The sequence below is a fragment of the Sciurus carolinensis genome, chromosome 8 (assembly GCF_902686445.1).
Source record: "Sciurus carolinensis chromosome 8, mSciCar1.2, whole genome shotgun sequence".
Taxonomy (NCBI): Eukaryota; Metazoa; Chordata; class Mammalia; order Rodentia; family Sciuridae; genus Sciurus; species Sciurus carolinensis.
In genome coordinates this window covers 102,628,068-102,697,187 of record NC_062220.1, presented here as the reverse complement: position 1 = coordinate 102,697,187, position 69,120 = coordinate 102,628,068, and the positions used below count along the sequence as shown (strand labels likewise).

The following is a 69,120-nucleotide window of genomic DNA, read 5'->3' as shown; positions in this document are numbered from 1 at the left end:
TCAGAAGAAAAATGATGCTTCTCACTTTTCACACATGACCATCCCTCCATCTCTTTCTTACATGCTCATCTCCTGCACGTGCTCCAGGCCTCACTTAAGGGCTCTGTCGAGACCCATACCTACTCAGTCTGGGAGTAACTCAACCCACTTTGGGGTAGAACAGCCTCCATCCTGCTTCCCTTCACACATTCCCATCCTCTTCTGGCTTATCACAGGGTGGTTCCTCCATCCACACTTCCTGCCCATACATTCACTTGTGAGTGCTTTGACAACTGGCTTCAACTCCCTCCTTGGTTCCCAAAGTGGAAGCATCAAAGACACAATATTCAGAACTGGAAATCTGAGTTTCAGTCTCTGTTATGTCTCCTAAGAGCTATGTGATTTTGTGGTGAGTTTCCAAAAAATGTAGAAAGCCCATGTGCAACTCAGTATGAACTAATGCATGGAATCTCCAGTTATCCTTTCTCTCTCCCCATCTAGTTCACCTGTCCTTGAATTTTCCACACAACCCCCAAGAGCCTGATATCCAATTCACCTATCTGGTGACAGCACCTCAATCTGCACCTCTGTCACATACCCCTGTACTGGACCCTACCTCTCTGAGTCCCAAAGTCATTAGGACATCTTCCCACAGCCAGCCAGCCAGCTCCTTGAATTCAGGAGGACCCTACCATTAGACTCATTCTCACTCATGTTCAACTTGTTGAAAAGCAGGGGTTTACAGCTGCCAAGAAGGAATAAACTGGAGAAAGAATTTGATATACCAAAGATGCATCAAAGCAACACATTCTATTGTGCTCCATTATTGTGAATTAAATTGAGGAGGAGTACCTAACATCTGCAGCATCAGGGGCCTCTCAATTCAATGCTGGATATAACATTTATCCAAAGAACTCTTGCCCTTGAACAGTATTGTCTGCTAAGATCAGCCTGTCTTTACTCACTAAGTACTTGCCTCAAAGTTTTTCTCCACTCCTTTCTGGTGGTCCCATGTTGTTTTTCAATCCTGACCCTCCTGCCCAGTCACTGCTAGTCCTTGCTAGACTGGTTCATAGCAGTCATCACCTCTTAACCCAGATCCCACTCCATTCCACCCATGCCATCCTCTACCATGCATCATGTCCCCAAAGCACAGACCCAAATGCACCATGCTCCTGTTTATACAGTTCTGGTGGCCCCCCAGTGACTCTTAACCAAGCCCAAACTCCCTGCTTACAAAGTCTAGGGCCTCTAGCAGCCTGGGGCCAGCTGCCTCCAATTCCATTGTTCACCATTCATTTCTCACAGACGCTGAGCTCAAGTCAAATCTCACATCTCACCATCTGGGGACATATGTTCCCTCTGCCCAAAATAGCATACCCCTACCTCCACCTGTTGAGATCCATCCTTGAAGGGTTATTCAATAAATAGTACTGAGACAATTGGTTAGTCATTTGAAGGAAATTTTTTAGATTCTTCATTTCATGCTACACATCAGAATGTATTCCAGATGAACTGAAGTTAAATATAAAACTATAATAACATATTAAAAATAAAAGTCTCAAAAATGTAATTAATAAATATCTGAAAAGGGAGAAGATCCTAGGCTTTTAGCAAAGAATGAAATTTCAAAGAAAACAATAGATCTGACTTATTAAATAGAACTTGACTCATTAAAACCAAACTGATAAGAAATGAACAGAGGTAGAGTCATTTGCTTGAACTGAATGATAATGTCCCTGATGCAGGGAAATTATATTAGGGTAGAAATCAGAAAATTATTTGGTTAGCAAGTTATAGGAGTTGGATACATGTTTCATGAATTTCCAGTGATACCTGACTTAGCATTACTTCCCTAGAAATTTGAAATGTTAAAATTCTCTCCAAGGATACTATGTTTGAGACCCAGATTTGACTCTCCTTCTTCTAGAAGCTTGTAATTAAACCCACCCTGTCTGCTGTAGGGTCTCAACCTGGTCTCCATACTCACCCATCTTCTGAACTCACTCCAGGGTCCTCTTATAAGAGTACTCACTATAATTTAGCTATCATGCTAAACACTTTTGCAGGATTAAGTCTGACAATCCTACAATGTATTTTCTTAAATGTAGATGTCACCAACATCCTCTTTAGTTCTTTCTTTTCCAAAACCAATTACTACATTATGGAGGTATGGTATACTCTAAAATAAGCTGTATATCAGTGAATTTTGGCACATCTGTGAAACTGCTACCACAAACAAAATAGAACTTTCACCCCTGAAAGTTCCTGGATACCCACTTCCAATCTATCCCTCCCTTTATTCTCAAACCACTACTGATTTGTCTTACACACACACACACACACACACACACACACACACATACACACACAGAGATATAGATATATAGATACACATACATATAAAATATATAATGTATATATAATTTTTATATATTCTTATATATATGTTTATATAATATATATTCTTTTATATATTCTTTCCTAAATTTTTTTAGCATACAGTGTGTTTTCTATGGACACACTTTCATTTTCCTTGGTAAATACTTAGCAGTGGAACAATTAGGGCTTATGGTAAGTATATTCATAATTAACATACAATGTAATTATATGTATACAAGTAACGATGTATACAAGTATCAAAACATCACACGGTACCCTATACATACATGTGCTAATTAAAATTGTTAAAAAACAAACTATTAAACTGTTTTCCAAAGTGTTTGTCATTTTACATTCCCACTAGCAGTGTATGAGAATTCTGATTTCTTCACATCTTTACCAACACTTGATGTCAGTCTTTTTAATTTTAGCCACTCTAGTGGGTGTTTAGTGACACAATTATGACTTTATGTTTCCCCAACGATTAGTGATGATGAGCATTGTTTCATGCTCTTATTGACTATTGTATATTTTCAGTGGCAGTGTCTGTTAAAATATTTTGCCCACTTTTTTTAATATTGTGTTTTCTTGTCTGTAAGTTCTGAATGTTCTTTATATATTCTGGTCACAGTCCTTTGTCAGATTATTTATTAGTAACTATATTTAAAGAATGAGCAAACTTTGTCTTGGAAAAATTAACAACTGGTTGAAGTCACAAATTCAAATCCAGAGAGTGAGACTGCAATGCCTACTTTTTATTTCTTTGCCTACATTTTTTGGACACTATTTCAATGCAGTCTCTTTTTAAAATTTTTACACTTCAAGGCAAAAGGTCGCACCAGAGCTATTCACATCTATTGATAAAGAAACTAAAGCCTGGCAGGGTCAAATTCCTTAACACTTTAACATGACTAGTGCAAGGAATCCCACGAAAACCACGCCGGACATGGGAAATCACATAAGGGAGTTTATTAAGCAAACAGAGTGTCTCCCTGCAGGGTAAGAGAGAAAATGAGAGGAAAAGAGAAAGGAAAGAGAAAGGGTGCACACTACAGAGAATGGAAAGCAAGGAGGAGAAAGAAAGTGAGTCAGGGGGAGAGAAAGGCAAGAGAGAAAAGATGGCGGTGAAGCTCTTTAAGAATCCTGCCAGGCTAACGGGACCAATAACAGAAGGATACTTGCAAGCTGATTGATGAACCAATAGCTAACTAGGATGTTCACAGACTGACAGTAATTAGGAGGTGGGTGGCTGCATCAGAAAGGGTGGGGAGAGCAGCTTTGAACATTACATTACCCTTTTTCTGTTTTTATTAGAAAATCTTTTGTTCTCCAGTTCTTTCCCACCTTATCTCTCCTTCCTGCCTAAGTGACTAGGGCTGGTTTTGCAGGTGAGATGTAAAAAGTCCATTCTCCCAGAGACAGTCTTTAACTTCCAGACTTCCAGAGAGGATGGCTTTCATGGACTTCATTTCCTCGATTTGACTGATCCCCTATTTCTACACTAACTGCCTGTCCCCAATTCTGGCTTCGTTCACCCCTCTAATTTTAGGAACTCCTTTACTGCCGTAGGGAAAGGGGGTCGATGACCGCTCTGGCTTCTTCAAGCTGGAAGGGGGTAGCGTGGGGCAAGCAGTTTGGAGCTCCCTTTTTAGAAATCGGGTTAATCAAGGGGTCCATGGTTGAAGTCTGGTTGGGGAAGAGCAGGTTGTAAAGGCATCTGGGGGTGGGTGCTTCTATGAGAGAAGAACAAAAAGACATGAGTACTGAAATGAGATTAATACAATATAAATGTTGCAGAATATGGAACATGCCACTGACTATCATGAAGGTGACAGAAGTCAATAATCCCTCACCAGGGGGTGGAAGAACTGAGAAGGCCTAGCAAAGGCTGGAGAGGACAAGGTCTTTATTTGGGAACTTTAACATTGTCCAGGTTATCAGGAATGTAAACACAACATTTAGTAGAGATACCAGCAAACATAGATTAAGCCTACCTGTGTCTGTGGGCCTTAAACTAAAACTTCTGACTCTGGCAGTTTCTCTTGATAGTTATCAGGCACATTTGCTAAGAATCTCTCTTTTGTAGCTTCCAGTCTTTATTCTAGTGGGCTAACACAAGTGTACATCTTAAGTTACATTTAACTATTATTTCTTTTAAATGCCCAAGAATAGCTATACTTTGGTTTTAACTGTTTTGCTAGGTGTTTAAGATCAAGTTGGTCAAAGTGACCTGTTCCTATCTGTTAAAGAGTCAGCTGAGTTCCCACAGGGGTCACTCATAGAGAACTTGAGAGCCTTAACTTTAGTGCTGTCCATTAGGCAGGGTCTCCTTGATGAGGTAGCTTCCCTTGAAAGCACCAGGGATGTCTCCCTTTTTCCTTGACCCTCCTCTGCAGCAGGTGCACTGACTGACTTTTCATCATCTAGTGGCCTCATCAATCTCCTTGATTAGGAGGTTGCGTGACCCACCCAGAGTTGCAAAGCTCCTTAGAGCAGTTCTCTTGTTCCCTGGGTTCAGGCTGACTTTGAGGGCAAAACCCAAATATGGACTTTTATTGACTTCTGTATCTAATCTCAATCTCTAAGTTTGATCTTAACTATCAAGCAAGCCAGTCTCACCAGTCATAAAGTAAGAGTACTGGGCTTTAACTTCAATGTCTATAACTTTACAGTTATTTATCCCCTTTTATCTAATTGGGGTCTACATTATCTGTCCTATAGGTGATGGCTTTTCAAGTTAATCTATGGTGTACTTCTGCAAAATATCAGGCAACAGTTAGAGTTTAGAAGGAAAATACAAAATGGAATCACCAACAGTAAAACATTCAGTTTGTGCAATAGCTCTCTTGAATTTTGGTTATTTATTATATCCCCTGTTTGAGATCACAGTAATCTTTACAACAAACATCAAACTTTCAAACACAACTTTACATATATTGACTCCTGAGTCTATATAAATATTAGTTAACACAATTTAACATTATATCTAAAACATGAATCAAAGAAAGGCTGGGAGAGCTTTTAACTTTCCTTTTGTGTGGCAAAGTGGCAAAATGCTTTCATGTTTCAGATATTAAACTTTAAACAAATCAGGCTCTCACTAATTTTTAGAAATACATTTAAATTTCTTTTATCTCAGTGTAACAAATTTTACATATACCCTATTGATGACAGGTCCTATAATAGAATATTAAATGATGAGTTTAAAATTACCATTATAGTCAAGTTTAATTTGGAGAATAGCAGCTTGATAAATTTTCTGCTTTAAAGGCTTATATACCTGGAAAATATGAACACATTTAACATACAAAGAATGTTTTTAAGTATGTTACTCCAAGGAATAACTTTATAAATTAATAGATGTCTCTAACAAACACATTTGAGTAATCCCATACATGTCAACTCTAATTCACTCATCTTATTGTTAAAAAAAAAAAAAAACAAGATAGCAGACAAGTGTACCAACAGTATTTGCCGTCTCTTTCCTGTGGAAGAAAAGTCCTAGAAAAATTGATGTTAGACATTTTATAAACATCAACATTTTATTAGTTTGACCACCTAGAGAATTGTGAGTTAATTTTAAAGACATTTTACTTCTATTAGTTTACCCAATTTAAATTGAACCTTTTTAAATCACGTGAATTAAAAGTATTTGGATCCATTTTTTAAATTTTAATTTTTATGCACGCTTATATTTAACACAAAAGTAAAGGCATTGTAATGTTTATCTCCATTGCAATGTAACAGATGTTCAAAAATAACTCTAGAGTTGGGTAAAAAGAACTGATCAAAAATCATTAACCTAGGTATGTAGGATCAAAATTGTAAGCTCAAAAATATAGCATTTAAGAAAAACAAGAGTCCTAGAAGAAAATGATAATGGCCATTAATTAGAGAATGAGAAAATGGGAAAGAGAAGGGCAGAGAGAAGAAGAAAAGGGAGAGATAAAGTGTTGTGTTGCAGCCCAGGAGAAATTTAAAACGGACACTTTTTTTTTCCTTGGGTTTGAGACTGGTCTCCCACTGCACCTTCCTCCATTTACATTTCAATGTAAGTCTTAACTGAGATCTGAAAGGGGCTAACAGGTTCTAGCAGAAACTTGATGCCTAGGGCATTTTAACCCTTTCCCCTGGTTAGTAATCAATTAGGTTTGGATGCAAAAAATTGTGAAACATTATCTCCCACTACTTGTGGGGAATAGGGCTGCTATATCATACTCCTTACTGGGACATGCCACTGATGGTTGGGCTGGTTACTCCCTCCACAGTGGCCTATGCAGGACCTCGTGGCAGGAGGACTAGGTGGGCTGGGCCGGGGAATGGAAGCAGAAACAGCTGAGTCGAAGTTGGAGGAGGAGGAGGGATTAGGAGGGGGAGAAGGAGGCGGCATTTGAGTTTGCAGGAAGAGCCAAGAAGCAAGAAGGAAGAGACTTGAAGATAAGGAATCCCTTTCTATCTGCCCACTCGCTCACGGAAGCTGTGTGCCATTACACAAAGGAATTTTGATGGCTTTAAGCTGGGGTTCAGGCGAACAGTTGAGTCTGCTAGAATGGAGGACCCAGATCCCATGGTGGAGACTAATACAGCTGAGTCTGTGGCCAGCGAGTCCCAAGGCCATAGTAGTTGACTGGAGACAAGAAGGCAGCACATAGATGGTGTTGTCACACAAACATCAATGTGGGGCCAGGCAAAAGCCGAGAAGAGTTGAGGACCTGATATCAGGGTTTTCGAGTACGAGTGCAAGTGCGAGATGAGCCTCAACCCTGAGAGAGAATCTCCACCATAAAATCAGGAATCCACCCGGCAGATAAGACTGACTATAGGGGCCAGCCATAACTATAAAAGTTGTGACTGGGGTACCCCCACCCCTCAGCCACCTCAAGAGCCCCAGACACTCGACGGTCGCTTCTCAGGTCAGCAGAGGTGTGTTTAAGTGGTCTAGAGTGGGGACCTGTCTAAGGGAACCCACCAATCTGAAGTCCGGTGTTGGATGCAAAAAACTGAGCGTCCAGGCAAATGGAAGGTGGGGCTGTATCCGGGGGTCACTGGGGCATCAAATGGGTTTCCACTTACTTAAGAGGCAGTGGAAGGGCCCATTCCAGGTTTTGGCACCAACACAAGGAATCCCATGAAAACCACGCCGGACACAGGAAATCACATAAGGGAGTTTATTAAGCAGTGTCTCCCTACAGGGTAAGAGAGAAAATTCGAGGAAAAGAGAAAGGGTGCATGGTAGAGAGAGTGGAAAGCAAGGAGGAGAAAGAAAGTGAGTCAGGGGGAGAGAAAGGCAAGAGAGAAAAGATGGGGGTGAAGCTATTTTTAAGAATCCCGCCAGGCTAACGGGACCAATAACAGAGAAGGATACTTGCAAGCTGACTGAAGAATCAATAGCTAGCTAGGATGTTCACAAACTGACAGTAGTTGGGAGGCGGGGAAATGGCTACATCGGAAAGGATGGGGAGAGCAGCTTTGTACATTACAAGTAATACGTGCAGAGACGAGCTTGTTTATTGAACTATGGATTCAAAATCTAACATTATTCAACTATCTTCTACATTGTACACACAATCTTTCAAAAATGTGAATTGATCACATATGAGATCTCTGCCTTGGGTGTGCATTACAGATGGCCCTCCTTGATCTATCACAACCTCCAATGTCACCTAGGGTTACTTCACAGACCCAAATACCCCCCACCCCAGCTGTCCTCAGCTCCCAGCACAGACCCTGTATTCCTCTGCACTACTGTCCCCTCTGCTGGGAAAGCTCTTCTCCAATCCCCGGGTCACTACAGCTTGTCCCTCAGTCTCAGATCCTGCCTCCTCCTGAGACACACAAACCTGTCTGCCCCCACTTCTGGCTGCTTCAAACTATCCCGTAGACCTCATAGACTGGGGCAGAGTCCCGTCCACAGTGCCGCGTGCGGGCGGGAGCCGAGGGCACCCGTAGGACGAAGGGATGAAGACATTAACCAGATGTAATCAGAGTGTGCCACAAACACTAGAGCACAGAAGAAGCAGGCCAATAATTCAGAAACCTGCAAGGCCCGCCCCTACCGAGCCTCCCGCCTGGCGCGGCCCATGACGTCACATCTGCGCCAGCGCCGTCGTGGCGCACGGAGCTTCCGGCCAGAGGCGGCAGCGGGCGGGTGGAGTGACGTCACGGGAAGCCGCGCGCCGGAAGCGGGCCGTGCTGCGCGGAAGCCGCGGGGGCGGGGCGCGGAGGCGATGGGGGGCGGCGGCGGCCGGCGATGAGCGGCGGGCGCGCGTGAGGAGCCGCGGGCGAGGCTGGGGGGCCCCGGAGCGCGAGCCGCAGGGCGGAGGGCGGGGGCGCGAGCGCGGCGGGCGGCGGCGAGGCGGCGGCCGAGAAGATGGCGGACGGCGACAGCGGCAGCGAGCGCGGCGGCGGCGGGCCCGGCGGCTTCCAGTCCGCGCCTCGCGGCGGCGGCGAGCAGGAGACGCAGGAGCTGGCCTCGAAGCGGCTGGACATCCAGAACAAACGCTTCTACCTGGATGTGAAGCAGAACGCCAAGGGCCGCTTCCTCAAAATCGCTGAGGTGGGCGCAGGCGGCTCCAAGAGCCGTCTCACGTTGTCCATGGCGGTGGCCGCCGAGTTTCGCGACTCGCTGGGAGACTTCATCGAGCACTACGCGCAGTTGGGCCCCAGCAGCCCCGAGCAGCTGGCGGCGGGCGCCGAGGAGGGCGGCGGGCCGCGGCGCGCGCTCAAGAGCGAGTTCCTGGTGCGCGAGAACCGCAAGTACTACCTGGACCTGAAGGAGAACCAGCGCGGTCGCTTCCTGCGCATACGCCAGACGGTCAACCGTGGCGGCGGCGGCTTCGGCGCGGGGCCCGGGCCCGGCGGCCTGCAGAGCGGTCAGACCATCGCGCTGCCAGCACAGGGCCTCATCGAGTTCCGCGATGCTCTGGCCAAGCTCATCGACGACTACGGCGGTGAGGAGGACGAGTTGACCGGCGGCCCTGGGGGCGGTGCTGGCGGCCCCGGGGGTGGCCTATACGGGGAGCTCCCAGAGGGCACCTCCATTACGGTGGACTCCAAGCGCTTCTTTTTCGACGTGGGCTGCAACAAGTACGGGGTGTTTCTGCGCGTGAGCGAGGTGAAGCCGTCTTACCGCAACGCCATCACCGTGCCCTTCAAGGCCTGGGGCAAGTTTGGAGGCGCCTTTTGCCGGTATGCGGATGAGATGAAAGAAATCCAGGAGCGACAGAGGGATAAGCTTTATGAGCGCCGCGGTGGGGGCAGTGGCGGCGGCGACGAATCCGAGGGTGAGGAGGTGGATGAGGATTGAAATGGGCAGCTTCCCCTACCGGCCTCCCCTACCCCACCACCATCCCCTTGGCTAGAAAGTTCCCTTTCCTGCTCAACTTCCAGTGAGCTAGTGCAGAAGGGAGCAAGGGAGGCTGCAAAGGGAGAAAGCAAAATAACAAATAATATAGTTAAGAGAAATAACCGAAAGAGAACAGTCACGGACAATTAGAGAAAAGCAGTAAAGTTCTAAGGAACTGACAGCAACCTGCAAAGAGAGGACAACAGCGTCTCCTCACCTGCGCGAAAGTCTCAGCTTCTGTTGTTTCCCAACTGAGGTTCCTAAACCCATCAGGAAAACCCTGGAAGGGATAGATGTTCAAACGTCTGGGCCAAAAAACACGTCTGAGTTACCCAGATCCACCCATTGATAACAGTTAAATTTGTGTCGTACCTGGGTAATCTAAAGATCTCTCCAGGCCTCACTATTGCAGTGTCTATCCCTTCACATCCATTGAAATCAGCGTTTTGGATCTAGATCTTCATAGAATCCTTGAGAAGAAAGGCCTTTGCAATTACCCAGTTCTGAGGGTTCAGGTTTATGAAAAGGAATGCAACTTCACATAATCATGGACAGGGCAAAAGAATTCAAGAAGCCATTGGAGAATATAGAAACAGATTGGATCCATTTTTTAAAAAATGGTTTTGCATGGAACCTGGACCAAGGCCCGTGTCTTTTCTTTGCAGAATTGTTTTCCGGGATGCAGATAAATTCAGACGTCAATGCTTGAACTAGAATCCATTGCTAAAATAGTTTTAAAGTTTGCAAAATTTTTGAAAAACAAAAGCAATTTTACATTGGGGATTGCTGAGGTAGGCACAAGAAGTCAGGCATAAAGCACAAGGCAAACTGTTTGAGTGGATTGGTTGCTGCTCACTAAAGTTCTTCCCTTGATCTCTAAATATGGAGGTCATTACCAAGAAATGGCTTAGGTATGAATGAGAGCCAGATCCCTATGGCTCCACAACATGAGCCAGTGAATTATGGCTAATTCGGCTGTTACAGCCACTGGTTGGCTGCATTTTAAACGTAAAACTTGACAATTACCTGTTAAAGGAACAGTGTGGCTACAAGCCTGAGCTTTAATGGAATATACATCCATCCTCACAGAAAAGTTGGAAATAACCAAAACTGAAGTCTTAATTTACCTTCAGTTTAATCTGTGGATTTGTTCAATACTAAAGATCCTCAGGTCCAGAATTCCAGCATCATTTATTCTTTTAAAGTAAAATTTTAAGAACTTGATCCATTGTATCAGTACCTCACAATCAAAGTTAGCAAATGATGGATGAGTGATTCAAGCAGTGCTCCTGGTGGAAGCTGAAATCCATCTGTGAATGGAACTGAAGTGAAGGTGAATATGCTGACTTTATCCTGGAAGCATTTTTATACCATCTTGAAATTTCAACAAACTGGCTTTTGCCAGTTTATCCAGCTGTCTTTCAAGAATAAAAGTTGGGGTTTTCAAGGATCGCCTCTTCTATATTTTAAAATGGATTTTCAGTAGAAATGATTTTTACTAATCAAGTTAATCCCAACCCCATCAAAAGGTATTCCTAGAAGTGTCATAGACCTAGGTAACTTTGAATTGAATGGGAGCTAATGTTCTTTCCAAAGTTTTCAGGTATTCTTTGTGTGACACCTTCTCAACCAGGAGGCAAGTAACCCCACCTCCACAATCTTAGTATTTTTTTTAACTGCATGCCTGCCCTTTATTTGAGCTGCCTTTTTAATTTATTGCATATCCTTTTTATTATCTTATTTTGGTATTATTCAATCTATACAATCTTTTTGTATTTATTGGTAAATAAGTAATATACAAAAAGGTCGTTTCATGTATTTGTGGCTGAGAGGGAGGGAAATGTGTATATAAAATTAGGCTTTTTTAAAACATAGACTATGATTCAGAATATTGTTGATCTTAGATTAAAAAAAAAAAAAAAAGTGGAAGAGCCACAAACATTGGTGCCCTTTTCAGACTATTTCTCTACTCTTCATCATCCACAGTAGAATTTTTAAACAGATTTTTTTAAAGCTTTTCTTTTAAATTTTTCTCCGTTGCAAAGAATGTTTCCTAAATTGTATGGGAGCAATAGTATTTTTGATGTTTTAATGACATCCGTATACTTGTACTGTATTTTGTACTACAAGGCAGCTGTTTTCAATAATGTCCTGCTGTATTTACCTATGTGTTTTGAGTGTTCATTTCTTTGCTGCGGAGAATAAATTCCTAGTTTTAGTAAAGGAGCTGAGAAGCTAGCATTAGGTTTGCAGAAACTTTTAAGTTTCAAACTCTGAGGCAGCAATGAAAATTAAGGTTGCAGCTATTAGTTGATTGCTGTAACTTTTTCCTTTTCAAACCATGTACAATTCCTGTATAGACCAACTTGTTTTCTTGCTTCAGTGGTGGTTCTGTTGCTCAGCTGCAGTGAGCCAGTTCAATTTTGCAAAGGTGCAGTACCTCTCCTTTTCAAGGGGTTGGTTTATTTTTTCTTTTCTTTTTGTTTGGCTGAATTGCAGTAACTAGCCTTGCCTTTCTATTCTGTAGAAATGACAGGGTCTTCACAATCCTTCACCAGTGGCTACTAAGCTATAATTAGCTGAATAGAAAGAATGTGGAAGTGGTCTGAGGCATATAGAGTATATGCCAAGAACACTACCATATATGGCATCAGCTTTGGTTACCAGAGAAATTTTCTTAGTCATTAGACCATATAACAGTAATATATCATATGTAAATCTTTAGATATCAATTTGAGAATCCTCCAAAAAAAGGAGCAAAGAATGCATAAGCTATGTGTTGGCAAAAGTAATTTATATTAAAATTTTGACCTGCCTATGTAAGATTAAGTGATAAATGTCATAGTGGTGGGTTTTTAAGTCTTAACCAATCTCTAAGGTTTATTTCTCCTGCAGGGGGTGGTTCATGGCCTCTCTTCCCACTGTAGGAAGATTGCAGAAGGATGTGGATTAATTGTAGCATTTCACTGATCCTTATTCCAGTGACTAGGGGCAATAGAAATCAGCAAAGTATAGAGATTCGTTCACAGATATTAACTTACTAAGGTCTTTGTTGGCATTGTATAAACTATGGAAAACAACCAACTTTTCTGTTTTGTTATTCAACTGCTACTATGGACTATTTAGAGGTTGTGTTTTAATCTGGCAAACTTCCCAGATAATCAAAATAGTTATATTCCTGAAAAGTAGGGAACTAAAACTCCTTTTAAAATAATTGGTGGAAGGTTTGTTTCTTAAACTACTGTAGCTGTAGAGATGAGAAGTAACTTTTAGGAACAGAATAAGGAGTAAAAATCTGTGAAGAGATCTTATTACTCCTTTCTGGTTTCTATTGTCCCTACCCATCATTTTAGCTAGTGGAACAGCAGTTCTAGTCAGCAAGTTTTTCAGTGCATATGCTGCACAAATCAAAACTTAAATCTGTATGGCACCAAAAATCTAAGTGAAAACCAAACCAAAAACCCAGACACCCTATGTAACTGTTGGAGGCATATAGGTGGTATAAATGACGTAGCTGTGATACACACATGGCTACTTGTCATGTCACTTTCCATAATTATTTACTGCAAAATGATTGAGAGGCTTTTGGTGCAGGCAGCCATTAACCTGATTCCTTTGTTACCTCTGGATCACTGTGCAGTAAATTGCAGGTCTTTTAAGAGATTCAAGCTTCGGTTTTCTCAAAACAAAACAATTATCCTGTCTTATCTGAAAATGCAGGGTTGTGGGCAAAAGAGGCTGGTTATAATAATGCCCTCATATTGAGTGGTCTGTAAACGGCTGCACACTTCAAGCACTATAGTTGCTGAGGATGCTTTGTTAAATGTGACCTTGACTGGCTTTACAGGGGTGTAGACTGTAATCTACACAAGGTGACTGTTTGCATCTACCTTGCTCTCGAGGTTGATGAAATTAAGCTGAAGTGTGTAAGCCATGCACATAAGTATTCTTCACTGTAAATTTTGTTTTCATTTTTAACCCAATTATGGTACTTTGTCCAATGCACAACTGATCTCTCAGTAGATATTCATTTGAAAATAGTGTGGCCTTGATCAGTAAGAAGGGGAAGGAGAGAAGTGACTTTTTTGCTTATGTAGAAATGACTTGTTTGCTGAGAGTTGTCATTCTGCAGCACTCTTAGTATAATGTGTTTGATCAGTCTCCTTTTTGATTGGGGAAAGTTAATGTTTTTGACCCTGGAGTTAATTCAATTGAGTTTTCTTCTGTTTTTAGGAAGTATCAGAATTGCTCTGATGAGTTACAAAGTTGACTGCTTTGATGTCCAATCTCAGGTTTTAGAATTTAGTGGTGAAAAATCCACTGTTAATAATTCTTAAAACAGTTTTAATTTAGTGCACCCTAAAAGTCACATGCATAAGGCCTGTTCAGAGAGCAGAGCCTTCATCCTTTTGCTCCTTTTCCACTTTGTAAATCACTTGAAAAAGTGTCAAGTGATTTTGCATTGTAAATTTCCATTTTAACCCTGACACAGTTCTCAAAGATAAAGCACTTTTTGATCATGAAATACATGGAATCCTTGTGTGATGTGGATCATGGTTTCTCAGGCTCCCCTAGATAATCTGCTTATGAATATTGTTCTAACTCTATGTAAGAAGAGTAGAAATCTTTGCTAGTGTTAGAAAGTTTGTATTATTGATCCAGAATGCATTTTGCTAGTTTCCAATGGATTGGGAGAGTAAACAATGCTGCATTCACAAATTAATAAGTTACTTTCCCTTGAGCCTTAAGGTAACTTTTTCTTTTCTGTCAACAACAGCACTGAAGTTATGGTAAATGAATGAGATTATCAGTTTTCAGGGTTAGTTTTAGAGTACTGTAAATCAATTAGCTGTCTTCCTAAAGAGTTACAACTCCCATTCAATATAATGAATATTGGGTGTGTGGGTGGGGCTGGGGAGGGGGGGAGATAGTTTGTAGAAAAGAAAAAAGAAAAAAAGAACCATGTTTACCTTAAGATATAGACAAAAAAGAAAAAAAGTTATGTGATTATTTCCCATTTGAAATTCCAGATAGTAAGGTGGAAATGGTGAATTATAACTTCATTTCCCATTTTTAAATAGAAAAAGTCATTAATTTTTAAACGTTAGTCCCCAGAAGTTTCAAGAAATAGCTGGACTCGAATGGTGAGTTCTATTGAAATATCTGACTTTGTTATTTAAAGTTGCCTTTCCCAGTCTTCAGTCTCAAAACCTAGTTTTATTACTAGTGGATTTAATGCACTTTTACTTTAACAAATATGGTCCATTTGTCAGTACTGAAAATTAAATTTGGAAAAATTGCATCCTGAAGACCTATACCCTAGTGATTCACAATTGGTATCTGTACCCCTGATCTAAGTAAGGCCTTTTTGAATGTATTTTATATTTCGAGATGTAGGGAATACGCCATCAATGTAATCTCCTCTATTCACAATCTTTTACTTTCACTTACAAATCTAACTCATGCCTCTTGAATTAGACATTCCATTTGGGATAGGTAAAGCTACATTGAAACAATAGCAAATTCCATATTGCTGGTTTCATTTTTCAGTAGGACTTCTAACAAAGGGAGAGCAGAGCTTTATTAAAAACCAAAACATTTCCTGTAAATGCTTCTAACAAAATTTGATGAGATATTTTAATTGTGCTTTTAATTAACAGATTTTGAATGTAAGCAAATTTTATTTCCCGTGTTATATCTAATATCCAGTGACATGGATAAAAGGGGGCTGATCATACCTTTTTTGTGTGTGATGAAATGGGAGTCCAGAGTATTAGAGAGAAAGCTATAGACGTATTTGCTGTCCACTAGCATATTACAGAAGGCATGAGTTTATCTTTTTTTTTCCTACCTTCAGTAACTTTAATGACTAACTCAAAATTTATTTAGACCATATCTTATTTCTTAAAGGCAAAATATTTTGTACCCTGTGTTGCAAGATCAGGCTGGTTAGTAAAATCTTAATATTTGGAAATAAAATGGCAAGTGGTTTGTTTCTTTCCTTTTAAAATTTCTTTTTCACAGGCAAAAATATAGGAAGAGCCCGAAGAAAATTAAGGAACATAATTATGTCACTAAATGCATTTGTGTTGTAGAAATTTGCGAGTTTCATTTTAAACTGATATTAGGCGTAAACCCTTTTCTCCCAGCCCATATTTCACCCCTGTGTACAAAAGTTCTCAGAATTTCTAAAAGCCTATGGATAACAGCAAAAATCTAGAAACTGACTTTAAATCATTATCAATATACCTTATAGAGAGTCCATGTTTTGCACATTTTGGTAGCAGACAAGTATATTTGAGTTATTTTTCAATGACTTGTCAATATATGAATAGTAACTAAGATTATCACTTATTTGGACTCTTTTTCTGAGGTCTTAGAATAATTTTATTAGTTGGCATTTATTCTTCCTTTTGAACCTTCATGCAAATGTCTTTCCAAGAGCATTTTATAAAATCATCTGTCTTCTGATACAGCTCCAGATAACACACTTTCTGTTCAATAAGAAATCCTTACTGCCAATCATGTCTACCAGTGGCTTCCTTAGATAGGCTCTTCACTCCAAAGCTGGGACTGGTGTTTTGCCAGTAGAGACTCTACAGAAATAATTTGAATGATTTAAAACCAAATCTTGATAGCAGGAGACAGCTTCCTGATCTAGATGTACAATTAAGAGTTTAGGTTGGAAATTACTTTAAAAGGTTTTTTTTTTTTGGGGGGGGGGGTGTCTTCAGTCTCTGTAAATACCAACATGCTTATTATGCATTGTAAACCAAGTGTGTATGCCTATGTATAAATTTTTAGAGCTGATTTCTGCTTCAAGTGAAGCTGCACCTTTAATTTTATAAGGTCCCCTCCACCTGTAACCCTATAAATGTTTGTAAATAGAACACTAAAATATGTAGTGATAGGATCAATTTGGGAATATCTGCTGAGAGACCAAAAAGTTCATTTTTTTAAGTACCTTGGTTAAAGAGTAAAGATTATTCCTCTTGCTTATTTTTTAAAAGAAGAATGCACTTTAACAAACATAGAGCTGCATGGGCAATTCAAACAAATCCGTGAAGTGCAGTACCCATTCAGAAATCACACTTCCTGAAAACCGTTCAAAAGCAGAGTCCAGACGGGCTGTTGATCTCACTGCCTGTAGGTTGAAGCTCAGATTCTGATCAATTTTGAGAGGAGCAGGGCTGCTTCAAAAGAGCAATGTGAATACAGCCAGAAGCTTCAGACAGGTCTGTAAATGGCGGGTCCCGTATTTACCACTAACTAGCAAAACTGACAGAAAAACTCATAGAGAAAAAAGTTTAAGAATCCTTCCTGCTGGTGTGCACTCCTTACAATAGCAGACTTTTGCAAATGGAGTTTTACAGTCTATATTTAAAAATTGTATGTTTGTAACAAATAAAGTATGCAGAAAAGTGAATGACAATCTTGTGCCAGTGTCTCTTATTTAAGGAATTACATGGTGGGGGGGCGGGTACCATCTGTGGTAGCTTACAAATGGGTATGGGTTTGAGGGAGTTGCTATAGGCTGTGACTTCAAAATCATTGCACATTTTATCTGAACTATAGCCAGTTTTAGAACTGAGTTCCTATAACCCTTAACTAGTGCAGTCTAAATAAAAATTGCAAATTAGTTTTACGCTTTAGTCTGAAATTCAAACAAGCCACTTGCTTCCCCTATCTTTCCTGTCATTTATAATAGCTACGAAAAACTGCTGTCCCAGATGTTCCCTTGTTTTTCAACATTGTAACTGAATGCTTAGGAAGTAAATTAGACCAGTCTTCTCTAAAGGAAAAATGAAATAGTGTTCCTAGATCCTGTCCAGAGAGTCAAATTTCAGTCTCAGAAACCCCTTTATACTGAATACCCCAAATAGGTTTTTTCTTTCATAGCTATCATGTTAGAAATTGAAAAATTTTCACGACGGTAAGCACACAATTCCTCTCACTATCAGCAATGGCTTGAATTTTTTAGATGTGATATTCATCACTGCTAAAGTTGAAGGAACATAGGTTGTGACTGAAGAGCTAACTCGGAGCCAATACCTCAAGGAATAGGAACGAATTCTTTGTAGTTTTGGTATTGTTAAAAGTTGTAAGCTAGGTTCTATCCCTGACTCTCCTAAGTTTCTAGTGTGATTCTGGGTATCTTTCACATAAAAAATTCTTCAGGTCTGGAGGCGTGTTCAGCCTCCCAGAGAAGCCAGTGGGACTTGAGGAAAGGAGAGCCACCTGGTGGTCAGTACCAAAATCTTTAACCATTCTTAGGTCAGAATTTATCATTCAGTTAATAATTGGGTAGCTATAGGTGTGAAATACATGGTACGTAGTTCAAATGGAACTTAGAGTCAAGGAGAAAGGTTTGATAAGAGCCAGTCTCCCTAGCTGGTGATGTAGCTCAGTGGTAGAGCACTTGCTTAGCCTGCAAAAAGCCCTGGATTCAATTCCCAGCTACCACCACCACCACCAAAAAAAAAAAAAAAAAAAAAAGAAAAGAAAAGAAAATGAACTAGGGAATAGATAATTTGATTCACAGGTTCATTCCTGACCAGGCCTCAACTCCTTACAGGAGAGAGCTCCATTGAAACTATTTTTCCCACAAGATATAAGTTCTCTTCCACATCCACGGTACTTTATGTAGACCTCTCAGTGGACCCAATTAAGGTGTCCAAATTAATAATAGGAGGGAACTTACATCCAAGCCAACTCTCTTACCTTCTTTTATCTGAAACCATACAGTAACAGAAAGGACAAACTTCTCATTCATTCCTATGCTGTGAGCCTGAGATAACACAAATCCACAGGTACTCCACAAAACTGCAGAACCTCGTGGTTACTGCAGAAAAGCAGGCAGACAAAGAAATTGTGGGTCCCACCTACCAACATTTTCCAGATGTGGTATCTGGGAAAAAATGTTTCCCAAAGTAAAAAAGAAAAAGAACATACTGATTTGATTCATTTGGATCAAAGACCAATAAAGAAAATGCTATAATCTATCAGAGTGAACAGCCTAGAATACCTAGAATACCCAAATCAATTAAAAGTACCAGCTTGCACCTTTAACAGCTTATGTTAAATCGTCTTTTCCTTTACCAAGGCACAAATGGTTCTAAAGTCACATTGCAAAAGAACTAGACAGAAACTGTGTAATTGGTGATAGGAAAAAAGACCTAAAAATAACCTCTGTTTTCTGCTTCTCCCACCTTCACCCCCATCCTTGGTCTCAAGCCAAGAAATAGTCAAGTTAATAAATAAGAGTAAATGATAGACCATTTATTCAACCATAGATCAGGAGTCCCACAGGTAATCTGTGGAATAGAGGTTGGAGAGGATGGATTAAGTCTCTCAAACCTGTAGGAAACAGGTCTGACCTGAGGACTTCCCCAGCTTCAGGACTCCTTCAGGAATCCCTCCAAGCAGCCTCCAACTGCCCACCCACTCTTAAAATCAGCCTATTCTTTACCTCAGTTATTCAGTACTCACTCATAATTGATGGGCACTTATTCTCTCTCTCTCTCTCTCTCTCTCTCTCTCTCTCTCTCTCTCTGCCCCCCCACCTCTCCCTCCCTCCCTCCCTCCCTCCCTCTCACTATAGTTATATTCTCCAAGTTTTTTTTTAAATTACAGAATTAATGCACACTCATTTTAACAAATGTGAATAGCATAGAATCACCAAAAAGAAACAAATGAATGTGCCCTCTTTCTCTAAACCCATTCCTTAAGGATAAGTACTGTTTTTAGACAAATGGAAAGTTCGGTATGAGGAAGTAACTGCTTGAGCTAAAGCCGACCCTCATGTATTGTTTTTAAACAATTTAGCACACATTCTGATGGAGGATTTCTAAAATCTCAACAATGTTGAGTGGTCATCACAGTCATGTATGTATTGACATATGCTGAGAAAATTTATTAACAGGTTCGTTGATAAAGAAAGATTAGGCACATTGATGGCTATTTCCTGAAGTGTTTTCTAATGTACATACTTTTTCATTAAACTGTGTCATAAGATCCACAACTCTTATGCAGAAATTAAGTTGAAAAATAATTTAATTCTTGCTTTAGGCTACAATCAGTCAGGCATGAATAAATACACCTCTATTGATGAAGTGAAAACTCTTGAGCCTCTAGAGTTGAGAGAAAAATGTATTTTTATTAGTTCTGATGTTTAGAGCATTTTCTGTTTGCATTTCATATATCTGTTCTATTCTGTAAAGGTGCGTATTTCGTTTTCAGGTAAATGACTTGCATTTAAAATGAACAAGTCACTAAATTAAGTGGTTCTCTGATAAGAATTCTTTGACTGGAATAGTACTGGGATCCAGTTGTCCTTAGTTGTCCTAAGCTTCTGTGTTAAGAGACTAGTGTTGAGGAATAAGACATTTTGTTGGGTTTATTTGTTATATGACCTTCAGTGTCTGTTCCTGGTGTCAAAGTGTTGACCAGGAATTCACCCCGCCCCCCACCAAAAAGAGTATCTATGTTCATTACTTTTTTTTTTTTTTTTGGTGATGTGTGGATTGAACCCAAGGTATTGCATATGTTAGGCAAATGCTCTACCACTGAGCTGTGCCCCTATCCTTATATTCATTTACATTTATTGGGTCCCCTATAATGAACAGTTTAGAACATAATGGTGGATTCTTCACCCTATAGATGCATATAGCTGGGATCCCACGATATAGCTGGGATGCTCTAAAGAATGGTAGAAAACAGTTTTCTGAGAGAAGAAAAGCTGCTGTCAGCAATGCAGAATGTTCTAGTGCAGCAGCTGCTGAATTCCTGGCAGTGAAAACCCAGCTGGTGACATCACTCAGGAAAGTGATTCATCAGGACAGTATGATCTCATTTGTCTGCTCCTCATATGATACCATACCTTTTCTTGTAGAGGACTGCAAGCTCTCTTATGGATTCAAATGCTTTTATCTCCCAAACCTTCATCAGTTTCAGGTTTTGTCCTCTGTAGATAAGACTTAAGACAGAAATAAGTTTGGGAATTCGGATTTTCATTGTAGTGCTTCTTCCCCCATACCTACTAATTGGTCTTCTAAGTTCACCATCTGTAAGAGGGCTGTCTTTTCCATTTTCCCCATGATCTGCTCTTATTTGCCCTTTTAGAGCCAGACCAAACATCACTGCTAGAGTGTGTTCTAGAGCAGAGGTGGAGGTGTCAGCCATTCTTCAAGTCATTATGCCCAACAATGGACAAGTACAGACTTAGGATTAACACTGACCTTCCCACACCCCCACTGAGCCCAAACGTGGTCTTTCCAGGATTCTGTAATCAGGAAGAGTGATGTTTTCACTGCACTTGATACAAGGAACACAGTTCATGTATAATCAGAACAGTCATTTAATGCCCAGAAGAAAGTACTAACTGCTGGGTATGATAGTGTACCCCTGTAATCCCAATGACCCAGGAGGCTGAGGCAGGAGGATCACAAGTTCAAGGCCAGTCTCTGAAAATAAGTGAGACTCTCAGCAACTTAGAGAGATCTTGTCTCAAATTTTTAAAAAATAAATAAAAATAAAAAGGACTGAGCTGGACTCAGTGGCACATGCTTGTAATCCTAGTGGCTTGGGAGGCTGATGCAGGAGGATCACGAGTTCAAAGCCATCCTCAGCAAAAGCAAGGCAGTGAGCAACTCAGTAAAACCGTGTCTCTAAATAACATACAAAATAAGGCTAGAGATATGGCTCAGTGGTTGAGTGCCCCTGAGTTCAATACTCAGTACTCCTGCTTCCCAAAAAAGACTAGGGATATAGCTCAAGGGGAAAGTGTCCCTGGGTTCAACCCTAATACTGCCCCTTCCCCTCAAAAAGTACTCTTTGGCAAATTTCCATAAATGCTAACAGATTCTAGGAAGGCAGTGATCCCATTAAATACTCCAGACTGATCCAGGCTTCCAGAAGAACTGAACTACCTTCCACAACTGGCAATGTTTCAGTGTCCTGTGCTAGATTCATTCTGTGACATTATAGACTTACTTATGACTGAAGAACAGCAACAATAAAGAATATGAACATTCTGCCATGACAGTTTCTGGGTCTTTTGTTGTTTGTTTGATTTGGTACCAGTGATTGCACCAGGAGGTGCTTAACCATTGAACTACATCTCCAGGCCTTTTTAAAAACTGTTTTGTTTTGTTTTGTTTTGTTTTTTAATTTTGAGTCAGGGTCTTGCTAAATTGCTTAGTGCCTCATTAAATTGCTGAGGCTGGTCTCCAATTTGCCATCCTCCTGCCTCAACATCCCAGTTGCTGGGATTACTGGAGTACACCACCAGCCTGGTTCAAAATTTTTTTATTTGAATCCTAAAGATTCTGGATATATAAAAGTAAATCATAAATTTATATGAGAAAGGTACAGAAAATACATAACAAAAGAGATACAAGTAGTCCATAATAATCATATTGAAAACATATTCAATATCACTGATAATAAGATAAATGCAAATGAAAACTATACTAAGATAGTATTTTTAATCTATCGAATGAGAAAAACATACAAATAGTCTGATAACAAACTCCATTGGTGATTCTCTAAGGAAATGGGCCCTTTCACATATTCCTGTGAAAATGCACAATACCCTATGAAATAATTTGGCAATATCTCCAAAATTACCTACAAAGTTACCCTTTAGACCAGGCATGGGGGTACATACTTATAAATCCAGCTACTTGGGAGGTGTAGGCAGGAAGATCAGCAGGGTCAAGGTCAGCCTGGACAACCCAGTGAAACCTTGTTTCAAAATAAAATGAAAAGGTCTGGGGATGTAGCCCAATGGTAAAGCACTTGTCTAGCATGAGTGAGGCCCTTGTTTCAAAACCTGGTATTCCCCGCACCACACACACCTCTTACCCTTTAAACAAGCAATCCCACTTCTGGGAACCCAAGCTGAAGGTACGCTGGCAAAACTGTGAGAAAAGCACAGGAGCTGGGGCTCTTGGTCCTTTGTTCCCTATAGTGAAGACCTGAAAAGTGAATTCCGATGACCAAACCTTAGGTTTGTTATGCATTTTTGTCCAAAGTTTTGTGTTGAACTATTATAAATATACCATTGTCCTAACCTTCTTTTCATTTATAGCAAGCTGAGAAATTTTTTACTTGGTATGACCATGTATTTCCTTGTGGATTTTTTAAAGGATTTTTTTTCTCCCTACATTTTTGTCAGACTGTTATATCTCACTCATAAAAGAGGTGAAGAGTATCCAACAATTTAACTCATCATGCAAATATTTCCTTCTTTTTTGATATCTTTACTGATTACAAGTCAAATTTTGAAGAGCCTCAGAATACTGTTTAAAAAGAGTAATTATAGCCAGGCTTGATGGCACACATAAGGACCTGGGCTTGATGGCAACTGGGGAGGCTGAAGCAGGATTGCAAGTTCAAGACCAACCTCAGCAATTTAGCAAACCCCTCAGCTACTTAGTGGAACCTGTCTCAACATAAAAAATAAAAAGGCTAGAGCTGTAGCTCAGTAGTAAAGCAACCCTGGGTTCAATCCCTAGCACCAAAAAAAAAAAGAAAAGAAAAAAAGAAAAAGAAAAGAAAGAAAAAGAAAAAAGAAATAATTATAGATAATTCAAAAATAAAAAACAAATAAATAAAAGGGAGATCAGTGAAGTAGAAAAAGGGGATCAAGGAGAGAGAGGAGTGGAGGTAAGGGAAAAGTAATGGAGAAAATTATGTTCTGTGTATGTATGAATATGATGATGAATTTCACTATGATGTATAATTAATGTACTAATAAAAACATTTTTAAAAGAATAATTATAGTCAAGTAGGGCTTTTTAAAAAATAAAAATAAACATATGCCCACAGATGTTGGCATTCTGTACACTGTTCTACATCTTGCTTTTTGTAGTTCAACTTATAAAATAGATAATACATTTACATGGTTCAAAATTGAAATAATATAGAAAGGAGATCAAGAGGTCTTCATCCTGTCTCTGCCATCCTGTCCTTACTCTGAGTAGCATTTGTCCTGGAAAGTCCTGTTTTGACTGTTGGCTTAGTGTCCCAATCGTTTAGTATTTGTCCCAGTTTGTATTTTGTCATTGGGGATCAAACCCAGGTCCTTATGCATGCCAGGCAAGTACTCTTCCTCAGCTCCAGATTTTTCACTTTCCTTTTACTGAAATAAACATGGACTTCTGCTTTTTATTCCTTAGTTTGTCATGCTGTTTTATTGTATTTAACAAACAGAGTTCTCACCTGAATGTCTGGTTAAATTTGAAAAAAGACCAGTAATAACCTCTCTGTGCCAGACACTTTTCAAACTTCCCTGTCAAATCATCATGGAAGGCACTTGCTGATAGAACAAAGTGCACCTGGGGTGGTCGAGAACACCTCATTCTTTCTGTATTGATAATGGTTGGAGAAATATTGAGGTGTTATGTGGGATCAATGTGTGAACTATGTATGGAGAGAACTCTAAATGTACTTGCTACAGTGATTTCATCATTTATTATGTGGTAGGTATCTGTAGCTATTTGTTATATGATAATGCTTTTGACTTTGCAATAAACCCTTTGGCAACTGTGAGTTTTAAAAATAAAAACTGAGTGAGGGTGGGCACAGTGGTACATGCCTGTAATCCTGATGGCTCAGGAGACAGAGATAGGAGGATTGTGAGTTCATAGCCAACCTGAGTAAATTAGTGAGGCCCTAAGCAACTCAGCGAGACCCTGGCTCTAAATAAAATATGAAAAAGGGCTGGGGATGTGGCTCAGTGGTTAAGCCCCCCTGCATTCAATTCCTGGTTTTTTTTTTTTTTTTTTTTTTTTTGTTTTTTTTTTTTAATGAGTGAATACTGAATTTCTATTTCTACATGTAACTTGCACAAAATTTTTGTAGACGCACACATCCGTACCTTATCAAGATCAACAACCACAGGAAAACCAGCAGACACAAATCTGCTGTAGAAGTATCAGTATCTACTTCAAAAATTAGTAATTATTTTAAATAAAATTTTCCCAGAAACAATGATTTAAATCATACAGAAGGTACATTTACAAATCACTCTGTGAAGCAAGATTTCTCACTTAACTACTTTTAAAATTTCACTCATTTTAATTTCACTCATTTTCTTTCTTTTTTTCTTTTCTTTTCTTTTTTTTTTTTTGCACAGGAGATTGAACCCAAGGGTGCTTAACCACTGAGCCATAACCCAGCCCTTTTTAATATTTATTTTGAGACAAGGTTTCACCATATTACTCAGGACCTCACTAAGTTGCTGAGGCTGACTTATACACTTGTAATTCTCCTTCCTCAGCCTCCTGAGCCATTGGGATTACAGGTATGTACCACCACACGGGGAAATTTCACTCTTTTTCAATTCCAATTTTTCCTATGCCCATACAGAAACTAAAGCAATGGCTGTTAATTCATAGACTACTTTGACAAAAGAATTTACAGATATGTGATGCCTGTTTTATGATTTTTTTAATTAAAAAAAATCTTCACTAATTCTGGTGAAGTTCAAAATTTTTACTCTGTTCTCATAACCAATGTTGAAAGTGAAACAACCTGATATCATCTGAATGGCTAAATTAGGCAAGGTGGCACAACCTGTAAGCCCAAGCAAGACAGGAGGCTGAGGCAGGGGAATTGTAATTTTGAAGCCAGCCTCAAAACTTAGTCAAACCCTGTCTCAAAATAAAATATTTTTTAAAAAAAGGGCTGAGATGTTGCTTAGAGGTAGAGTGCCCCTGGGTTCAGTCACCAGTAGTAGAAGAGCAAAATGGAAAGGAATTAGTTAAAAAGTTCAACAAATAAGATAAAATTCCTTTTGTTGGTAATACCAGTTTAACATTGGAGTGTAGTATTGTGGTACAAAAATATACTTAATAAACTTAAAAATCTATAAAGGATGTTATGGGTTGGATTTGAGGTGTCCCCCAAAAGCTCACCTGTGAGACAATGAAAGAAGGTTCAGAGAGGAAATGATTGGATTGTGAGAGTCTTAGCCCAATCAGTGAAGTAATCAGTTGACGGGATTAATTGGTAACTGAAGGCAGCTGGGGTGTAGCTGGAGAAGGTGGGGCATTGGGGGCGTGGCTTTGGGGTAGGTATTTATGTCTGGCAAGTGGAGCTCTCTGCCTCTGCTTTCTGATCATCATGTGAGCTGCTTCCCTTCCACCACACTTCCATCATGATGTCCTGCCTCACCTTGAGCCGGGAGAATGGAGCCAGCTATCAATGAATGGACTAAGACCTCTGAAACCATGAGCCCTCAAACTTTTCCTCCTCTCCAATTGTTCTGGTTGGGTCCTTTACTTCACAGCAGTGAAAAGGCTCACAAAAACAGAGGATAAATGAACTTGGAGAGCTGGGGATGTGGCTCAGTGGTAGAATGTTTGCCTAGCATATGTGAGGCCCTGGGTTTGATCCTCAACACCACAATAAATAAAATAAAGACTTTTTTAAAATGCAGTGTACACACAATTTATAATGACGTCTGGGCAAGCTGTGATATTCCACCAACTAAAATAGAATAAATAGAATATGTAGCTGTCAAATATTAGTAAGCTTTAGAGTAACTAAATGCAAAATTGTTGTGGGCTGGGAATATGGTTCAGTGATAGAGTGCTTGCATGGCATGCATGAGACCCTGGTTTTAATTAGCACCACAGGGAGCAAGAAAAGCAAAATTGCTGTGATAAAGTAGATATTAAACTTAAAAGTACCTCCATAGGGCAGTTCAGTTTTCTCTCTTTGCTGCCCATCATTATTCTATTTTAGTAATTTTTGAGCCTTTGAAAATCAACCTGTAGTGTATTGATTTTTTTTTTTTTTTTTGTACATGGGGCCTCTAAAATTTTGGTTGTATTTTATTTAAAATCAGTTGTAAATGTTTCGTCCAAACATTCAATGAATTGAAATATAAGTCAGTTCAACTTTTGAAACCACTGGGGAGTTGTGACTATTGAAAGCAATACTTGGAAATAGAAGACACTGAACTTGATTTCTACAAAAGAAAGAGGGAAACTGAACAAGAGAAGAGATTATTCTGAAATATCCCAACTTCTATTTTTAGTTGAATTAAAATTTATATTCTGGGGACTGGGATTGTGGCTCAGGGGCAGTGTGTTTGCCTAGCATGCATGAGACCCTGGGTTCAATCCTCAGCACCACAAAAAAATAAAATAAAGGTATGTATCCACCCAAATCTAAAAAAAAAAAAAAAAAAAAAAAAAAAAAAAAAAAAAAAAAAAATTAAAAAAATTTTATATTCTGGGACTGGGGATATAGTTCAGTGGTAAAGCACTAGCTTAGCATGTATAAGGCCCTGGGCTCAATCCCCAGCACCACAAAAAATAAAAATAAATCAATTAATAAAATTTATATTCTAAGCTGGGTGTGGTGGCACATGCCTGTTATCCCAGCAGTTCGGGAGGCTGAGGCAGGAGGACTGAGAGTCGAAAGCCAGCCTCAGCCAAAGCAAGGCTCTAAGCAACTCAGTGAGATCCTATCTCTAAATAAAATACAAAATAGGCCTGGGAATGTGACTCAGTGGCTGAGTGCTTTTGAGTTCAATTGCCAGTACAAAAAAAATTATATTCTATAATAATAGTATAATAATAATAATATTCAATAATCAGTATAATAATAATTTCAATAAAAAATTAAGATGTATCATTTTTGTAGCATCTAAATTTGGTGAAAGAGTAAAAGAAATCATAATGAAAATTTATTTGAAGTTTTGTTTTATAAACATATGTGAAGTCAAAAGATAGTGACTGGGAAAAGATTTGGGCTGAAATGTATGTACATTTCAATCCAAAAAAAATAATCAGAACTGAGAATTGAGAATGTCCTTCATGAAGCATAACTTACTCTGCTAAGATATCTCTGAAGAGAGAATATTTCCCTATCAAAAACATTATAATCAACAGAGAAGAGTTGATCAAAGGTGCGGACAATTTCAAATGAAATGTATGGTTAATATATCTCAAATGAATATATGGTTAACACACTTTAAATGTATTAACCATAGAATACAACTTTAAAGAGGACTGCAGGCAATTTTATGAAAAACAAGTAAAATGATCACATGAAAGATGCATTTCTGCAGGAAAATAAGTATTAGAGACATAAATGACTAAATAACCAATTTAAAATGTCAATAGAACCAAAAATATTCAGACAATTAAATTTTTAATATACTTTTGTTTGTACATACTGCATATCTCTTCATATGGAAGAAAGTGTAGATCTAGGCTAGATTCACAAAGGATCTTGGAAATCAAAAAAGTAAATGCCTTGGGCTGGGGAGATAGCTCAGTCGGTAGAGTGCTTGCCTTGCAAGCACAAGGCCCTGAGTTCATATCCCCAGCACCAAAAAAAAAAAAAAAAGTAAATGCCTTGACTTGCTAGGTGCAGTGGCCCACAACAGTAATCCCAGCTACTGGGAGGCTGAGGAAGGAGGATCACGAGTTTAAGGCCAACTTGGGCAACTTAAAAGACTCTGTTTCCAAAAATGTAAAATAAAATGACCTGGGATGTAGCTCAGTGGAAGAGTACTTGCTTAATATTCTCAAGGACCTGAGGTTCAATCCCCAGTACCAAGAGTTAAAAAATACATTTATAAATTATGATAAGTTGCCAGATTCCCTAGGGATAGTTTTTGTTCTAAATTCAATAGGAAACGTGACCAGACTGCATTAGAAACCTTATTTTAAGTATCTTATACTTTTCAACAAACATTTTTTTTTTTTTACAGACTGCATTTTGATTCATTGTACACAATGGGGTACAACTTTTCATTTCTATGGTTGTACACAATGTAGATTCACACCATTCATATATTAATACATGAAAATATACATAGGGTAATACTGTCTGTTTCATTCTACTATCTTTCTGTCCTCCACTCCCTCCCACCCCATTTTCTTTTACACCATCAAAAGTTCCTTTGTTCTCTTTACCCCACTCCACCATCCCCCTTCGTTATATATCCTCATCCACTTATCAGAGAAAACATTGGGCCTTTGCTTTTTTGGGCTTGGCCTATTTCACTTAGCATGATATTTTCCCACTTCATCCATTTACCAGCAAATGCCATAATTTTATTCTTCTTTATGGATGAGTAATAGTCCATTGTGTGTATATATATATATATATATATATATATATATATATATATATATCAATCACAGTTTCTTTATCCATTCATCCATTGAAGGGCATCTCCATTGGTTCCACAATCTAGCTATCGTGAACTGAACTGCTATAAACATTGATGTGACTGCATCACTGTAGTATGTAACTTTAAGTCCTTAGGGTATAAACTGAGGAGTGGGATTGCTGGGTCAAATAGTGGGTCCACTCCAAGTTTTCTAAGGAATCTCCATACTGCTTTCCAGAGTGGCTGCACCAATTTGCAACTCCACAGCAATGTATGAGTGTGTCTTTTTCCCCACATCCACGCCAACACTTATTATTGTGTGTGTTCTTGATAATGGCCATTCTATTTGGAGATAGATGAAATCTTAGGGTGGTTTTAATTTGCATTTTTCTAATTATTAGGGATGATGAACACTTTTTCATATATTTGTTGATCACCTGTGTTTGTTCTGTGAAGTATCTGCCCAGTTACTTAGCCTATTTATGGATTGGGTTCCTTGTATTTCAGTATAAATTTTTTTAAGTTCTTTATAAACTTTGGAGATGAGTGCTCTGTCTGAAGTGTGTGTGGAAAAGATTTTCTCCCACTCTGTAGGTTCTTTTTTCACATTATTGATTGTTTCCTTTGCTGAGAAAAAACTTTTTAGTTTGAATCTATCCTATTTATTGATTCTTGCTTTTTTTTCTTGTGCTATGGAGGTCTTGTTAAGGAAGTCTGATCCTAAGCCAACGTGATGAAGATTCGGGCCTACTTTTTCTTCTATTTGGTGAAGTGTCTCAGTACTAATTCCTAGATCCTTGATCCATTTTGAGTTGAGTTTTGTACAGGGTGAGAGATAGGGGTTTAATTTCATTTTACTGCACATGGATTTCCAGTTTTGCCAGTACCATTTGTTGAAGAGGCTAGCTTTTCTCCATTGTAAGTTTTTGGCAACTTTGTCTAGTATGAGATAACTGTACTTATGTGGGTATGTCTCCGTGTCTTCTATCCTATACCATTGATCTACCTGTCTCTTTTGTGCCATGCTGTTTTTGTTACTATTGTTCTATAGTATACTTTAAGGTCTAGTATTGTGATACTTCCTGCATCACTCTTCCTGCCCAGGATTGCTTTGGCTATTCTGGGTCTTTTGTTCTTCCAGATGAATTTCATGATTGCCTTTTCTATTTCTATGAGAAATGTCATTGGGATTTTAATTGGAATTGTATTAAATCGGTATAGCACCTTTGGAAATATGGTCACTTTGATAATATTAATTCTGCCTATCCAGGAACATGGGAGATCCTTCCACCTTCTAAGGTTTTCTTCAATTTCTTTCTTTAATGTTCTGTAGTTTTCATTGTAGAGATCTTTCATCTCTTTGGTTAGAATAATTCCCAAGGTTTTTTTTTTTTTTTTTTTTTTGAGGCTATTGTGAACAGAGTTTGTTTTCTTCATTTCCCTTTCAGATGTTTCATCACTTATGAATAAAAATGCTTTAGATTTATGCATGTTGGTTTTATATCCTGCTATTTTGCTGAATTCATTTATGAGGTTTAGAAGTTTTCTGGTGGAGGTTTTTGGATTCTCTAAATAGAGAATCATGTCATCAGCAAATAGTGACAGCTTAAGTTCCTCTTTTCCTATTCATATCCCTTTAATTTCTTTGATCTGTCTAATTGCTCTGGCTAGTATTTCAAGGACAATGTTGAATAGAAGTGGTGAAAGAGGACATCCCTGTCTGTTCCCGTTTTTAAAGGGAATGCTTTCAGGTTTTCTCCATTAAGAATGATGTTGGTCGTGGGCTTAGCATAAATAGCCTTTACAATGTTGAGGTATGTTCCTACTATCCCTATTTTTTCTAGTGTCTTGAGCATGAAGCGGTGTTGTATTTTGTCGAAAGCTTTCTCTGTGTCAATTGAAATAGTCAAATGATTCTTAACCTTAAGTCTGTTGATGTGATAAATTACATTTATAGATTTCAAGATGTTGAACCAACCTTGTATCTCTGGGGTGAACCCTGCTTGATCATGGTGCATTATCTTCTTATTATGTTTTTGTATGCGATTTGCCAAGATTTTGTTAAGGATTTTTCATCTATATTCATCAGAGAAACAGTCTAAAATTTTCCTTCCTTGATGTGTTTTTGTCTGGTTTGGGTATAAAGGTGATACTAGCTTCATAGAATGAGTTTGGAAGGGTTCCCTCCTTTTCTGTTTCCCATAATACTTTGAGAAGTATTGGATGAGCTCTTCTTTGAAGGACTTGTAGAATTCGGCTGAGAATCCGTCTGTTCCTGGGTTTTTCTTTCTTGGTTGGTAGGCATTTGATGGCTTCTTCTATTTCATTGCTTGAAATTAATCTGTTTAAATTGTGTTATGTCCTCCTGGTTCAGTTTGGGAGGATCATATGTCTCTAGAAATTTGTCAGTGTCTTCAGTACTTTCTATTTTGTTGGAGTATAGATTTTCAAAGTAGCTTCTCATTATGTTATATATTTCAGTTGTATCTGTCATATTTCCTTTTTCATCACAAATTTTAGTAATTTGAGATTTCTCTCTCCTCTTTGTTAGTGTGGCTAAGGGTATGTCTATTTTGTTTACTTTTTCAAAGAACTAACTTCTTGTTTTGTCAATTTTTTGAATTTTTTGTTTGTTTGTTTCAATTTCATTGATTTCAGCTCTGATTTTAATTATTTCCTGTCTTCTACTATTTTTGGTGTTGTTCTGTTCTTCTTTTTCTAGAAGATAAAATGTAATGTTAGGTCATTTAATCATTGGCTTTTTACTCTTTTCTTGAATGTGCTTCATGCAATGAATTTTCCTCTTAGTACTGCTTTCATAGTGTCCCAGAGAGTCTGATATGTTGTATAAACGTTCTCATTTACCTCTAAGAATTTTTTTTATCTCCTCCCTAATGTTTTCTGTTATACATGCTTCATTCAATAGCACATTGTTTAGTCTCCTGGTGTTGGAGTATTTTCTGTTTTTTGTTTTTTGGTTCTTTTGTAGTGCTGGGGATTTGAACCCTGATCCTTGTGCATGCTAGGCAAGCATTCTACAAAGTAAGCTATATCCTCAGCACCAGTAGTTTCAGCTTTTTGTTTTGTCATTGATTTCTAATTTTATTCCATTATCATCTGATAGAACACAAGGCAATATCTCTATTTTTTTGCATTTACTAAGGGCTGCTTTGTGGCATAACATATAGTCTATTTTAGAAAATGATCCTTGTGCTGCTGAGAAGAAAGTGTATTCACTCATTATTGGATGGAATATTCTATATGTCTGTTAAGTCTAAGTTATTGTGTTATTGATTTCTATGGTTTCTTTGTTTAGTTTTTGTTTGGAAGATCTATCCAGTGGTGACAGTGGTGTGTTAAAGTCACCCAGAATTATTGTGCTGTGCTCTATTTGATTCCTGGAATTGAGAAGGATTTGTTTGGTGTACATGGATTCAACGTTGTTTGGGGCATAAATATTTACGATCGTTATGTCTTCCTGACTTATGGTTCCCTTAATCAGTATGAAATGTCCTTCTTTATCCCTTCTGACTAACTTTGCCTTGAAGTCCACTTTATCTGAAATAAGGATGGAAACCCTGCTTTTTTACTGAGTCCGTGTGTGTGGTAGGTTTTTTCCCATCCTTTCACCTTTAGTCCTGGATGTATTTTTCTATGAAATGAGTCTCTCCCCAGCCCCCTGGGTCTTTCTTTTTAATCCATTCTATGTCTTTTGATTGATGAGTTTAAGCCATTAACGTTATTATTGAGATATGATTTGTATTCCCAGTCATTTGGGCTTATTTTTGGTTTTTAACTTGACTTGGTTTCTCCTTTGAATGGATTTTCCTTTAAGGTAGATTCCTCTCTTTGCTGACCTACATTGTTTTTCATTTCCTCCTCATGGAATATTTTGCTGAGAATATTCTGTAGCACAGGCTTTCTATTTGTAAATTCTTTTAACTTTTGTTTATCGTGGACAGATTTTATTTCCTCTTCAAATCTGAAAGTTAGCTTTGCTAGGTATACGATTCTTGGTTGGCAACCATATTCTTTCAGAGCTTGAAATATGTTGTTCCAGCCCTCCTAGCTTTTAGAGTCGGGACAGAGAAATCTGCTGATATCCATGCTGGTTTCCCTCTATATGTAATCTGATGCTTTTCTCTCATAGCCTTCAAAATCCTATCTTTATTTTGTATGTTAGACATTTTCATTATGATGTGCCTTGGTGTGGATCTGTTGTGATTTTGTGCATTTGGTGTTCTGTAAGCCTCTTGTATTTGATTTTCCATTTCATTCTTCAGGTTTGGGAAATTTTCTGATACTATTTCATTGAGCAGGTTGTTCATTCCTTTGGTTTGTATCTCTGTGCCTTCCTCAATCCTGATAATTCTTAAATTTGGTCTTTTCATGATGTCCCTTAGTTCTTGGAAGTTTTGTTCATGATTTCTTACCATCTCCTCTGTTTGGTCATCTTTATTTTCAAGATTAGATATTTTGTCTTCATTTTCTGAGGTTCTGTCTTCCATGTGATCTAGCCTGTTGGTGATGCTTTCCATTGAGGGTTTTTTGTTTGTTTGTTTGTTTGTTTGTTTAATATAGTTTCCTTCCTTTCAAGGATTTGTTTGGTTGTTTTGAGATTATCTATCTCTTTGTTGAAATGATCTTTTGCTTCCTGCAGTTGCTTTTTCAACTGCTTATTGGAGTGATCATTCATTACTGCATTTGCTCTCTTATCTCATCCTTTGCTTCACAAATCATTTTACTTATGTATATTCTGAACTCCTTTTCTGACATTTCTTCTGACATGCTTCCAAATGTGTTGTCAAATGGGGAGCTGCATCTCAGTGTGTGGGCTTGGTTGTCTGGGGATCCTGGAGCAGGGGTGTGTTCAGTCTGGTTTAGGGGTCCTGTAGGCAGGGAGTGGTTGGTCGGGCTGAGGAATCCTGGAGACGGGGCTCAGTCAGTCTGGCCCGGGGTCCTACAGGTCCTGGCTGTTGTCTCAAAATGGCAGCTACCACGTGTAACTAAACCTGCAGGTACCCAACACAAATGTTATATATATACATTTATATAAAATATTCAAACAAGAACACAAGGCAGAATGTAGCATAAGACATGAGGCCCTGGTGTTTAAGTCCCAGAACTAAAACAAAGACATAATGTGAACATCATTTTGATTCCCACAACTTTACTCCTAGGTAATCATTTTCAACAGCCTGATGCAAAGCCTATAAATCCTTTCTGCATTCAGAGAGATACACTTATACTCACCATCTGGAGTTTATCTGTTTAAATATAAATTGAATTATATTGTATGTGTTATTCTGCAACCTATTTTTTTCTCCCACTAAACAATTTATCTTGGAAATCTTAACAGTATATGTAATTCCAGCACACTCATTTTAAACAGTTAGTGTTCCAAAGCATGGATATATAAAAATTATTTATTCAATCACTTCCAGAACTTCTTTTTTGGTGCTAGGAATCAAAACCAGGGCCTCGTGATGCTATGAAAGCTCTCTACTGCTGAACAACGCCCTCAGCCCAAGAAATAACATCTTATTGTGAATAAATTATGAGAATATAAAATGGTATGATATGATAGCTAGGTATTTGGAAGCATTAAAGCACAAAAGATTTACCAGATTTGGAAGTTCATGTGTACAAAGCAAATGTGAGTGTAGTTTTCAATACAGGGGATGGAAAGTGAATGGGCCTTATAGCCAGTTAGACCTAGATTACAATCCCTGGTCTGACTGGAGTGAGATGAAATCTTAGAGTAGTTTTGATTTGCATTTCCCTAATTGCTAGAGATGTCGAACATTTTTAAAATATATTTTTAGTTGTAGTTGAACACAATACCTTTATTTTTGTAGGGCGCTGAGGATAGAACCCAGGGCCTCATGTATGCTAGATAAGTGCTCTACCACTAAGCCACAACCCCAGCCCCTGAACATTTTTTCATATATTTATTGATCAATTGTATTTCTTCTTCTGTGAATATCTGTTCAATTCCTTAGCCCATTTATTGATTGGGTTATTTATTTTTTGGTGTTAAGTTTTTTGAGTTCTTTATATATCCAGGAGATTAATACTCTGTCTGAGGTGCATGTGGTAAAGATTTCTCCCATTCCGTAGGCTCTCTCTTCACATTATTGTTTCCTTTACTGAGAAGGAGCTTTTTAGTTTGAATTCATCCCATTTATTGATTCTTGATTTTACTTTTTGTGCTTTAGGAGTCTTCTTAAGGAAGTCAGTTCCTCGGCTGACATGGAGAAGATTTGAGCCAACTTTTTCTTCTCTTAGGCACAGGGCACTCCAGTCAGAATGGCAATTATCAAGAATACAAGCAACAACAAATGTTGACCAGAATGTGGGAAAAAAGGCACACTCATACATTGCTGGTGGAACTGCAGATTGGTGTAATCATTATGGTAAGAAATATGTGTTAACACAAAAGGACTGAGCCCAGTGCAAACTTCACAGATCAGCACACCCTTTATTCAGTGATGAAATCATACCTCTGATGGACCCACTTTCCTGGTGGAAAATGAGCCACCGGTCAAAGGGGGAGTCTGTGCTTATATAGGTTACACTGAGAGGTGACTTAATGAGTGTGTCAATTTGGGCCCTCAGGATCTGTTCTTACTGGGCAAGATGATGGGATCAGCGGTCAGTATCTGGGTTTGTCTTTACTGGGCCAAATAGAGGGTCTGGGGTCCCAATATACTGTCACTGGGAAAGGATTTATTTCAGGAAGGATCAATTCTTTGACTTCTTCTCAGAGACTATCACTAGGCTTGATGGACATCTCCTCCCCAGGGCTTGTCTGGTTACTAGGAAAGAATGTATTGAGATCCTTATCAATGCTATCAATGTGTTGCCTTCTTCCTCACTCCCTCTTCCCAGGCTACACTGTTTTGGAGATTGTCATTTTCCATATCTTACAGATTCCTCAGAAAAATTGGATGGAACCACCATTTGATCCAGCTATCCCACTCCTCAGTTTATACCCAAAGGACTTAACATCAGCACACTACAGTGATGCAGTCACATCAGTGTTTATAGCAGTTAAATTCACAATAGCTAAGCTATGGAACCAACCTAGGTGCCCTTCCACAGATAAATGGATAAAGAAAATGTGGCATATATACACAATGGAATATTATTCAACCCTAAAGAAGAAGAAAATTATGGCATTTGGAGGTAAATGGATGGAAGTGGAGAATATCATACTAAGCAAAATAAGCAGATCCCCCCCAAAAAAAAGGCTGAATGTTTTCTCTGATATGCGGATGTTAATTCACAATAAGTGCATGGAGGTTAGGGAAGAATAGATGTACCTGGGTTTAGACAGAGGACAGTAAAGGGAGGAGAGGGGATAAGGGGGTAGGAAAGATAGTAGAATGAATTGAACATTATTACCCTATGCGCATATATGATTACATGACCAGTGTGATTCTCTATTGTGTGCAACCAGAAGAGTGAGAAGTTGACTCCATTCATGTATGATATGTCAACATGCATTCTACTGTCAAGTATAACTAATTAGAACAAATAAAGTAAACAAAAAAAATTAAATAAGAACAACAAAAAGTTACCAAGTCTGTCTCTTACCAGTCATGTAGTTTAAAATAATTCACATAACTTTTCTAAACCTGTTTTTCTTTTTTTCTTTCTTTTTTTTTTTTTTTTTTTTTTTGTGGTGCTGGGGATTGAACCCAGGGCCTTGAACTTGCAAGGCAAGCACTCTACCAACTGAGCTATATCCCCAACTCCTGTTTCCTCATTTTTAAAATGAAATAATGAGTCTACTTTACCTATTTTGTCTTAAGGATTAAAAACATGGATGTAGAACATTCAGTGGTAGAGTGCTTGTGTAGCATGTGTTGGAGGCCCTGCGTTCAATCCCCAGCACTACAAAAGTAAATAAATAAGCAGAGTGTATCAAAAGTACTTAACATAATGCCTAGCACATAGCAAGAATTCAAATTAAAAGGATAAATGAGCCTAAATTGTTGAAAAAACTTGGTCATTTCATTTTCACATTTATTCTATATTTTTTCCTGCTTGTAAAATTGAAATATTATTTTATTTTTTAATTTATTTAGAGATGGACTCTCCATATTACCCATACTGGTCTCGAACTCCTGGGCTCAAGAGATCATTCCCCTTAGCCTCCTAAGGTACTGGGACTATAGGTACATACCACCCACTCAGTGAAATACTTTTTAGAATGATTTTTTATTCACCAATAAAGTCCATTTCTAGACATTTATTTCTCATGTATACTGCATGTGTTTTATTAAAAATCAAAGTCCTAAAAAGGGAGAGCTGCTAGTCATCAGACTCTGATCCACTTCATCTTGACTAATTTGGAAGTAATGAAGTTCATAAGTTTCCTTGTCAGATGAAGTCAATCATGAAGATTAGTTTTAAGGTATTTTTTGGCAAGATATTTCAAATACCTCTTAAAGAACAATTTCTCAGAAATAGCTGTGATTTTATTCTTGAAGCATTCAATCCAGTTTTTCCATTGCCTTTAATCTCCTTCAGAAACTGTTCCTATTTTAAAACAGAAAAAATGCAAAACTAGGGAAGAAAACCCTACTAGGGAAGGCACCAAAATTTCCAATATCAAAAATTCCATCTTCTGTGGAATAAGTGAGGTCCAAATTAAACTTCCAAGGACATTTTTCTGCTGGTATTGATTTGACCCTTTAATCAATACCAATTTTTCCAGCTATCAAGAAAAGATGGGAGGCCGGGGTTATGGCTCAGTGATAGAGTGCTCACCTAGCATGTGTGAGGCACTGAGTTCAATTCTCAGCACCACATAAAAATAAAATAAAATATATTGTGTCCATCTACAACTAAAAATATTTTTTTTAATTTTTAGAAAAAGAAAAGAGCTGGGGAGATAGCTCAGTCAGTAGAGTGCTTGCCTTGCAAGCACAAGGCCCTGGGTTCGATCCCCAGCACCGCCAAAAAAAAAAAAAAAAAAAGAAAAGAAAAGATGGCACAACTTGATAGGTGACGATGTGATCACAGAGCTGAAATATTATTTTAAATGCCTTCTTTTCTGATTATAAGGCTAATATATAGTCTAAGAAGACAACGTAAAATATATTATAAAAGTATTTTTTAATCATACAAATAATCTCATCATCCTAAATATTGTATTGTTAAATGTGGATTCATTTCTTGGCAATCCACTTTTATGGAAGAGGAAGAGCAAGAAAAGAGAAGGGAACTAAAGAAGTTGAGTATGGTGGCTCGCACCTGTAGTTACAGCTACTCGGTAGGCTGAGGCAGGAGAATTGCTTAAGCCCAAGGGTTCATGACCAGCATGAGCAACCTAGCAAGATCCTGTCTCCAAAAAGAGTCGGGTACAGGGAGAAAAAGGAAGAAAATGAAAACAGAGTTTTGAAATGAAACTAGATTTCCCGCTTCTGCTAGCAACTGGGGTTTGTGCATGCTTCAGGCCTCACCAATTCCCTTCTGGGTTGTTGACTTGCAAATTTGAAGAATAAAATCCTCACACAATAACAAAATGTAGAATGAACAAATTAGGATTTAAGTGGGGAGAGATAGAACTCCTTCAATGAGGGAGAAGACTTGATAGTGTTACAAGGCTGGGGTCTTTCAGGAAACTGAGGCAGTATGAAGATGTCCCACCCCTCAAACCCTGATTCTTGTGATCAATTCAGAAAGATTTCAGACATCATGCTCAGAGTAATACACATGAGTTTATTGAAGGGATAGGAAAAGGGTAAGGGGGACACTCTCAAGGGACAGAGTGGGTCCTCTCAGAGGAGAGAGATTGCATGCCTCTCCTACACTCCAATTTTATTGGGAATCCTAGAGAAGTTTCCAGAGAGCACCACTCAAGTTCACCTCTTGTTTTTTGACTGACAGAAGGATGACATCAGACTTTCAAGTCTCCACTGCCATAACAACTCTAGGTCACTTTGGCCCATGCTGACCAGTTCTAATTGGATTCTTAACTATACATTATAGGTTTTTTTGTTTTTGTTTTTGTTTTTGGTGCTGGGGATCGATCGAACCCAGGGCCTTGTGCTTGCAAGGCAAGCACTCTACTGACTGAGCTATCTCCCCAGCCCCATTATAGATTTTTATAGTTAGGCGGAATAATCCTTATCTCTCTGAGTTTCAGGATCTTGTCTGTGAAAAGGGACACAAAATTTCCTACTTCAGGGTAACTTGGGTTCCTCTAATCAATGTTATTTGGGGCTTGCATTTCTTCTGCAGATAGCAGGTAGTTTGCCAAGGAATGTGACATATCCTGGTTAGTCTAGCTAACAGTCTATCAGTTTTGTAGATCTTAACAGAAAACAAATTTTTGTCTTTTTCATGTTTTTTTTTATGTTCTGTTTTACTTTATTCTTATGAATTTTCTTTTAAACTTCTGTTTGTTTTGCCTTTAGTTTGTTCCTTTTTGTTTTAAGTAAACAATATATGCCCATTTTACAAATTCAAGATGACCCAAGTTTTTCGTAAGAAAATATTTTTCAAATAAAAACATTTACTTTGGATGTATTTCATCATAATCCAGTGGGGTGGGGCAAATAGGGATTTGAATACAAAATAAAGCATAAGTGTCCATGAGTTGATGATTATTGTAACTGTGCAAGGATACATTAGGTACTATTTGCTTTACTTCCAAATTGATTAAAAATTTTAGAGTGGAGCACCAGCTGCCTGCTGTTGCCTGGAAGTTCACTGTCACAGTACCTGCAGGTTTGGTTACATGTAGCTGCTGCCATTTTGAGACAACAGCCAGGCCCAGTAGGACCCCTGGCCCGACTGACTGAGCCCCATCTCCAGGATCCCTCAGCCCAACAGACCACTCTCTGCCGCCAGGACCCCAAGACCGATTGACTGCGCCCTACCACTAGGACCCCAGACCAACTGACTGTATCCTGCCTCCAGGATCCTGCAACCAGACCAACCACACCCCACCTCCAGGACCCCTCCATGACCAACCGCACCCTGCCTCCAGGACCTCCAGCCGATCACACCCATACCCCAAGCTGCAGCTCCCCATTTGCCAACACATTTGGAAGCCAGAGTGGCCATCTTGGATAATCCTGGAAGGTGTATCTCCCACCTTTGGGGGGACAAATCCCATCCTGAGACGCCTGCTGGAGACTTGAAGCTCATTATCAGGTACCCCTCATGCATCCTGCTACTGAAGATTGGGAGGTTTGAATACTATATGACTGTTATACTGTAGATTTTTCTTCTCCTTATTGAAAAATTATATCTTCACAGAAGAATATATACAGGTGATCAACAAATATATGAAAAAGTGCTCATTATCCCTAGTACTTAGAGAAATGCAAATTAAAACCACCCTAAGATTTCATCTAACTCCAATTAGAATGACTATAATGAAGAACACAAGCAATAGTAAGTGTTGACATGGATGTGAGGAAAAGGGCACACTCATACATTGCTGTGGAGTTGCAAATTGGTGCAGCCATCTGGAAAGCAGTATGGAGATTCCTCAGAAAACTTGGAGTGGACCCACCATTTGAACCAGCAGTCCCACTCCTTGGTTTATACCCAAAGGACTTAAAGTCAGCATACTACAGTGATGTACTCACATCAATGTTTATACCAGCTCAGTTCACAATAGCTAGATTGTGGAACCAACGGAGATGTCCTTCAATTGATGAATGGATAAAGAAACTGTGGTATACATACACAATGGACTATTACTCAGCCATAAAGAAAAATAAAATTATGGCATTTGCTGGTAAATGGATGAAGTTGGAAAATATCATGCTAAAATTGGAATAGGCCAAGCCCCAAAACCCAAAGGCTGAATGTTTCCTCTGATAAGTGCATGACAATATATAATGAGGAGGGTGATGGGGGGAAGAGAAGAATGAAGGAACTTTTGATGGTGTAGAGGAAAATGGTGTGGGAGGGGGTGGGGGATGGAAAGATAGTAGAATGAAACAGACAGTATTACCCTATGTATATGTATGATTATATGAATGGTATGAATCTACATTGTGTACAAGCATAGAAATGAAAAGTTGTACCCCATTAGTGTAGAATGAATCAAAATGCAGTCTGTAAAAATAAAAAAGAGTTTAATAAAAAAATTAAATTTTAAAAAATTTTACGGGGGCTGGGGAGATAGCTCACTCAGTAGAGTGCTCGCCTTGCAAGCACAAGGCCCTGGGTTCGATCCCTAGCACCCAAAAAAAAAAAAAAAAAAAATTTTTACATAACAAGGGCTGGAGATGTGGTTCAGTGCTTGCCTACAATTTGAGAAGTCCTGGGTTCAAGTTCAATCCCCAATACCTCAAAGAGTTAAGCCCCCACATGCACCCGTTAAAAAAAAAAAAAATAGGGATGGGGAGATAGCTCAGTCGGTAGAGTGCTCACCTCGCAAACACAAGACCGTGGGTTCAATCCCCAGCACCGCAAAAAAAAAAAAAAAAAAATATATATATATATATATATATATATATGTCAGAAAGTTTTAAAATTAAAAAAACATGCTGTGTCATATATAAAGGTTCATTCAGGCTACAGAAAACTAATTATTTGAACAGCGAGAACTAATATATTGTTAACTGGATATAAAGCTAAGCACTAAAGGGTAAAAAGAGAATTCTAAGGTATCATGGAGGTAGGCAACTAATAGCTATCTTTTTTTTTTTTTGCAGTGCTGGGGATCGAACCCAGGGCCTTGTGCTTGCAAGGCGAGCACTCTACTGACTGAGCTATCTCCCCAGCAATAGCTATCTTTTTTAAACATTTTTTTAAAGTTTTCTATGGGCCATATATTTTTATTTATTTATATGTGGTGCTGAGAATGGACCCCAGTGCCTCACAAAGGCTCAGCAAGCACTCTACTACTGAGCCACAACCCCAGGCCAATGAAGGGAAGGGAAGGGAAGGGAAGAGGGAAGGGAAGAGGGAAGGGAAGAGGGAAGGGAAGAGGGAAGGGAAGGGAAAGGAAGGGAAGGGAAGGGAAGGGAAGGGAAGGGAAGGGAAGGGAAGGGAAGGGAAGGGAAGGTCAGGTCTTAGAAAACTAGAAGTGTGGTACTGTAGAAGTGGAACTCAAACCTCTGAGGAAGGAGTTGGTTAAAGCTGCTGAGGGGGTTGGGGACAATGGGATAGTTTCGAACAAAAGCAGATAGGAAAGAGCATCTCCCAATGCCATTTTTCTCGAGTGCCCCCTATTGGCAAAGCCTAGCAGGGAAGCTGAAGGTAAAACAAATGTTGGCAGAATTCCAGCATCTACATCACAACACTGGGCATACTGTGGGAAAGGTGTGTGCATGGTATGGAGGTAAGGAACCGCGGATAAAGGGAGGTTGGATTTGAGCTACACGTGCTGAAAAATATCACGCTCAGGACACTCTCCTCTGCATCCAGACACAGGCCTCATTTGCAGTGCATTGAAGCTGAGGCATGAGGATTGCAAGTTTGAGTCCAGCCTGGGCAACTTAGTGAGTTTCTGTCCCAAAAATAGAAAGTTGAGGATCCAAGATGGCGGACTAGCAGGGAGGCTATGTTCCTTGTCCCTCCTTAACTTGGGTTTCACGCAGAGGATATTTGTTTCTCTGTGAGGCAAACTTTCTGCTTATTGATCCCCTGCTGTTTACCCCATTTGTCTATTACGATCACCTGCAGTCTGCCAACTTATCAACTACTTTTTGAGTGCAGATTGCCCTTCAATTGATGAATGGATAAAGAAACTGTGGTATATATACACAACGAACTATTGCTCATCCATAAAGAAGAATAAAATTATGGCATTTGCTGGTAAATGGATGAAGTTGGAAAATATCATGCTAATTGAAATAGGTCAAGCCCAAAAAAGCAAAGGCCCAATGTTTCCTATGATAAGTGGATGAGGATATATAATGAGGGGGCATGGCTGGGTGGGGGAAAAGAGAAGAATGAAGGAACTTTTGATGGTGTAAAAGAAAATGGGGTGGGAGGGGGTGGAAGACAGAAAGATAATAGAATGAAACAGACAGTATTACCCTACATATATGTACATGTATGATTATATGAATGGTGTGAATCTACATGGTGTACAACCATAGAAATGAAAGTTGTACCCCATTTGTATACAATGAATCAAAATGCAGTCTGTAAATATAAAAAAAAATAAAAAAATCATGCTGAACATCATCAAAATGTATAATTATACATTTTAATAAACATTAATTGATTAATTAATCGGGAACAGAGTATCCTAGCAACACTGTTCCCTTTGCAGAGGTGAAATGGAGGCTAAGGGCGGGATGGGAGGAGTTGCTTCACTGTATACCTTCCACATCTTGCAGATTTTGTACATGTGAATATCTTAACCACTCAAAAATTAACTAGTTTTAAAGAGAAAAGCCAAAACAAACAAACAAACAAACAAAAAACCACTTAATATGTTTCAAGAAGTATACTGTAGGCCAGGCACAGTGGTGCACACCTGTAATCTCAGCAGTTTAGGAGGCTGAGGCAAGAGGACCACAAGTTCAAAGCCAGCCTCAGCAATTTAGCAAAGCCCTAAGCAACTAAAACCCTTTCTCAATAAAAAATAAAAAGGGATGGGATGTGGTGGTTAAGTGCCCCTGGGTTCAATCCTCAGTACCAAAAGAAAAAGAAAAGTATTTTTTCTCTCATTTGCCAACTGACATTTATAGGATTCTAGGTACTATACCACACACAGAATAATGACTTAAAAAAAAATTCTGTTCACTGAGCCTTTTACAATTCAACCTAAAGACTGATGATCAAAGCAATATACAATGGGTACTGCAGGCATACAGAAGGACATTTAATACAAAACAGGATGTCAAAGGAAGGCATTCTGAAAAACAATGATGTCTCTTGAGGAGATTAAAGGAGAAGCTGAGATGGAGAATTATTTGAACTAAGGGCAAAATTACAGGCAAAAGCAAGATGGAGTTCAGGGTTAGGGAGAGAAGTGACAAAACACAAGATGAGCATGGGCCAGAAAATGTACAGCCTTCTACACCATGCTAAAGATTTGGAATTTTTCTTGAAATTCATAAGGTTAAGGGAAAGTGATAGTAAGATTTGCATTTCAAGAAAAAGTGGATGATGTAATGATGTCTGAAAAAAATGGACAGGATGTTAGAGACTTTTCCTGTAATCCAGTAGGGAAATGACAAGGGTTAAACAGTGGCAATGGACAGACCAAAAAAGCCAGATTTTAGACATTGAGAAAAAAGACGTGTGAAAGAGATCCAGTCAAATGTTAGCTTTTTTTTCAGGCTTTTTGTCATAACAAGTCTTTGTTCTTAAGGGACTTTTACATATGCTCTTTGTGTGTGTGTGTGTGTGTAACACTGTCCATTCCCCAGAACGAATTCTTTCTTTCTCTTTGGCAGTACCCTGTTCTTTTCCTTCAGTATACTGTACTTATTTTATTATTTTTTAAAATATATATATTTTTTAGTTGTAGGGGGACACAATACCTTTATTTTAATTTCTATGTGGTGCTGAGGATGGAACCCAGGGCCTCATGTGTGCCAGGTGAGCATGCTACCACTGAGGCACAACCCCAGCCCTGTACTTATTTTAATTCACACATTTGTATGTTTACATTTTAAACATCTGACTCATTCTGTAAAGGACCATGAATGCAGAAACCATGTCTAACCACTCAATCTCTAGTACCTAGTACAGTGTCTGCAAACAGTAGGCACTCAATGATTTGTTGAAGAAATAACTCATGTTTATAAGGTCTTGATAGACTGATAATACTAGTCATTAGGACCGGAAACACAAAGGAGGGATAGGAATTAACAGTAAGCTACTGCTTACTAAGCCAACTCTACCTATTTTTTCAGGGTTCCATTAATCTGAACCCTCTTCCTGACTCTTGTCAACATCTTTCTAATTTTCCAAACTCTCATCTAAAAGCTCACCCTCTCCTCTCCTTAAAGACTCACTTCCCCCAATTTCTTCTTCTGGTGAGGGCTGACTCCAAAGCTACAGTCCCGGTCAGAAGAAAGAATTCAAAGTTTGGCACAAGTATTGCCTACCTGGTGACAAATTACTGAAATGCAGGCCTAGGAAAATCCCGCCATAAGAAGGAAAACTCCATCCTCCGCAACTCCTAGAACACTGCCCAGCACTGTCTGTGCATACTGTTTAAACACAAGCTGGAGTGAATTAGAAAAAACTGCTAAGAGTAGGCTTATATCCTGGTTATCTATTGCCTGTGTTCTCAGGCAATTGACTACGTCCGTTTAAACTCATTTCTTCAACTGTGAAATGGAGCTGACTCTCCCCGAAAGCTCCGATTCTCCAGGTTGGGGGATGAGGAAGACGATGATGATGGGCCCTTTTAAAGTTGTGCAAACAGGTTGTGGACCGGAGAAGAAAAGATCGCTGGGGCGCTAAGTGTCAATCAAATGCATTCATACTTATTCTTGAATCTTTACGAGTTTCCGAGGGATGTAAATTCTGCTTTGGAACATTTCCTCTGTTCTATTCAGCAGTTTTTCCCAAACTTTAGCCTAATGCGTAAGAAAAACAAGGCAAACTAAAAAGAGGAAAAGCGGGCCCCTGTTATGGGTCCGCGCCTGAAGCGACCGCGAGATCAGCCAGCCCAAACAGCGGCTCAGCGTGTGGATCGCGCAACCTTGTAACTCAGTGTCCGCGTGATACGAGTCCCGGCTGAGACGAAGAAATACCCAGTCTTAGTGGAAAGTCGCTTGAAAAAAAGCACGCGGCAGCTTCTTCCTCCCCAAACAAATCTCAAAACTCAAATAACCAACACTGAGAATGGGCGGGAAAGTTCGGATGACTGAAATCGCGCCACCTTATTGGTTAACCCCGCTGTCGTTCCCAGTGTCCCGCCTCCCTTGCTCGCGGGCGATATTTTCATTGGCCCTCCTCCGCTCTCATTGGTTCGTCCTTCTGTTCGTTAGGCTCGTCGCGTGGCTAGAGGTGGAGGGCGCGTCAGTGTTGGGGCTGAAGGACCCGCCTCCGCGTGCCGTGTGCAAAAACAAACAGCCGTTAGGGAGGAGGTGCTGGGGGCGGAGTTCTGGTTAGAAAAAGGCTCGCGATTGGGCAGTAGCTGGGGTTCAAACCAGCAAGGTGGGCGACCATTGGCCGTAGTGGCTCGAGGCGGGCCCCGGTTATTGTCCGGTCCGGCGGCGGCGGCGGTCCGAGCTGCGAGAGCGGCTGCGGCGGCGCGGGGCGGCAGCGGGTGGTCGCGCGGCCGAGCGGAGGCAGAGGCGGCCGAGACCATGGTGAGGGCGGGCGAGCGGCGAGGGTGTCGGCGCGGAAACGCGTCAGCGTCGCTACCTGTGGAGTCGGGAATTGGCGGGCGTCGGGGCCGCGTCCGGCGAAACCTCTCGCCGCCCTCCGGGGGGGCCCGGGCCGCGGAGTCCGTGGTGGGTGGCTGCCCGATCGCTGGGCAGGGCCAGATCGGGTGCGAACTCTGCTCGGAGCAGAGCAGGTCTGTCCCGACCCGGTCGGCCCAGCGACGACAGAAACGTCAGAAATGCCGCACGCCAGTCTGAAACGAGAACGCCAGAACCCAACGGCCAGATCTGGCTTGGAAAGACAGAAACAAGTGCTAGTGCGCTGACGCACCAATGAGGTCAAGCAGGAGCCGCTGTACAAGTTAGAAGTCTTTAGCGTTGTTTGGTTACGTAATTTCCCGGGCCGTAAATTTGAGGTTTTCTGCCAAAGGGGCTTGTATTCGTGGTCCTTTGAGCCAGAAAGAATGGTCTTACGAATCAGAACCGCACGATTTGTTCTAGATGATTGCATGGGTTTGAGATGAACGCCCGTTATCCTCTGACTCTTTTGCAGTTGGCGTTTTTTCGCTATACAACGGTACTTCCCTTTGCCGCTGCTGTGGATTTTTGATCTTATATATCTCTTATTATGAAACCCAGATCTTTTTAAGAAAAGTGAGTTTGTTTTTAAATGAAAGTGAATAAAACTTAAGGCCCGTTGTAAAATTGAGGAAAGGACAAACGTGCTAAAGGATAAGAGACATGCATTGAATCAAGTCTGTAATAGCGACACTTTTATTTATTTATGTCGGTATTCCTGCTTTAAGCAGCCTAAGACAGGTAACCAACTTGAGGAACCTGCTTAAAAGTTAACTTCAGGTTTCATTTCTTTGTTTTTGTTCTGTTTTGCGATGCTGGGGATGTCATGTCTTATACCACAGATATTAGATGACATATCCTATCCTATGCTTGAGAATGACATGTGTGGAATTTAATAGACATAACACCTAACTATAAGCAGATTGGCCAATCAAGAGGACACAGATTTTGGTTATTGTAAAATTCTCAAACTTGGAATTGGAATAGGTCTTATGGATAATTGCATCCAACCTCTTATTGTAGTTTACTATTATTATAGTTCACAAACTGAGGTGGAGGTTACATCTAATCTGTAAATTGCCTCAAGCTGATGATTTTCATGAACGTTGCTAATTTTTAAGATGTTTCTCCATCTCTAGTGATAGGTATTGTTTACATTTACAAGCAGTCAAAAATATATAATCATTAGCAAAAATACAGGAGGCATCAAGTTGTTATTCTTGAAAAGATTTTAAGCTTGAGGGGGAGTAAATATGTGTTTATTAAATCAGTATGAAAATATTCAGTGTCCAAGTTTTTCTAAGTGAAATATACCCAAGCATGCACCTTATCCCATATATATATATGGGGCTTAACCGATTAATAATGATACATTTCTTCTAAGTATTTTTATATTGCTTATATTTTGTTTCTCAGTCATCAGCTGTATGAATGTATAAAATTGGGAGGATACAGATTGAGAGGATTTGGGAAAGAAAATAATTATCCACTTATTGTACAATTTTGTATGCAGATAGGTTTGATACCACAAAAATTTGTTTTTGTTAAGTGTAAAAAATGTATCTGGAAGGCTGAGATGAGAGGATCACAAATTGGAGGCCAGCCAGCCTCAGCAATGTAGCAAGGCCCTAAGCAACTTAGACTGTGTCTTAAAAACTATAAAGGGTGGTCTGGGGTTGTGACTCAGTGGTAGCACACTTGCCTAGCATGTGTGGGTCACTGGGTTCAATTCTCAAGACCATATATAAATAAAGGTCCATCAACAACTGAAAAGATATTTAAAAAAAAAACTAAACAGGACTGGGGAATGTAGCTCAGTGGTAAAGTGTCCCTGGGTTAAATCCCCAGTATTAAAAAAAAAAAAAAAAAAATGTATCTGGAGTCTCCAAACCTTGGAAATAATCATTTAATGTATTAAGGCTTTTTTTTTTTTTTTTTTTTTTTTTCCTCTCTTTAATGGGATCTTGCTATATTGTCCAGGCTGGTCTCCCAGTGCCTGGATTCAAGCAATCCTCCTGCCTCATCTTCCCAAGTAGTTGGAACTACAGGCATGTGCTACCACACCCAGCATATATTAAGGCTTTTAAAAACTGATTATAACCAGTGCCTGAAATCCAAGTGACTTGGAAGGCTGAGATAGGAAAATCAGAAGTAGAGGTCTTAGAAACTGATTGGGACCCTGTCCCCCCAAAATATAAGTACTGGGGATGTACTCAGTTATAAAGCAACCCTGAGTTCCACCCCAGTACCAAAAAATAAAAGTTGGTTATACATCTACTTCCTTAAAAAGCAAATAAGTAGAACAGCAAATAAAACAGGATAAAATTGCTTAAGCAGAGTAATTATAATTAGTGTATAAATTGAGAAACCTGGGGAGTTTTGTGGTTGGTAGCTTTTAGTTAATAACTAGTTCTTATTTTTTTAATTGAGTCACAGGGAGACAATAATAATTTTAGACTCGTACCACTTAAGAAGATTTTACATGTTTTTTTTAATTTTTTTTAGTTGACAATGGACCTTTATTTATTTATATGCATGACTGAGAATCGAACCTAGTACCTCACACGTGCTAGGCAAGCGCTCTGCTGCTGAGCCATAACCCCAGCCCCCATGTTTTTTTACTAATATAAATAAAGATGAAGTGTTTTTTTTAAATTTAATAGATGAGAATATCTTATTAATGGAGGTGACTTCAAATAAAAGATGATCTATCTTTTTTTTGTATGGCAATATGGTCAGGAATTATTAAAATATTGAGGCATCCTCAGAAATCTGGAGAGTTTCAGTTCTCCCTAGTAAATGTAAATCTCGCTGAATTGTTTTAATGTCAGAAAGAGAATATGAATTGATTCATAGACTGTTTTTTCCTGCTTCTAATACCTCCCAGGGCATTGCTGTTTTGTTCTACCACACACATACAGACACACACATAAAACACACAGGATTTTGGGCGATTAGTGTTTGATCCACTGAGACTTACAGACTAAACATAGTTGATTATAGATTAAAAAAAAAAAAAATTTGAGGAAGGCCTTACATAGAGAATATGCCACCTCAAAATTTGCTTTTTAAAGTATAGACCCTCAAGCCCCCAACTCTTTAAACTGACTCTTTTTAACAAAGTTGTTTGTTTTACAGATTTAAATGGCAAAGTCAAGCCAGGCCAGTGGCACATGACTGTTGTCCCACCTACTTGGGAGGCTGAGACAGGAGGATTGCAAGTTTGAGACCAGCCTTGGCAACTTTGCAAGACCCTGTCTCAAAAACTAAAAAAGACTGGGCATGTACCTCGGTGATAGAAGATCCCTGGGTTCAATCCCCAATAACCATTAAAAAAAAAGAAGAAGAAGAAGAAGAAAATGAGTTCCTCTTAAACAAAAGCTCATAGCTTTTGCACATAGAAATAGGATTTATAGGTTCTGTATCATTATATATACATACCTTGGGCTAGGACTATAGCTCAGTTGTGCTTGCCTCGCATGCACAAGGCCCTGGGTTCAATCCCCAGCAACACCAAAAAAAAAAAATAATAATAATATATATATATATATACCTCATTTGTTGAAATAACTGTTTAATAATCTATTGCATTTAGATATCATAATTAAACTATTCTCCTGTAAAGTGGACATGAAGATGATTTGAGAAGCATTTGTTTTCTGTCAGCCAAAAGTAAGATTTGTCCCTTTAGTAGAATTTATGTATGTGGTAAAATACATAACATAAAATTTACTGTTTTATTTATTTATTTATTGGGTACTGGGGATTGAACCTACATGTGCTCTACCACTGAGCTGTATCACTTTTTTTTTTTTTTTCTTTTTCTTTTTTTGAGACAGGGTCTTGCTAACTTGCTTAGGGCCTTGCTAAGTTGCCGGGGCTGGCCTTGAACTTGTGATCCTTCTGCTTCAACCTCCCTAGTCACTGGGATTACAGGTATGCAACGCCATGCCTGGCTCCATTTTTAAAGTGTACTGTTTAGTGGTATTAAGTACATTCCCGTTGTGCAACCATCACTACCATTTATGTGTAAAACTTTTTCATCTTCTCAAACTGAAACTATCTATTAAATAACAATTCCCCATTTTCTCCTCCTCCCCCAGTCCCTGGCAACAAATTCTACTTTCCAGCTATGAATTTTACTACTCCAGGGTCCTAAACATTCTAACACAAGCTATACCACAGCACTTCACCGCTTTTTCTGTTTTGAGAGAGAATCTCACTAGGCTGGCCTTGAATTTGGAATCCTCCTCCTTCAGTCTCATTAGTAGCATATACCATCACACCTGTCTAGTATTTTGTCTTATTATGACTAGATTTCATTTAGCATAATGCCCTCAAGTTTCATCCATATTACAGCATGTATTGGGATTTCCTTTTCAAAGCTAAATATTATTCTTTTCTCTTGTATATTTCATTTTGTTTATCAGTGGACACAGTTTTATTCTTCCTTTTGGCTATTGTGAATAATGTTGCTATAGACTTGGACATACAGATTACTGTTTGAGTTCTTTCAATTTGGGGGCAGATACCCAGAAGTAGAGTAATTGAATATGTTTAATTTTTTTGAGGTTTGTCACCCTCCCCGCTTGGTAATGTACTTATTTCTTCCAGAAGGGCTACATTTTAAATGTTTCTATGGAAATAATGTTATATCGACATTTTAAAAATTTGTTTAATTACATAGTATTTCAGGTATGCATAAAAATTACCAATGTACGTGTAAGAATCATCAATCAGAAAGTTGAGAAATATGTTCAAATTTTAGAATTTTAGAATGTCACACTTTAAGTGGATGTTTAATGTTTGAATTTTTTATAATAAGGTAATTAAATATGATAATCATATGTGTATTTACAAAGGAAGAAGGGGGGATCACCTAGGTATTTTTAGTTATCTAGAATAAAACTAGAAATTTTGTTGCTTGATTTTTTTCTTTTTTTTTTGAAGTAAGCATTTTAATTCTTCATCCAAAACTTTTTTCTTTCTTTCTTTCTTTCTTTCTTTTTTTTTTTTAAATGTAGGCTGGAGGCAAAGCTGGAAAGGATAGTGGGAAGGCCAAGGCCAAGGCAGTGTCTCGCTCACAAAGAGCTGGACTACAGGTAATGAATCTGTACTATACTAGTTTGTTTTTAAATTACTTTCTTTTTTATTGCATTTTATGACCTATAAGAAACCTTTTTAAACAGGGAAGTTGGAAGTTCAGTGTAAGATTTGAGTTTAGTTGTTTTTTTTTTTTTTTTTAGTTTAGTTTTATCCTTGTGGCAATGGTGAGAGTTTGAGTGAGTGAGTGACATGATCCAGGTGATCCTGAAGGAAGGGGGATAGGAACTTAAATTGATGTACACATTGTATATTTTAAGGCACCATGTAAATTCTCAATTAGGATTTATTCAAAGCATATTTAATTTGGAAGTGTGATGGAAGTCAGATAGTTTAAGAACAAGTTAACATGTACTTAGAGTGGGATGAGAAAGAATAAAAAACATGTACAGAAAATGAGTGGAGAATAAAGGGCTTAAAGAAAGTCAAAGGAAGGTTTATTCTGAGGCTTAGAATTTAAGGCACACAGACATTTGTAGTAGGGTTATGTTATGAATTAAATTTAAGTGGATTCACTTTGAAGTTCACCAAAACATCCATATGGAAATGTCCAGAAGTTGGAAACACGAGTCCAGCTTTTTAAGAATAGTGATAGAATTACAAATTTGAGATCATTTGTGCAAAATTGATAACTCATGCTATAAATAAGTTTCCTAACTTGTGAATGAGAAAGGAATACAAGGATTCATTGGTAGATCCTAAGAGTGAGGAATCCTCAAGGGATAGTATTAGAATACCAAATAAAACAGGATTTAGACTACAGTCTAACTAGCACATATACATATATATACATATGAAGTATACATATATGTATGTAAGAGTGATATGCATATGTACATTTATGTATAGTAGTAGTACATATACTTATTAAGTACATGTATGTTCACTTAAGTACTGTGTTATCATTACCCCTGCTCAAAATAAAGTTCTTAATTATAGCTCTCTGTTATATACTGACTGCTGTAGCAGATACACAGTCCTAATAAGGAAGAGGAAAAAAAGCCAGGTACCATCCACCTATAGTCCCAGCTTTAAGAAGCTCATAATCACTTAGTTGGGGGAATGATTTTTCTCCTTATCTGGAAGTGACTACTAGACTTCAAGTGTGGTGTTCTTCAGAGGCCAAGTCTAGGTTGGGAGAAATGATGACAAGAAAGTAAGGATTTGAGGATTTATTTATTTATTTTGCCATATTAGGGATTGAACCCAGTGCTCTCTACCACTGAGCTACATTCCCAGTCCTTATTTTTTAAATTTTGAGACAGAGTCTCACTAAATTGTGGAGGCTAGTCTCCTGTGATCTTTGTCTCAGCCTTCCAACTAGCTAGGATTACAGGCATATATCACCATGCCCACCACAAGTTTGAAATTTGTTTTTAAATTTTGCCTTTGAAAGGATATGTAGACTAACTAGAAGTAGTTGTTGTAGAGCGTGGGAAAGTTTTAAGTAAAGTTTGCAGAAGGAAAGGAGCCAGTGGAAAGGAAATTATTGGAGTTGTTGAAATAAAGGAAGAATGAAGGGGTGAGGATGGTAAGAAGTGATGGGAGTGACTGAGGGATGCACCTCCATGGTAGTGTGTGTGCTTAGCATGTGCAAGGCCTTGCTTTTAATCCCTAGCACCACCACCACCAACAACAAAAATACAAGAAGGAAAAAGAAGTGGGGAGGGTAAGTCAAATGGAATTAGTATATTTGGAAGTAAGAAAGTACCCTCATTCTCAGTAGAAGAAAAAAGTCAATGAGAAAATGGTATTGATTTTTCTTAACTGTCAGGTCATCTCTTAAAACTGAGCAAAGAACAGAGTTAGAGTTAGAGGAATGTAATGGAAGTTCAAAGTCACATGTAACTGTGTGAAGGTATTTACTAGATATGAATATGATATGAATATTATCACTGAGCCATGCAGTTGATAGCACAGCACAGTTTCTCTTTATTATATAATGAAACTTTCCATATTGTACAGGAGTTGAAGATTTGGGGCATATTATCAGGATATACAGTCCCCAGGAACTATTAATTGCCAAATAGGTTTGATTTCAAATATGTGTGACCAAGTTGGTTTGTTCTTATTATTTTATGTTGTCTTATTAAGGCTTTGATTACGACTCAGTGATGTGATGTTAGGATTATATAGTGCTTCGCAGTGAAATATCTCTCTTTCAGTTTCCTGTGGGCCGCATCCACAGACACTTGAAGACTCGCACCACAAGCCACGGACGGGTGGGTGCCACTGCTGCCGTCTATAGTGCTGCGATTCTGGAGTACCTCACTGCTGAGGTTTGTTGGGTCATATCTTGTATATGGGATTCCAAAAGATTTTCTAAACTAAAAGAATGAAACCCATCAAATTCAAAAAGACATATGTGCTCTTTAGTTTCATTTCTTTTCCTTTTTTTTTTCTTTTTTTTGTAGTTATAGATGGACAGAATGCTTTTATTTTATTTTTGTATTTTTATGCAGTGCCAAGAGCGAACCCAGTGTCTCTCACATGCCAGGCAAGTGATTTGCCTCTAAGCTACAGCCCCAGCCCTTTAGTTTCTTTTTAATAGCAGTTTTAGCTGTATCTTTTAGACCTGTCAGCCAGTGTTGGTGTTAAAAAGAAATTTGGTATACTTACTTTTACAGTGAAGCAAGGTCCAGGAGTCCATATTTTTAACTGACCTGACAAAAGTATTAAATACTATACAAATTAAGTGAACTCTGAGGTGTGTGTGTGTGTGTGTGTGTATACACATATATATAGTAGAGTCAACAGGCAATATTTATGACATTTAACAGTATGACCTCTTGGTTTATAAAGATTGGAATGGGTAAAGATTTGCCAAAATGATGATATATAAAAATCACAAGCAGGGGATTTAGTTCAGTGGTAGAATACCTGCCTGGCATGTGCAAAGTAAGGGCCTGAGATCAATCCCCAGAACTGCTTTAAAAAAAAAAAAAAAAAAAAAAATCAGCTAGGTACGGTGGTACACAACTATAATCCTAGCAGCTTGGGTAGCTGAGGCAGAAGGATCATGAGTTCAAAGCCCACCGCAGCAACTTAGTGAGGCTCTATCTCTAAATAAAATATTAAAAAGGACTGGGGAGGGACTGGACCTGGGGCTCAGTGGCAGAGCTCTTACCTAAAATGTATGAGGCACTGGGTTCTATCCTTAGCACCACATACAAAAGTGTGCAAATAAAATAAAGGCATGCTGTCTACAACTACAAAAGGCATCTACAACCACAAAAAAAAATTTTAGAAATTTATAAAAGGATTTGGGATGTGACTTAGTAGTAAAGCACCCCTGGGTTCAATCCCCAGTACACCCCCCCACCACCAAAATCACAAATATATTATGATATCAGAGATTTTTAAAAAAAAACCTAAAGATCTAATCAGTCCTAATTTGGTTGTACATAGATTGACATCTTAGGAAGATATTTGGGCAAAGAGTTTTTAATTTTGGGATCTTGGATTACCACTTTCCCCATTCCCCACGAAGCTCATTCAGCTACATTCCAGACCAGGGGAGTGATTTGAGTAGTGAGCAAGTCAAGTGGTAGAGATAGATAGCAGATCTGTAAAAAGGGAAGTTTCTTGCTTAAGGAAGATGTGTATATTATAAACTGAGGAATTTAGGTTTAACCTGTATGTCAGTTATTGTTGCTATCATTTCATTATCTTCAAGTTATCCGTGTCCCATTGCAGATATAACATGGAATTATAGGTAGTTTTTAACTTTTAAGTTAAGATTAAACAGGCTATAGGTGTAGCTTAGTGATAGAGCATTTATTTAGCATGCTTGAAGCTCTGGGTTCAATCCCAGCACAAGAAAAAAAAAAAAAGATTAGAAAATAAGTACACTTTTAAAAGCAGTCAACAGGGCAAGGGTTGTAACTCAGTGGTGGAGCGTTTGCCTCATATATATGAGGCACTGGGTTTGATCCTCAGCACCACGTAAAAATAAATACATGAAGATATTGTGTCCATCTACAATAAATATTTTTTAAAAATATTTATTTTTTAAAAAATAAGCTGTTAACATATTCTACATATTTAAATTTGGAATTTTAGTCATTCAGTAGAGGTAAATTATTGAAATCTAAGCCAAGAGTCCAGATCAGGAGTAATCACTTTTCAGTCTTGGCTTTGCATTAAATCCATTTGGAGAACTTTCAAATGGGCCTCATTTAAAACTAGTCAGAATCCCTGAAGAGAATGGGGAGAGTACTGGTGGTTGTGATTCTAATGTACACATAGTCTTAACCACTGCTCTACTTAAATGAGGAAGCTCTATGTTTTCTGTATTACTTCCATTAAAGGTATGATAATGCCAGTATAATTTATGGAGGCACAAAAATAAAATGCAGTGTCTGTCTAACAAGAACTTTAGAATTTCTCTACTTGAAAATCCCCATTATAATATGAAAGGATTCTTGCTTATTGCCTATGAATTTATAGAGACCATTAACGTTAAAAACCTGTGAATAAGAAATTATTTTAAATTACGTTTTTAAACTCTTTTGTTTCTTTTTTTTCTTCTGAGTATTAAGAAATAAATTCCAGCCATTAAGGGAAATGAACCACCAGATAGACTACATGAATACCAAAAATAGACTACACAGATAAATTAAAATAGATGATTTTTCTGAATGTTTACATTTAGAATCTTGGTTGAGGGATAATATCCACTGTTCTTCCTTTAATTTCTTTCTATAAACAAGTAGGCTTTTGCTCAAGTTTCTATCTGTGTTTCAGAGAATGAATATAAAAGGGATCAAGTGAAGTAATGAGTTTTATGAAAGCATTATAGCAATAAAGGAAAGAAATGCTGCACTGAACTCTTTAAACTTCATTTGACACTGTTTCATGACTGCTTTGTAGGTGCTGGAGCTGGCAGGTAATGCTTCCAAGGATCTTAAAGTAAAGCGTATCACTCCACGTCACTTGCAGCTTGCAATACGTGGTGATGAAGAGTTGGACTCTCTTATCAAGGCTACCATCGCTGGGGGTGGTATGTATTATTAAACCTAGATTGTTATTGGTCTTTTCTAATAAGTATATCATTCAGATCAATGATCCTTTGCATTTGAATGACTAACTAGAAAACATATAAACTTTAATTCCCTAAATCTTAAACCTATTACATTTCTAGGCTTCTTTTCATGATGATCTGAATAAATATTTGCTCTCCTTGTAGTCACACATAATACTAGTCTTATTTTAGCCAATATTTATCTAAATTCCATATGTGATACTTCAAACCTGATGGTTAAAATATTTTCCATACCTTTAAAACTATTTTTGAAAAATGGTCTTGAGAAATTGCTTAACATAATACCTTTGAAAGGGCTAAAATACTGGAAATGGGTCAGGATCAAAAGAGGTAAGTTGGTAGTTCTTAATTTGTTTTGGATTATCAGGAGGACCTATGAAAACTATTGTTACTTGTCTCTAAAAAATCACATAAAATCAACTTTACCTATAGTTTTACAGGGTTCACAGACCCTTGGGGTAGGGGTAGTCCTTGTAAGTACTTTTAATGTGGAAAGGGACTTAGGTTTCTTTCTTTGTATATTTGCTTTTTTTTAGCTTGCTTTTTAACTTTAGTAAGTGTTAAGATGTAGCCTGCTAATTAGGGCTCTGAAGGCTGAGGCAGGAGGATAGATAGTAGGTTCAAAGCCAGCCTCGGCAATTTAGCAAGACCCTAATAAGTAACTTGGTGAGACCCTGTCTCAAAATAAAATATAAAAAGGACTGGGGATGTAGCTCAGTGGTTAAGTTCAATTGAGTTCAATCCCTGGTATCAAAAAAAAAAAAAAATGTAGCCAGCTAAAAACGTTTTTAATAATAACTTGTTTTGTTTTAATTTCATTCTAGGTGTGATCCCTCATATCCACAAATCTCTGATTGGAAAGAAGGGACAGCAGAAAACTGCTTAGAGGGTTGTTTTAACTAACCCTCTTCCTCCCCGTCATTGTACTGTAACTGAGACAGAAGATAACAATGGGGATATGTGGAATTTTTAAAAACAGTTAAATGGAAAGGCATAGACAATTACTGTAGACATACTAAAAAAAGAAACATTTGTATGTTCTTAGACTCGAAGTTTGATAAAGTACCTTTTCATGTGGTGACAGTTGTGTGTTGATTGGCTAGGTTTCTCCCATATGTTTTATACAAAAATGGAATTGATAAACCATTTTTTACAAAATTAATTGTCTCAAAACTGTTCTGTTCATGATGTATTGGAAATATTTTGCTCAGCTTTTGAAATTTTAATTCAAATTCATTATTCAGAATAATCTTAAAATAGAAATTGGGAATATAGCTTTATCATGATTGATATGCCATGTTATATTGAATGTTAGATGCTATAATTTGTAGTAATGCTCCATTATTTTATTATATACCACTAAGGAAGGAAAACTCCTTGAATTAATGCCATCAATTACAGGATCTATCTCAATTTCAGAGATGTTAGATTATGGAAAAATGTGCATTTAAGACTGAAATGAGGTAGTAGATTTACTGGACTCCTTTATTGAGCACTTCACCACGTGCCAGGCCCTGTGGTTAGTGCTTCACTAATCAAGAACTCTTATTATCCTCACTTTATAGACATGGAGCCTGAGGTTCACCAAAATTAAATGATCTGCCAAAAAATATTGAGAACTAATAGAATGGAGCAGAGCTAGGATATATACCTAGATCTTACTGACTCAAGAGCCTACACCCTTACCTAGAATTAATGTTAGATTTATCAAACCTTTCTGCTTTTGGCTTAAAATTCCAACTTTTGGTGGTCTTTTATTGATATAGTAACATACATTAATTTGTACAATCTTTTAAGATTTATTTTTTGTTGTCAGTTTCTAAGTAACTGTTAGAAGATTTAAGTTAATGTGCTAATTAATGGTCCATCAGAAAATTCTATTTTTCTGTCTGGAAATCTTCATTAAAGAAGGAAATTTTTTGATGTTTTATAGTATAACACTATCAAAACAAAACTCAATTTTTAAAATATTTTATTATGGAAATTCTCACAAATACACAAAAATAAAGAGAACAGTATGATTAAGCCCTGTGTACCCATCCTCCAACTGCAACAGTTGTTTTGTGGTCAGTTTTATTTACCCATATCCCCACCTGCTCCCTACCAAATGGATTGGTTTAAATCTCATTATAGGTATAATGTTCTCATATCTATATACTATATAGAGAAATACTCAAACATCTCTCCAAATATGAGACATTTTTTAGAACAGAACCATAATACCATTGTCTTAAGATACCTAAGACATTTTTTAATATATGATACCAGTCAGTATTCAAGTTTTCCACTCTTTATTTTGTGTGTTTGTGTGCAGTACTAGATATTGAACCCACAGCCTCATACATGCTAGGCAAGTGCTCTGCAACTGAGCTACATCCCTAATCCTTTATTTTATTCTGAGACAGGTTCTTGACAAATTTTCCCAGCTGGCCTTGTGCTTGATATCCTCCTGCCTTAGCCTCCTGAGTAGCAGGGATTACAGATGTGTGCCAGTACACCTGACTGTAATACCTTTTTTTTTTTTTTTTTTTTTTTACAATTAGTTTGTTTGAATCAGGATCTGGATAAATATATCTTGCATTTTGTTGGTATCTCTTAAGTTCCATTTTAATCTATAAATTTCTTTTCCGTTTTTCTTGTAATTTTATTTGAAGAAACTGAAATGTTTGTCTTGTAGAATTGTCCCTTAGTGTGGATTTTATTGAATGCATTCTAATGCTGTCATTTTAGATTTTTCTCTCTTATATTTCCTGTAAAATGTCATTGAGATCTAGAGGGCTTTTTTTGTTGTTCTTTTAAAATTGATGATGAGTTTGGGTACTGCCAGCCCATTAAAAGTTGTCAGCTTTTCCCCTAATGGTTTTGGTTACCATTAGTGATACTTTCCCAGATCCGGGATTCCATTAGAGGTTGCCAACCAATAAATATGTCATTCCTTCTGCATCGATTAGCTGAAATATTCTATAAAGAACTTTTGCTTACCCCATTTATAAAATAGGGTAAAATAGACATTTCAAATTCTGACAATTCTCTGGGCCCACATTTTCAAGTGTCTTTATGAAGAATCATGTGAGGTTTGAAAAGTTTTCAGAAACACAAATAGCAGAAGGCAAAATATCACAGACCTTTGAATCACTTGCCCAAGGGCATTTTTACTAGAGTTTTCTAGTTAATTGCTTCAAATGAGTTTTGGCACCTTTTGTGTCAAAGGTGTATTTTGGACACAGACAATTGTATTTTATCTTCTAATAAATGTAGAACAAAGGGCTGGAGATGTAGCTCAGAGGCAGAGCTCTTGCCTATCGTGTGAGGCCCTGGATTGAACCCTTAGCACCATGGGGAAAAAGAAAGGAAAAAATGTAGGATTATTAGGCCATGTACACAGCCTAACTTCTACACTTAAGTCATTCATGTTTCATCCAATCCATGGAATATTTTTAAAGTATGTTCCAGCCAGTATGTCACTTCATCTACACTTTTGGGGGGGAGATACCAGGGATTGGATCCAGGGCCGCTTAACCACTAAGCCATATCCCCAGTCCTTTTTATATTTTATTTTGAGACAGGGCTCTCACTAAGTTGCTGAGACTGGCTTTAAGCTCAAAATCCTTCTGCCTCAACCTCCCGAGTTGCTGGGATTATAGGCATGTGCCACAGCTCCCAGTGGCACCTGAACTTTTTGTTTGTTAATTGTATAGGTGGACACAATACCTTTATTTTTAATTTTTTTTTAATATGGTGCTGAGGATCAAACCCAGGGTCTCACACATGCTAGGTGAACACTCTACCACTGAACCACAACCCCAGCCACTAAACTTGTTTTAAATAATTGTGCATTTGTATTTTAGTTAAACACAGAGAAACAGAGGGAAGAATTTTTTTTTTAACAGAAAGTAGAACTTGAACTACGTAAAAGAATGGGAAGAGTACAGTAGAGAAATAAGATGAAATAAATCTTGGGAATAAAGAATGGCATTTATAAATAGGGGGAGTTATGACAAATGATCTGAAGAGTATCTAACATAAGAATGGAAATGAGAAATGCGATGCTGGCTTCGGTGCCTGTGCTTTATTGCAGTGGTTCCTTTTTTGACATAATTATTATGAAAGTTTTTCTAATGTGCAAAACCATTAAGCAGTGAATAATTCTTATACCCAACAAATAACATGTCACATAGTTCATTTGTGGAATGGCCCTTATTTGCTGCTTGTTTTTGTTCTCTATCATTTCTTGTTAGAGAAGAGAAAGTGTGCTTCCATCAGATGATGCCATTGTGTTGGATTATTAGGAGGTTTGGGTGAGTATACTGGGATTTACTAAGTTGCCTCTAGAATAGGCTGAATATGGACATTTCCTTCTCAAATAAGTAAATTCAACTTTAAGCAAGATGCTTGATCTGCTGAGGAAGAGCTTTGATTTAAAAGTAATTTCCAGTTTAAAGTTAATTTGACCCAGCAACTGGGGAGGCTGAGGCAGGAGGATCTCGAGTTCAAAGCCAGCCCCAGCAACTTAGCAAGGCCCTAAGCAGCTCAGAGATATCCTGTCTCTAATTAAAACATTAAAAAAAAAAAAAAAAAAAAAAAAGGCCCAGCTGTTCAGCACTTCTGGGTTCAATCCCCAGTACCCAAAAAAAAAAAACAGTAATTTGAGAGCATTTTTTGTGTGTACTAATAGTTTCCTGAATGCATAAGACCTTCCTTTTACATTTAGCCTTTCAGGTAAGTCACATTGACATAGTATGAGCCATACTACCATCTCAAGGGAAAACTTGGTCTCCTAACCTCCTGGTGCTGGTCAAATGAGAATATGAGAGTAGGGATATAGTTAGTGTTCATTACTCAGTTTTTGTTTCATAAGGGAGTCCCAAGTCAACTAACCTGAAATACATGAAAGTTGACCATCCCCAGTAAAAAAAATATACTTTCTCACAATTAGCCAATGAAATTTTTGGGGGGATGGGGAGACTACTAGGAATCGAACCCAAGGGCACTGTACCACTGAACTACATTCCCAGCCCTTTTTACTTTTTAGACAGGGTCTCACTAAATTGCCCAGGCTGACCTCAAATTTATAATACTCCTGACTGAAGTCACTGGGATTTTAGTATCTGTCACTAGGTCCAGCTAACTTGTGTACAAGGGATTAAAAGCCAGGGTCCTTTAACCACTGAACCACATCCCTGGCCCTTTCTTATTTTGAGACAGGGCCTCACTAAATTGCTGAGGCTGGGTTTGAACTTTAAATCCTTCTGCTTCAGCCTCCCAAGCTGCTGGAATTACAGGTGTGCACCACCACACCCAGCTCCACCATACATGATGTTAATTTTTTTGGTGAGACCCAGCCCAACTACTGGAACTGTTTGGACACCTGGCAGGGGCAGAGAACAGTGCAACATTTTTTAGGAAAAGGCATTTTGCTGTGAGACCTGTAGATATATAAGAGAGATTTGAAGAAGAGACAATAGAATTGTGGCCCCCATGACTTCCCCTCTTCTGATGTTATACTTGTGTGTTGCATTATGTAGTTAAAGGGGCTTTGCAGATGTTATTATCCTGAATTGTCTGGATGGGCCCAGATGATTAACCCTTAGCAGCAGTAGAGGAAACAGGAATCAAATTCAGAGAACTGGTGGTACCACCGCACCTGAAGATAGAAGGACCTCGTGTAGAACAGAAGGAAATTAATCCTGCTACTAATCGGTGAGTTTGGAAGAGGACTCTGAGGCACAAAGGAGAATGTTGTCCACAGTCAATGACCTGATTTTAGCTTAGTGAGACCATGAGCATAGAGTTAGCTATGCTGCCCCAGACTTCTACTCTACAGAAACTTGCTGAAAGCCACCAGGTTCGTGATCATTTGTTAGAACAACAATGGAAAAAAAAGGAATATATATAGGATTTGAAGACTCCAGGCCCCTACAGGGTTGAGATTTATGACGTGTTATGAGAAAAGTCTAAAATTCTTTTTTAAAAGTTGTAAGTAGTTCTGGAGTCAGATACACCTGGGTTCATATCTCTGTTGGCTGGTTCCTGGTTATGTGGCTCCACCTCTTCAAATCTGTCTTCATCCCTGAAAAGCAGCTAACAGTATCCTTTGAATGTTGTGGGACTCTGCATTGATAGAGCCTGGACGTGGGATCAGAGAACACATGCATCGAATACGGTGCCTTGAGACCAAGGAGTTCCAAGCCCCCATTCCCTGGCAGATGCCATGGCCCCTTGATTTTTCAGTCAGTATTTCTAAACCTTTATTACTAGAGGCTCAGTGAGAATGTGATCAGATTAAACTCAAAATGCAGAACATGAGAACTGGTCCTCTTATGCCAGCAACTTAGAAAGCTACTGCAGGAAGTACCAAGGTTAATGCTAAAAGAGCGGATAAAGTGTAGGAATCTGTAGGTGAGATGTGTCAGGATATCTTCTGTAACCCCAAATTGGAAATGCATCACAGTGCATGGTCTCATGAAACCTTTGGAGAGTATACCAGTTACCGGTAATGTGTAAACAAAGAGAAAAAGTAGCTACATTAGAATAGGGATGCCTAAAAAGAATCTGTTTGTTCATCTTGTCCTCTAGCTGAAAGCAACAGAAATTCAAATGATGCACCTAGAATACTACAAAAAAAATGTTTATCATGAACCTTCAAAATGAATACATGAAAATTAGTGAAATCAAGAATACACACTGTGCCAAAGACCTGCTATATATGTGACACAAAAGCCCCATGAGCTCCATAGGGGTATCTTTACAAATGGACCACCCCTGCCCCCTTCTGGAGCTGGTGGTAAGGAAACAAACTGGTCAGCTCCCATAACAGCTGAGATCACTTCTCCAGTGGCATGGATGTTGTGAGACACTAGAGTCAAATATTTTACCAGATTGAATTTCTTATCTGGTTACACAAGTTTCCTCAGATTTTTTTAACCACATCAATTCTGTAAGTAAACTCTAACATTGTACTTTACAACCACTATACAACTAACTTCCCCACCTTGGAGTTTAGACCAGTTTCCACCAGTTGGCTCGTTCTTCAGGGAAGACCATTTCAGTCAAACAGTTCTCTGTCCAATCCTTAGTCATTTCCTTCTACCTTCTCCTTACCATGAGTCCTTTATTCCTGGATGTATTGGGAACTTTAAGAACTAAGCTCTACAAATTCTGATCATTGGTAGAGTCAAATGTTGGGTAACATGTTAAAGTAGATTTAAACTTTATAATTAAGAACTTTTGCCATTTGAGTTGTATGCCTTTCAAACTTCAAATGTCTGCATTTGCTTGTAACAGATAATTTTATGAATAGATGGTAGGGGTTCCTACGTTATATTTTCATAAATAATTTATTACCTGAATAAGCAATTTACATAATAAAATTGAATAATATTAGTCATTTTTCCAAATGTCAGAAAAAACAAGCTAGTTGATTATATTGTCAATTTTAGTTTTTTCTTAAAATTTTCCTGTACTGTTTATCAATAAAAAAATGAAAGAGTAGTATACAAATATTAATGGAAATGCAGAGCAAATTTTTTGTTTGTGTTTATTTTTTCGTTGTTTTTGTTTGTTTGTTGTTTGTTTTGCTCATTTTGTACTAGAGATTGAACCCGGGGTGCTTAACTGAGCCATATCCCCAGCCCTTCTTTTAAATTTTTATTTTGAGACAGGGTCTCACTAAGTTGCTTAGGACCTTACTAAGTTGCTGAGGCTGCATTTGAATTTGTGATCCTCCTGCCTCAGCCTCCCAAACCACTGAGATTACAGTTGTGTGGTAGGACGCCCAGCCTGAGCATATTTGTTTAATTGAAATGATCTTTTATTGTCTATGCTCGTCATCACATTTTTTGTTGGAAAAGTTATTTCTAGTTTATATGATGGAATTAAATATGTTCTGTATGAAAATGTGGGCTAGACTAATCTCTGTACAATCACTTTCAGTTTTAGAAATTATGAGAAAAGTGGGTCTCCCAGCACTGAAGGTATTGGAGGAGGGCTGACCTAACACAGCCCTGGCCACACTGAGCCATTTGGTACTTGCACTTTGAGAGAGCCTCATGGGCTTCTTGTGGTTTTCCATCTCTACAGCAGGAAGACAATCATTAGTTTCATTTTATGACAAGGAAATTTGGGCAGCGGAAGATGATTCAGCATCCCAGGGCCACATATCTAAAATGGGAAGGAGCTGGGATCTAGTCTGTTTATCTCTAAGATTTAAAACTTTTTTCTATAGATATGGAAGGCCACTAAACATTTTCTTCGAAAAACTACCAACATGCCTTATTGCAGATTTGTCTCAAATCCCCTGAATGAATCTGGGAAATCAATACCAGCCTCATTTTACAGGTGAAGAAATTGTGTTTCAGAGATGTTAGATTGCCACACCCAGTGTCACATGGCCACAGCAGGTAGCACAGCTGAAATTTGAATCCAGTTCAGCCTGACCCCACGTCCAGGCTCTATCAATGCAAAGAGACCCACAATATACAAAGGGTCTCCAGCCAGCCATGGATATGCAGCAGCACTTACAGTCATTGTTCTAGTTTGCTTGAAGCTGCAGGTAGAAATTAATTCTAAAACCCTCATTCTAATGTCTCATTGAGAGCCACCTTTGGAGCCACCTGTTCGTTTTGGCACCTTTGGAGCCATCAATTGGTACCTATTTAGCTTCTGAACTTTTGCAAAGAGTTTATATAATAAGCATATATAGATATACACATATCTCCTGGAAGAACCGAGGAAGTGACTCCCTACTTGGAATGAAGCCAGAAAAATAGCATATCTGTGGATAGGCAGGTCTCCAGAGCTATAACTTTCAATTCCTGAGAATGGTCAGTGGAGATGAGCATACTGCCCAGAGGCCTGTAGACTCACACTTCCCATGTGGGTGAGCATGAGTGTGGATATAAGAACAGTAACTGAGGAACTTTGCTCCAAAGCCTTTTGTGGAATTTAGCAACAGCCTGTGTTCATCTTCATCTTGGCAAAAAAAGCTTGCTTCCTGCCCACCTCCCTAAGGCCCAAAATAAGCTCCCCTGTCCCCATTCCACTTTTTCTCCCTCTGTCCACTTTCCTCCCATCGTTTTCTCTAGCTGTAAGTACAGGCTGTATACTTCCTGGATGGGCACAGTGGTGCACACCTGTAATTCCAGCAATTCAAGAGACTAAAGCAGTAGGATTGCAAGTTCAAGGCCAGCCCGGGCAACTGAATAAGACCCTGTCTCAAAAATAAAAAGGTCTAAAAAAAGAAGAAATAAAATACAATAAATACATAGTTGAGATAAATAAATAAATAAAAAGGACTGAAGGACTGAAGGTTGACTTTAATCTGCGGTACAAAAAAAAATAAAAACTTTTCCTGAAGTCCATTCATACTCTTCACCCTTGGCAGAGTACACATTCTGACCCGCTGCAGTTCTGTCATTCTTCAGATTTTCACAAATCCTTTTCCATTCACTACCTAGGCTTTTTTGGTCACTTAACCAGTCTCCCAGTTTTAACGCATTCTATGGTCTATGGTTAACACTGTCCCTAAAATGTACCCCATTGGGTTTGTCAAACCTGCTCCACTGCTTTCAATACATGCATATGCCATTTTCATCCAGGGAGGTGAGACCTTATGTCTGTGGCTGGGGACACATGTTGAAGCTGCTCCCTCTATTGAGTCCTCTGTCACCAAGTTTGTTTTCCTCCATCAGTGAGTGTGATTTCCTTCACATCTCTTCCTCAAGCTGATGTATTGAGAGTCTTCCATGTGCTGTTGCAAGGAGGTTGTTAGTGACACAAAGACTATTGTTCTCTGGTTGCCACTCTCAAGAAATTCAACCTAAATGCCTAAATGGAGAAAAGAGAAATAGGTGTGTATAGAAGGATTCCAAGCTCAGTCATATCAAATATATGACAAGGTACCAGGTCTCTTCCCACAGTCCACATATTTTTTTTTTTTTTTGCGGGGTTCGGGGTGGAGCACTGGGGGTTGAACCCAGAGGGGCTTAACCACTGAGCAACATCCCTAGTTCTTTTTATTATTATTTTTTTTTTATTTTGAGACAGGTTATCACTAAGTTTATTAGGGCCTTGATAAGGTGCTGAGACTGACTTTGAACTTATGATCCACCTGCCTCAGCCTCCCGAGTCACAGAGATTACAGACATGCCTGGCTATGGCTTTGTTTTTCAAGTAGCATCTATTAAGTTTTTTTTTTTTTAATGTTCAAAAGGAAAAATTAAAAATTTAAGTATTCAAAAGTATCCAAATACAAAAACCTCAGGGTTCACAGGAGATTTCCAGTGAGTGGATGGGAGTATTCTGGGAGTGAGAAAGAGAGGACCTTGGAACAGGGAGGATCCAGTCTAAGGGAAGGAGGGAAGGAGAAAGGAAGGAGTGGGGAGAAAACAAGGACAGAAGGGAGGAGGATGGAGGGAAGACAAACAGTCATGTTAAGGGACCAAGTGGAAAATTCTGCCCTCAGAGCTATAGGTAGTGAAGACTGAGGGAATGCGAGCTACAGGGAGGGAAGTTTGCAGAGCAAAGCTTGACCTGCCTGCATTCTGTTTCCACATCCATATCACTGGATGATGAACGCTCCTCACACACAGTGACCCTTAAATGGAACCATGCTTTGAGAGGACAAAGATAGGTCTGGTAGCAGTGTACAGGATGATCCATGGAGGAAGAGAGCTTAGGATAGACAATCTGAAAATGAGGAGGATAGTTGGATCTTGATTAGTTGAGGTTGAGTCTGAATAGACACATCTTAACTCTACTTAGAAGGCATCTGACAACCCTGAACCAATATAAACTAGCAGAAAGGGTACCACAGACACAGAACCTCTTGAAGGCAAGGTCATTAGACCCATTCCCAAACCAGGGAGAGTTGCAACCAGAGGGGTGAAGGATATGGGATGACCCTGGACCCTGAGTCCTAGCCCAGGTGCAGGTCCCCCAGAGCTGTGGCACAGTAACATGGCTGCTGCTAGAGGGCAATGGGAGCCCTGTAAAATTCACAAGGAAGTTGTACTTGGGACGAACCCCAGTCAGTTCCTGTCTACTGATACCTTCAGTTTTCCTTTGGCATGAAGAGGAGAAAATAAAACTTCCTGTTTCTCCAACCTAGTTCCGAGATGGACCCTCATACTTGCCCACCTTTCTGCAAAGTCCTTGATCCCGCCTTCTACAAGATCATTACAGATTCTCTACATGGTCATTGGTACATCATTCTACAGGCATTACTATAGTTTGGATGTTGGATGCCCCCAAAGACCCACGTGTTGAAGCCTTGGTATCAGAGTACCATTGCCAGGGTGTGGTAGAATCTTCAGGAGGTAGGACCCAGAAGAAGGTTCATAGGTCATTGGGGATGAACCCTCAAAGGGTAGCCCCTTCCTCTTCCTCCTTTGCTTCCTAACTATAGGGTGAGCAGTTTATTCTGCTACATGTTCCCCTACCGTTGCCATCGAGCACCCCTACTAGAGGCAATGGGTTTTTAAAGACATGGGTCCTCCCAATCACAGTCTGAAACCTATAAAATCTTGAACCAAAATAAGCTCTTGCTCTTTATAAATTGATTATCTCAGGTATTTTGTTATAGTGATGGAAAGTTGATTGACAGAGTCATCGATCCACCCTTCTATCATCGCTTCAAGGTCACTGATCCATCATTAGAAACAAGGTCATCGATCCCTCTTCCTATAGGCAGCTGATTACATGAGAACACATGGTGCTCAGTGTTCTTCCTCATCAGTGCCAGAAGCTGTGCTGCTGTGGGAAGGTCCTCTTCATACTTCAAGCACATAAAAAGATAACAAGATTATTACCAGAGTAAGGAAAGGAAAGTCTCAGGGGGCAGTAGTACAAAGAAACTATAGCCAGAAGTTTCAGTGGGAAGGTGAGCAGAATGGTTTACTAAGGAACCGAGTGTGGGGAACTGATGAGGACTCAAAGCCATTGAGGAAAAGAGTCCAGACTTGATTCCGTGGCCATCGGATTAGAAAAGATTTTGTGTCTTTACAGTTGACCTAGATAAATGACACGAACAACCCAACAGGAAATTAGAGGAAGTTTACCTCTGGCCAGCATCACAGATGCAGAAAGAGAGCCCACCTCACACTGTCCTCTGTTGTGAGAACCGCTTTTTCTCTCCAGCAGACCAGTGAAAGGAGTAGAAGATCTGCAGGATGTAAACTAGGTAGACTAAACTACAGGGTAAAATTGTTTCTTGGGCTAAGCATTGCAACCCATGCCTGTAATCCCAGCAGCTTGGGAGGATGAGGGAGGAAGTTGCAAGTTCAAGGCCAGCCTCAGCAATTTAGTGAGGCTGTAAACAACTTAGCAAGACCCTGTCTCAAAATAATTTTTTTTTAAAAGGGCTGGGAACGTGACTTAATTAAGCACCCCTAGGTTCAATCCCTGGTAAAATAAATAAATGAATAAACCACATACCATACAAGAAAGCAATCCACATACAAAAAGCAGTCGAATTTGAAAAAGAATTAGAAATTCCAGAAACAAAAGATAATCATTGAAAATAAATGCTCAGGGTAAGTAGTTGGGGAAGAAGAATGAACTGAGAGTAAATCTAGGATCACCTCCTCAGGATGTAGTGAGTGAAAGAACCCATTTGCGGGTTGGTATTTTATAGCTTCTGACTCAGTTCATGTAGGGGTGCCCCATTAAAACCAAAATTTCAAGGCTGAAGGTGTAGCGCAGTGATAGAAACCATGCTTAGCATTCACAAGGCCCTGAGTTCAAGTCTCAGACCACAAAAAAATTAAAATAATAATTA

General features: G+C 38.8%; 2 protein-coding genes and 1 non-coding gene across 3 annotated transcripts; 2 read left to right on the top strand and 1 right to left on the bottom strand.

Annotated features, from left to right (window-relative positions):
- Positions 1-8,589: 8,589 nt before the first annotated feature.
- On the top strand, positions 8,590-11,675 carry Purb (purine rich element binding protein B). Its single transcript, XM_047560877.1, has one exon. The coding sequence runs from the start codon at positions 8,732-8,734 to the stop codon at positions 9,665-9,667; it is 936 nt and encodes a 311-aa protein (XP_047416833.1). The 5' UTR covers positions 8,590-8,731; the 3' UTR covers positions 9,668-11,675.
- An 11,199-nt stretch (positions 11,676-22,874) lies between these two features.
- On the bottom strand, positions 22,875-22,946 carry LOC124992004 (small nucleolar RNA SNORD101). The gene has a single exon (XR_007110016.1). It is a non-coding gene; the product is annotated as a small nucleolar RNA SNORD101 (small nucleolar RNA).
- A 22,844-nt stretch (positions 22,947-45,790) lies between these two features.
- Positions 45,791-57,426, top strand: LOC124990207 (histone H2A.V). Its single transcript, XM_047559938.1, has 5 exons — positions 45,791-46,105; positions 51,223-51,300; positions 53,467-53,580; positions 56,174-56,303; positions 57,170-57,426. Exons 1-5 carry the CDS (start codon positions 46,103-46,105, stop codon positions 57,229-57,231), a joined length of 387 nt encoding a protein of 128 aa, XP_047415894.1. The 5' UTR covers positions 45,791-46,102; the 3' UTR covers positions 57,232-57,426.
- Positions 57,427-69,120: the final 11,694 nt, after the last annotated feature.

Bases quoted from the DNA above. Each gene is read 5' to 3' on its own strand.
- Purb (XM_047560877.1), top strand. From the start codon at position 8,732: ATGGCGGACGGCGACAGCGGCAGCGAGCGCGGCGGCGGCGGGCCCGGC.
- LOC124990207 (XM_047559938.1), top strand. The intron at 53,581-56,173 runs GTTTGTTGGGTC...ACTGCTTTGTAG, and splicing joins TGGAGTACCTCACTGCTGAG to GTGCTGGAGCTGGCAGGTAA. The intron at 56,304-57,169 runs GTATGTATTATT...ATTTCATTCTAG, and splicing joins GGCTACCATCGCTGGGGGTG to GTGTGATCCCTCATATCCAC.